Below are 69,171 nucleotides of genomic sequence, written 5' to 3' on the forward strand. Positions count from 1 at the left end.
AAGCTTACTCCAGCCTCAGAGGTTAGGCTCCTGAGTGTGTGAGATTCTGCTGGGAAGAAGCCCAGGCGTCCCCAAGTCAAGCTTGCTCTTGGTCTCTTGCCAGCGCTATGTCACTTTTCCTAGGGAGATATGAGCAAGCATCCAGATATGGCGCTGACAGAGCAAGGAAATGATGACATTCAGCTCTAGCTTCTTGAACCAATCAGTTTACTGAGATTACAGTACTCTAGCGAGGGGTTACTTACGGGAAAATAAGGGACTCTCAGGTAGTCACGTCACTGCGAAGCCCCACCTCAGCATGGGTTGTCACCCATGGAAACTACATCCCTGTAATTCACACCCCCAGCCAATTTTCTACTTCCTATACCAAGACCGTGGTGCGGCTGGGGAGGGGTCAGGGTAACAAATCTCCTGTGAGGGCTTGGTGACCAGCTTCCTACCAGGGACTGTTAATAACCCTCCAACCACTGCACGGGCTTGCACGTCACGTCACTGCCACGGCTGAGGCCAGTGTAACCTGTGTCAGCACTGCCGAATGATGGTGATGTCATGCTGGACTCTGGACAGGCTACACTGTTAAGCACCATGTCTGCTTACATGCACCCAAGAGCGGGGTTCTGTCGTCACCCCACCTTACAGATTAGGAAAGAAAGGCTCAGTAAGGTAAAGAGGCTTGATTGCTTATCTCAGAATGTGCCAGAACTTCAACGAAGCCTCCACACTGAGGCCTGCAGGCCTACTCCAGTCTCCAAAGGCCTGCTGAGTCTAGAAGAGGCACTGAGGGCACGTGGCTGACAGACGGGTCTGTGGAAGTTACCTTTAAAGTTAGAACACCCAATAAAAGCGGCTATCCCCCAGCACTCACTCTGAGCACCTCACAGACTGCCTTTGCATTCTGACACTTTAAACTTTAAAAGATATGCCTATTTGTGTTACATGCTTGCTTACATTAATTTATGTAAACTACATGTATGCAGAAGCCCATGAAAGCTATTAAACTGGAGTTGAGGGTGGTTGTGAGTCACACACCGGTGCTAGGAACTGAACTCAAGTTCCTTTGCATGAGCTGCAGCAAGCACTCTAACCACTGAGCCATCTCTCCAGCCCTTTTTGTTTTGTTTTAAAAGAACAGGCAGAGAAGGTCAGGAATTACTACTGGCACTCAGCAACGAAAACACATGTAACCATGTATGGAAGCTCACACTTGTTACACCAACAGCCGGCCATTAGCATCAGGAAGATCATTAGTTTGAGGCTAGTCTGGGCTATACAGCAAGCTGCAGATGCCTGAGCTACGCCGTGAACTCTCAAATCCTCGCGTTTGTGGAGTGCTCTCTCAGAAGTACAATCATCAGTTGGCAGACTCAGAGGTAGCCACACACCCAGCTCACACTCCAAGCGCATGGTGTCACCAGCTCTGACCCTCACAGAAAACAAAGGAAAGCAATAAACCCACGTCCTAGGAAACAAACACCTAGCTGACGTGAGGGGTAATGCCTGTGGTTGTACAATACCCTATAACCGCTTCCAGAGGCTGCTTAGGCTGGAGAGCAGCCTGTCCTGTCTTATGGTCCTTGGGGTTGCATGTCCGCCCACTGAACTAGCCTCAGCCTCCTCTCTCGGAGATGATGCCAAATACAGTGGTTCAGAACCGAATTCCTTAAGGACCAGACCTGCAGCAGTTCAGGGAGACATTCTTGGAGCTAGTGGTTCAGGGAAGACCAGCTCCATCCTTCAGGATCCAGGACTACTGCCTCAGGAGAGGCAGTTCCAGACTGAGACTTCCCCTCCTCTTCATAGGTAAGGCTACCGGCCTGTATGTTGCCTACAGCACTTGATTCAGCACTTGATCCAGCTAGCCTGGTCCTGAACAGTAGGCCTGGCCTGCTGCACCCGACGTGAAAGAAGCTGCAACTTTTAACAGTGCTCAGAAGCAGGGAGGAGGGTTGTGAGGGGACACCTTGAGACCGAAGCTACCGGCCATCAATTCTGAAGTATCTAGCATAGTGTGGGCAGAGGGCTCAGCCCCCAACCTAGGGAGGAACCAAGACACTGGGGCGGGGGGCAGGAGTAGAGGAACACATGGACAGCGAGCAGACACACACCAGAGCTGGACTTGAGGGCTGCTGCCCTGCCTGAATTCTCTGTCCTTGCCAACCTTGTGTGGACTTTGAGAGTCACATGAATGCAAAGCCAGGTTCTGTGTGGGGTACTTAGCGCATCAAGTCCTCACCTGTAAAAGGAGATCTATCTTCCCCAAATGAAGTTGGAACCAAGAGCAGTGACTGGCCACACCCCTGCTGCTCTCTCCTGCTCTCAAATTGGGGAAAGGTTCAACCCAACACCAGCTCATGTTACTTTGGAGGTACTAAATCTTGGCTTGTCTAGCAAAGTTTTCCAAAAGTATAAAAAACGAGGTCTGGACATGGAATAGCTCTGTAATCCCAGCCCTTCGGAAACAGGATTTCTGTAAGCTTCAAGAGCAGCCACGGTTACTCAGCAAGAGCTTTTGTTTTGGGTTTTTGTTTGTTTTGGGGGGCGTGTTTTTATTTTGTTTTGTTTAAAAAAAAAAGTCGGGTGTGGTCACACACACCTTTAGTCCTCGCACTTGGAAGACTGGTCTACGAAGTGAGTCCTAGGACAGCCAGGGCTACATTGGGAAACCCTGCCTCAAAAAACAAAAGCAAACAAAAAAGAACATGGAACAAGAAAGGACCTGTGCAGGGGGGGTCCCTATGTCCTTGTGAAAATCTTCCTGAATTAGAATACATTTAGGTATCCACACCTAGACAGCCTCACCCCCTCATCCAATACCCCTGTAACATGATCATCCCTGTTGCGTTCGCGACAATAAAAAAGCAATCCCTAACACCTAACTCAGCTCGGCGAGCCTTCTGGAGAGCAGATATCCCACTTTGAAGATGTTAGACTGTTTCTATTAAGGTGAAAACTGTGCCTTTGCAGTCTAGTAGCAACGTGGAGGTGGGGAACATCGGACAGGTCGCTTGGGTAGACTATGCAGAGAGGGGTTGGGGACCGGGTCCCTCGCTCCTAGCACAGCAGAAGTCTGCACGCGTGCCTTGCGGCGTGCGCACCTGCTCTCACTGCTTCTTCGCGGCCCCTACCGCCGGCCGGCTCGCTCGCCCGGCCCGAGAACCTCGTCCGTGGCGTGCGGCGTTCTGAGCCTGCGTCCGCCGCGCGGCCAGCTTTCTGCCACCCGGACATCTCGAAGGCTGAAGTGCCGCACTACAGCCGCCGCTAGGGCCCGACTCTCGCGAGAACTCCCCGGGCCACCCTCGCACCTTCCCTGACTCCTCGGGGGGGGGGGGGGGGGGATTGGGAGGAAGTTCCGGAGAGCCGCGGCGCGCAAACGCGACACGCCAACCTTGCGCCAGCGCGCCGCGAGTGCGCAGGCGCCGCCACTCTGCTGCTCTTCCTCGTCCCTGTGCCTACATCGGGCTGTCGGGTCCTATGTCGCGCCGGGCCCTCCGGAGACTGAGGGGGGAACAGCGCGGCCAGGAACCCCTAGGGCCCGACGCCTTGCAGTTTGTCCTCCGTGATGACGATGACGCAGAGGAAGAGGGACCCAAGCCGGGGCTGGGTGGCCGGCGTCCCGGGGGTGCAGGGAAGGAAGGAGTCCGTGTCAACAACCGGTTCGAGCTGGTGAGGAGCTGGGCAACTGGGGGGGGGGAAAAATTGGTGGGGGCATGACGTCATGCGAAGGGGCATAAAGTTGGGTCTGGACTGCAGTCCGGTGGGCGGGGAGAAGGGACTGCGCCGCATCGGGGAGGGCGGGTCTTCAGCTGGGTGGGTGGGGTGATGAGGCCGAGCCGAATCGCAAGTCCGGGAGCCGTCGAGGGGCGGTGTTTCCCAGCCTAGATCGTGCGGAAGGTGGGATAAAAGGCCGAGCGAAGGGGCTTCTAAAGTCTAGCAGGGGGTGCTGTCAAGGGTCTGAGTGACAGGACTTTGCTGCGGTATAGGGCGTGTCCCAGGGCAGAGTCGAGAGACGTGATGTGACGTAGGGGCAAGCCAGGGTCGTGACGTCAGAGTGGGCGTGGCATGACTTCGGAGACTTCTAAGGAGAGGGCCACTAGGGATGGTGAGTGGGAGGTGGGGTTCACTTGGGTCTAGGCTTCACTGAAGGAATAAGGTTGTGCTACCTAGGGCGGTGCGATAGTAGGGTAGGCTTGGTTTCGTATCTGCGACTTGAGGGAGGTCTCTCTTTTACAAACATTTCGGCTTATTCGTCATTGCCCCAGCTAGTTAGCTGTATCTTCTGTGTGTCCTGAGTCCCGTGCTTTGTTTATTTCTGACTGACCTGGGTCTGCGGTTTCATATGTGTTTGAATTATGATTCTGACTCCATGGGTAGGCAGGCGGTGTGTCTGTTTTGCCCGGTTTGTATCTCCAGCGTGCACATATGGTAGGGCGTCAGTGGCCATTTTCCAGAGAGTGTAGTTTTGCAGTGAGTTGTCCCGTGTCCTCCTCAAGTCGCAGATAAGAAGCCATGCCTAAACTATATAGCGCCGCACTAGACAGCACTACCCCAGCTGTCCCCAGCTTTTTGTCAGTTAGCAGGTTTAAAAGTTCCTAGCTTTTAAAGATACTGAAGAGTGTGGGAAGTGTCACAGACGTTTTGGAAGTTTGGTTCAGAGATCGTTAATTTCCGCAGTAAGGAAAGGGAGGGGTCTGTCCTGCAGTCTGTGGTGGTAATGAAATAAGTCGCTCCTTGGTACAGCCAGAACTCTCCTAGCTCCTCTGACTTTCCTGAAAGTCAGCCCCATTCCTACCGTTTCTTGTCCCTATATTATAACTGTTTTATTAGGTTTACTTGGGCTTATCATTTTTTCTTTTTCACATAGGCAGACTTTCTCTGTGTAGCCCTGGCTGTCCTTGAACTTAATCTGTAGACTACTTTGAGGTGCTGTGTCTCAAACTCAGAAATTCACCTACTTCTGCCTCCCCTAGTGCTGGGTTCAAAGGAGTGTGCCATCACTTCCCAGCTGGGTTTAACTTTAAACACACACACAAAATAGGAAAATATGGGGCGAGAGAGACGGCTCAGTGGTTAGAGCACTGACTTTTTCCAGAGGTCCTGAGTTCAATTCACAGCAGCCACATGGTGGCTCACAAACATCTGTAATGGGATCCGATGCCCTCTTCTGGTGTGTCTGAAGACAAGGACAGGGCACTCGCACACATAAATCAATCAATCAATCTTTAAAGAAAATAGGGAAATACAAATAACCGTATGTGTCCGTGGCCCAGTTCCCGTGAGGCCACGTGCCGGTAATGTAAGTTTACTCCAGTTCTGAGAGGTGATTTCAAAGCAGAGCCTAGATCACATCATTCACCTGGGTGTTGGGATTCCTCCCCTGCCAGCAGCTGGCTTGAGCTCTCAGAGGCCTTAGGCATCTGAGACCATTGGCCCTAAGCATTTTATAGCTCTCCTGAATTCATCCTGCACTTTGTCTTCCCTGACTCTTAGCAGCTTTTACCTGGAGCCTCAGCTTCCTGTCCTCTGCTTCTGCCACCCTCTGTCCAATCCCTGGTCCCTGACACTCTCTCAAACTGGTTAGTTGCCTCCTTTTTGGATGTCAAACACCTGACTTTCTTGCCACCTTTGGGGCCCTGGCTGCTGACAGCTCAGCTGCTTCTTTCTTTTTCCGTCTTAGCCCACACTCCTGAAGCAGGCAAGAGAGGGCTGGAGATCCAGCCCAGGGATGAAGAGCCCTTGCTGCCTTTCCAGAAGACTGGGGGCTGGGACAAGGGAATCACCTACAAATGAAAAGCAAGGCTCATGGTGTAGAAGCCAGATACAAAGGGAAACAGTATTTCCCAGGCCCCACCTTTGAGCGTGAGCAGTCAGCTGTGATCATGGCCCAGGTTCTTTTCAAGGCCTCTGGAATGTTCAAAGCAATGTCGAATATGGGTTTCCTGGCTTACGTCTGGCAGACAGTTCTCTCCTTCAAGCCAGCAGGGGAAGAATCCAACAGTTGCCAGTTAAGAATCAAAATGCTCTGTCCGCCAAAATCTTTGCTTAGTTACAGGGAATGAACATAAGAATGTGAGAAAGTTATTAACATTCATAGAGTTTCTTCTTTTTTAAGATTTATTTATTTATATTATGTATGTGAGCACACTGCAGCTGTCTTCAGACACCAGAAGAGGGCATCAGATCTCATTACAGATGATTGTGAACCACCATGTGGTTGCGGGGACTTGAACTCAGGACCTCTGGTAGAACAGCCAGTGCTCTAACCACTGAACCACCTCTCCAGCCCTTCGTAGAGATTCTAACAGTGTCTTGCATCTGTACGGTGCTGGGGTGGACTGAGACCCCTTTATCTGTTTCGGGCCACAAGGAGCCTCCAGCACTGCTGCTGCTGCTCAGTCTGTCCTGAGTATAGTGATGCTCTCCTTTCCCGGCAGAGGACAGCAGCCAGGTTTGTGCCATCTGCTAGACAGTCTCCCCCGCCCCCAACCGACCTCCTCTTTTTCTAATCTTGCTCACTGTCCAGCCACCCTGCCCTCCCTCTGCTGTCCCCTCTGGCTGCAGTCCCCTCTGCTGAGACACCAAGATGAGCCTGACTCACCTCCTGTGGGCATGCTCTACCCTCCTGTAGTTTGAGAGTCTGGACAGACACTGAATGAAAGTTTGGGGCTGCGTGAAGACTGCTCGAGCTCGTGAGTGCAGCCTGTAGCATGTGCTGGGCATGTGATCAGCACTCAACAATAGAGATGTGTGCTGTTGGGAAGGGGCGGGCAGAGTTCTGGAAACACGAGGCTGCAAGTGGTTTGTTTGATACATTCTTAGGGGCCGATGGGGAAGGACACGGGGTAAAGATGGCCTAGGGCCACGCCTGACTCTAGATTAGAAACTGTCTGTATCATTTCAGTCGGAAGAGTTTCAAAAAATCAGTTTCTTGCTGGAAGTGACAGCTCACATGTTGAATCCCTGCACTAAGGAGGATTTCTGAGTTAAACGGCATCTTGGCCTACATAGCAAGTCCTAGGCCACCCAGGGCGACATACTGAGACCCTGCCTCAAAAAAATCTACATAACAAAGTGCATGGAGTATGAATTTGACATTTCCATCTGTGTAAACTGTTCACGCCTTTGACATCTGGTATGTGCTCTCGTGCCTGGCCCCTTGCTCAGAATATACTTTTGAATTTATTCATTTCTGAGTATTTATTAGTTCTTTTTTACTACTGAATAGTAAGTAATATATTCTGTTTGTTTGCAGGGATGGGGGTTGAACCCAGGGTCTTAGGCTTGCTTTACATTGCTGTTTGTTTATATGGCACGGCCTGGGCATGAGGCTAAACTAGTCTACATCATAAGTTCTAGGACAGCCAGGGCTACATAAAGAGGTACTGTCTCGAAGAAAACCAAAATAAAAACATATTTGGGGGTGGGGAGTGGGATAAGGGATTTATGGAGGGGAAATGGGGAAAGGGGATAACATTTGAAATGTAATTAAAATATATTCAGTGAAAATATTTATATTATATATAGACCTTGATAAATATATACAGTATATCGAAATATATGCTTAACACAAATATATAAGAAATATAAATATTTAAGCAAGTATAAGATAAAGTAATATAAAATATATAAGTAAATGTATTTAATATATGTAATAAAATATATACATTACATAAACACTTAAGTAATACAAACATGTATATCATAAATTCATGAGTGTTTGATATATGTTTATATTACTACATATTACTTATATATAAATATACAAGTAATGAATATATTACTAATATGTTTATAATATATAATGTTTACAATATATTTATATTACTTATATATTTATACATACTGTGTATAATATGCACATATATCTTAGTCAGGGTTTCTATTCCTGCACAAACATCACGACCAAGAAACAAGTTGGGGAGGAAAGGACTTATTCAGCTCACACGTCCACATCGCTGTTCATCACCAAAAGAAGTCAGGACTGGAACCCAAGCAAGTCAGGAAGCAGGAGCTGATGCAGAGGCCATGGAGGGATGTTACTTACTAGCTCACTTCCCCTGGCTTGCTCAGCTTGATTTCTTATAGAACCCAGGTCACCAGCCCAGGGTTGGCACCACCCACAATGGGCTGGACCCTCCCACCTTGATCACTAGTTGAGAAAATGCATTACAGCTGGATCTCATGGAGGTATTTCCTCAACTGAGGTTCCTTTCTCTGTGATAACTCCAGCTTGTGTCAAGTTAACACACAAGCCAGTCAGTACAACATACATATAAATTCAAAAGAAAAAAGACAACAAATTTAAAAAAAATTGACTCAGTTGGGTGTGGAGGCACATGGAGGCTAATGTGGAAGGATTGATGTGAGTTCAAGGCCAGCCTTGAGTATGTAGTGAAACTGTCTTTAATAAATAAATAAATTGGATGGGCTGGCAAGATGGCTCAGCGGTTAAGAGCTCTGGCTACTCTTCCAGAGGACCTGGGTTTAATTCCCAGCAGCCACAGGGTGGCTCACAACCATTTGTAATGGGATGTGATGCCCTCTTCCGGTGTGTCTGAAGAGCTACAGTGTAGTCACAAAATAAACAATTCTTTAACAACAAGAAGTTGTAGCAGGGAGTGCTGACACTTGCCTTTAATTCCAGCAGAGCCAGAAGCAGACAGATCTCTGAGTTTGAGGCCAGCCTGATCTGCAGAGGTAGCTGCGGGACAGCCAGAGCTACACAGAGAAACCTGGTCTCAGCAAAACCCAAACTAAGCAATGAGTGAACTCGCACTTTTGTACATCACAGTGATTTTATAATTTTAGAACATGTAAACCTCATCTAAACCTCATGAGCAGGATTCCCCCACAGCTGCAGAATATGAGGGAGAATCACATGGCTGCCCTTCTGACACTAGTTCCACCTGTAGGGTTACTCAGGGCCACCTAACAATGTGTTCGGTAGTTTGTGAGAAATACAGAACTCACTTTGTTCTTACAGTAGAGAAGTCTGGGCTGTTGTTTGTGTATAGGTGACACTTTTCATTGTGACACTTCTCACACATTGATTGTGTGGGGGGCATTCCCAGCCTGTTTGCGTTGATTGGTGGAGTTCACTGAAAGGATCTTTGCTCTGCAGCTCCATGCTGACCTGGATCTGCAGTGCTCCAGGTTGGGTTACTGTGGACACCCACCTTAGATGTGTTGCTGCCATCTGACTTGGCCTCAGGGTCCCATAACTCCTCTGCTCAGTGTGGGTTGAAGCCTCAGGAGAGAAGACATTACTGTGGGAAATTACCAGAGGCTTAGATGTTAACTACTCAGAAGTCAGAGTAAATGCCAGGCCTTTATTTCCATAGGATGAGGATAGTGATGGGCATCTAATTTTTAAAAGATTATTATTTTGTGTGTATGGATATGCCTTGTCTGAATCACAGGTGTGCCTGGTGCCCACAAAGGCTTGAAGAGTGCATTTGATCCCTTGGAACTGGAGCTATAGGTGGTTATGTGGGCACTGGGACTCAGACCCAGGTCTTGTGGAAGAGACCTGTGCCTCCAGTTCCTGTTGATGGTTTTTTGTCCTCCAGCTGGTGAGGCTGTCCTTAGCAAGGCTTGCACAGTGAGAACTGCTGGAAAGCAGTGAATGTGTCAGCATTCTGTTTGCAAGAGATTTCAGCAGTGAAAAAGGAAACTGTTTCCAGGTGCTTGGTCACTTCTGCCCTACGGTTTGTGACCGTGCCTGATCCCCAGATACATAATCGTTCTTCACAAAGACCAGTTCTGCTGTCTTGTGCCAGTGCAAATGTAAATTCTCCCTACAGCAGCACTCCGACAGTGAGTGTGCTACCTTGGGAAGTCTTGACAGTTAAAAATAGTTTAGTGAAGCGGGAGTTGGCTCTGTAGACAGGAGCATTTGCTGCTCTTCCAGAGAACCTGGGTTTGATTCCCATCATCCACATGGCAACTTGCAGCTATCCAACTGCAGGGCTATGACACCCTCCTCAGATCTTTATGGGCACCAGACATACACATGGTACGTATACATGCATGTAGGCAGAATACCCATACACATAAAGAAGAGAAGAAATTAAAGTTGCCCTTGTGTGGTACTCAATAAATGGGGTCACTGTGGTTTGGGGATTCTGAGTGTCATGCCTCAAGATGATGTGTCTCTTCGGTTCACGGACTATGCCAGAACTCATTCACCGGCTCAGCTGGTGCTGCGTGGATCAGCGGCTGTCCTCTCACAACCTCATTCCCACCCATTCACAGCCCTCTCTGTTTTCAGCTGGACAGAGTCTGTGCACTGCCCTGTGGGGCTCAGTTGCTTTTATCTCCTTCTCATCCTTTTTTCCAGATAAACATCGAGGATCTTGAGGATGACCTTGTGGTAAATGGGGAGAGGTCTGACTGTGCCCTGCCAGACTCTGTGTCATCAGGGAACAAAGGAAGGGCTAAACATGGAGACCCAGAGACCAAGCAAGATGGAGATGCAACCAAAGCAGGGTCCCCGGAACAGGTATTGAGGATCAATCACATGGTGATGGCATGCCAGGGGAGTCCCAAGGTGCTGGGCACATGGATCCTGTGCTACCGGTTTCTTGACTTCTGAATTTGTGTTCATCAATTATATGGTTGCCCTGAGGAACCTGGATGGGGTTTCTGTAGAAATCTGAAGACCAGTGGTTGCCTCAGGGATGCTATACAGAGTCCACCTGCCTCTGTTGGGAGTGCCTGTGCCTGAGGAGAGCATGCCTTTTCACAGGGCTCGGCTACAGGAGATTCTGTGGGAGAACCGGGCCTCAGCGTGGGCCACCCTGGCCCGGGGAGCCCCATCTTCAGGGTCGGTAGAGCACAGCAGGGAATGGTAGCCAAAATGAAGACAGAATGCCAGTGTCCAGGTGGCTGGGTGGTCCTGTGTGCTGTCTCCTGTAGGTCATGGGAAGCCTCGAAGCACATGGGGCAGGGCTATGAGAGAGGACCATGGTAGGTGTTTCTTATGCCAGAATGTGAGTGGATGACAGGACTTGAGAGGCCTAGGAGAGACAGAGGGGCTTGGGGGCTGGGGTTGCTTATGTTTTTGTTTATTTGTGTATTTTCTTTATTTATATATTTATTTTGGGTTTTTGAGACAGGGTTTCTCCGTGTAGCCTTGGCTATCCTAGAACTTACTCTGTAGACCCTGATAGCCTCAAACTCAGAGGTCACTTGCCTCTGCCTTCTGAGTGCAGAGATTAAAGGCATGTACCATCACTGCCCAGCTTAAATTTTTATTTTTATTTTTTATTGATTTTTTTAAAAAATTCAGGTCTCACTGTAACCCTCACTACCCTGGAGATCTCTCTGTAGACCAGGCTGGCCTCAAACTCACAGAGATCCTCCTGCCTCTGCCTCCCGAGTTCTGGGATTAAAGGTGTGTGCCACCAGGCCTGGCTGTTGGGTAGTTCTTACTGTTCATGATTTTACTTCCTTCCATTGACTAAAATGTCTCTTCCATTAGTCTAATGCAAGTGGCAAACTCCGAAAGAAGAAAAAGAAGCAGAAAAATAAGAAAAGCTGCACAGGAGAATCCTCGGTATGTTGTCAAACGGTCTGGTTCCTCTGCCTGAGCCTCACTGTTGCTGCTGGCACCTCAGGCTGGCCCTCGGAGAAAGTTTCCATATATCAAGCCCTCTGATAGCTTCCCACAGAGGCGTAGCTCAGAGGTCAGGAGCAGAGGGAACGAGAACTACAGATCTGTGTCTGTTCCCTTTGCTCCCTGGTTATCAGAGCCCGCTCTTGGGCTCTAGGTTTGAGATGTGTGTTCCTTGCTCAGCAGCCCCTGTCTCATCCTGATGTTAAATTGGTCTTTAGATGGTCCTGTTGCTGTTTCATTCCCCATGTCTTGCCGTTAGTTCTGGAAAAAGTCAGCTTTGCTTCTGCCAGTGAGCAGTCACGACTCAGTTTACCCAAGGAGGTGGTGCTTTGGCCTGTGATTTCCAGGGCCCTCTGAGTCTGTGATTCCAGCTCTAATGGATTTCTTTAGTGACACATGTCTGTTTTGAATGTATGTGCAGCGTATGGTGACAGGAAGTAAGTCAGCATAATCACTCTTTTCCAAAGTAAATCACTCTGTCACTGGTGACATCACATCGTGAGTGAAGAGCCAGGTGTGGTGGTACACGCCTAGAATCCGAGAGTGAAAGCCAGCGCCGTGGTTGACAGGTTGTTCTGGCTTTTAGGAAAATGGACTAGAAGACATTGATCGCATCTTAGAGAGGATTGAAGACAGCAGTGGACTCAGCCACCCAGGCCCCCCTGCGCTGAGCTCCAGGAAGCACGTCCTGTATGTGGAGCACAGGTACGGTCCTGCCCTCACTCTGAGAGAGAAAAGCAGTATTTAAAAAGGCACACCTTTAATCCCAGTCCTAGGGAGGCAGAGGCAGGCAGATCTCTGTGAGTTTGAGGCCAGCCTCGTCTACAGAGTGAGTTCCAGGACAGCCAGGGCTGCACAGAGAAACCCCGCTTTAAAAAACAAAACAAAAAAAGCAGAAGAAAATTTTCTGTCTTTTTTTAGTCAGTTCTAGTGGCAAACATCTGTAATCCCAGCACTTGTGAAGTAGAGACAGGAGAACTGAGAGTTCAGGACCCACCTAGGCTGCATAAGATAAACTTGAGAAAGAAAATGTCCCATTTGTTTGGCAAGTGGGGAGATGCAGAGGTGCGGTACAGAGAGAGGGTGTGGGGAGGTGCAGAGGTGCGGTACAGAGGGAGGGTGTGGGGAGGTGCAGAGGTGCAGTACAGAGGGAGGGTGTGGGGAGATGCAGAGGTGCAGTATAGAGGGAGGGTGTGGGGAGGTGCAGAGGTGCGGTACAGAGAGAGGGTGTGGGGAGGTGCAGAGGTGCGGTACAGAGGGAGGGTGTGGGGAGGTGCAGAGGTGCGGTATAGAGGGAGGGTGTGGGGAGGTGCAGAGGTGCAGTATAGAGGGAGGGTGTGGGGAGATGCAGAGGTGCAGTATAGAGGGAGGGTGTGGGGAGGTGCAGAGGTGCAGTACAGAGGGAGGGTGTGGGGAGGTGCAGAGGTGCAGTACAGAGAGAGGGTGTGGGGAGGTGCAGAGGTGTGGTACAGAGGGAGGGTGTGGGGAGATGCAGAGGTGCAGTACAGAGGGAGGGTGTGGGGAGGTGCAGAGGTGCAGTATAGAGGGAGGGTGTGGGGAGATGCAGAGGTGCAGTATAGAGGGAGGGTGTGGGGAGATGCAGAGGTGCAGTGGGGAGAAGCAGAGGTGCAGTGCAAAGGGAGAGAGTGTGTCCTCTCAGGGTCCCATCTCCTGTACAGCAGGCTTCACCTCAGTTCCTTACAAAACAAAACAGTGCAGAGCTGGGCATAGGGTTTACACTGTAATCCTAGCACTCAGTGGCTGAGGCACAAGTTCAAGGTCAGCCCAGGCTACAGAATGTGACTCTCCTCAAAACAAATAAATATATTATTAAACATCTGAGAGATGATGAGGAAGAAGGGCTCCCCCGTATGCCAGAGCACTTCCCCGTGTCTTCAATTCCTGAACTGTAGAGCTCCATTTCACATTGGGGTGGGTACCCACTGCTGGTCCGTACACTCAGTAAAGTGTACACCCCACCACAGGTTGTTGGCAGCTTTTGGAAAATGGCTCTCATGGTGCTCAAAGCTGGCCGGGAGCCCTGCCCCTCCTGCCTCAGCCTTCCAAGTACTGAAATTGCAGGCATGCACCTTCACTACAAGCCAAGCTCCCTACTAGGTTCATATGTAGCTTTATAAAACTTTCACTTATTGTAAAAAACATAATTTTTCTTTCTAAACTCTTTTCTCACAGACATTTGAATCCAGACACAGAACTGAAGAGGTATTTTGGTGCTCGAGCGGTCTTGGGTGAGCAAAGGTAAGCTTCTCAGTTTGTGTTCTTCAGGTTCTGTTGATCTTTCTCACACTCTAGACAGAGGGTGTGTTGAGGGAAACTAAGGCAGAGAGATTGCCATGGGTTCTTCATAGGAGGAAAATATTTATATCTACAGTGAACAAATAGAACTCTTAGCATTAGGTCCGAAATGATTCAAAACAAAAGGTTTGTGGAAGGATCAAGACTGGAGGAGCTGGCTCTGTCCCTTCCTCTCTAGGCTGTACATTGTGTTTGCAGAGATGCCAAAGACATGATGGTCGCTGATTTAATATTTGTCAGTGTCGGGTGTTATGCCACAGTGGGTGGTGCAGCATGTCACGTGACTCCCTGAAGGAGGCGTGTATGAGGGTCCTCCTCTGGGAATTTTGTAGGAAGTGTGCGTGTTCTCTCTGCTTCTCCATCAGACTGCCTAGGAAGCCTTATCTGCTTTTGACTGTTTATGACAGACTTGAATCCTCTGTCCTTTTGTCTTGGCCTCTCAGGGGCTATGACCATAGGCTGTGCTGTCGACGTTTAGTGCTGTCTTCTGACAAAGGGTCTCATTTCTTATTCACCTTATTGCTGTCACTCATCCTGATAAACTGTGCCAACATCCAGTGCGTCATGAGGACACAGTCATTGTGGCTGCCTGTCTGGAAATGTGCTGTGTCCATGCAGTCTCTGCAGAAGCCAGAGAGGGCGTCAGGTCTTCTGGACCCGTAGTTATAACAGTTTGGAGCGTTCATGTGCATTGTGGGAACCGAGCCTAGGCCTTCTGTGAGGGCAGCAACTGGCTCTTAACAGCTGAGTCATTTTCCAGCCCCTAGCATTGTGTTTTTAAGCTTTGTGGGTTTTTTCTTGATTGTAAACAAGTGCTTCTTGTTAAAAAATGTAATCAGTTCAATCCTTTGACCTTTGACTCTTGTCCTCTCAGCACACCCTGGGTTATTTTGGTAACTGATTATAGCTTACAGGGCACATGCCAGTCTTTGCTTTATGTGACCATGAGAGAATTCTACTGATGCTGTAACATCCTGTCTTGCAAATGCCGGGGTTGGTTATTCACCCCAGATGCTGGCTTGTGTGCACCTCTAGGCTGTCGTCCCTGTGCACTTCTGCACACATTCTGTGAAACCGAGGCCTGCCTGCTGCTGAGCTGCTCTCAGGAGAGTGGCACAGCTTAGATTTACACTCCGACAGGGTCGGTCTCTTCTTTTCCCCATAGCAAACACAAGAGGGTTTGGGTTTTTTGATGTTGTCACAACTCCTGTTTCTTAGCTTATAACTTAAGTCCACTGGCTTTTTATTTGCCATTAACTAACTGCTACTTTCCTTGTGTTTCCTGTGGGATTTGTGTGGACTTTTTTGTTCCTTTGTATTTTTGACATAACCCTCACCATGTAGTCGTGCTTGGCCTGGAACAGACCAGACTAGCCACCTGCCTCTGTTTCCCAGGTACTGGGATTAAAGGTGTATTCCACTGTGCCTGGCTTACCTGTTTTTCTTGCTTTATATTGTAATGTTAATTTTTTTAACTCTAGACTCATTTGGTAGCATGTTTGCCTACATGCTTGAAATCCTAGGTTTGATTCTCAACACCATATAACCCAGTCATGGTAACACACAAGAGTACTGCAGCACTTGGTGGGGGTGGTTCAAAGCCACCCTGAGCTGCATAGTAAATTTGAAGCTAGCCTGTTACGTGAGCCCCTGTCACCCAGCCGGTCAATTGTTCTGTTGTTCCGTCTTTTATTTGTGCTGCCCTGGGTCGTTTTCTGTTTTCTTATATTAGTTCCTGTCCTTGTATTAGTGACAAAGTACTTGAGAAAAGGAACTTGAGGGAGGTTGATTTGGCCCACAGTTTGAGGGGATACCGTGCATCGTGCTGCAAAAGGCATGGAAGCAGGCCAGGCTGAGTCCGTCCAGTGTCAGGCCTTCTCCTTCCTCACTCTTTACTGAGTTCAGTATTCCAGCCATAGGACGGTGCTCACACCCAGGGGAAGTCTTCCTGTTCGTGCCCCACAAACACACCCGGAAATGAGGCTTAGTAACTCTAAATATTGTCAAACTGACAACGTTTGCTGGTTTACCCTCCTTCCCACTCCCCGCAGCCGTGCTTTGTCTATCTGCCATTTTATTATAGCTCATATGTCCCGTTCCTGTAAATTAGAGTTACTGACGTTATAATAATTACATTTATTTTATCCGAGTACACACTGAACATCCCTCAGTCCTACTCTTCAACTACTGAACGGCCACAGCCGTCACTACTTACTTTGTAGTGTTTTACATTGAATTATATTTATTTCTTTAAAGCTTTAAGTTGGGCCAGAGAGTCAGCTCAGAGATAAAGCTGCCTGCAGCCAAGTTCAGTCAGAGACTGCCATGATGGAAGAAGAAACCGAGTCCCTTAGTTGTCTCCAACCTTCACACGGGCAGCACGGCACGCATTCCCCACACATGTGTGCATGAGTGTGAGCACACATACTTGTACCAATTGTAAAAGGTAGGCCAGAGAGCAGCCACAGCAGTTCAGAGCCTTTACCGCTTTTGCAGAAGACCTGGTTCTATTCCTGGCTCCCGCATGGTGGCTCTACCTTCCTTAGCTCCACTTCCAGAGAGCTCATGCCCTCTTCTGACTGCCACAGGTACCAGCATGCTCGAAATACTCATACATACATGTTTACAGAGCATATACAGAAAACAAGTTTTAAAAACTTTTAAACACAGAAGATTTTTAAAGAACACTGTTCTTGGCTAGACGTGGTGGTGCTCACCTATAATCTCTGTGCTTAGGAAACTGAAGCCAAGGGATCTCAAGTTCAAGGCTAGCCTAGGCTACATCAGCGTTTTCTTTCAGTCTCCACCCCTTACCCTGCCTGGAACCTTCCTCCTCCCGGTGTGGTCAGTACTCTTTTGGGGGACTCAGCTTCCTGTTGTGAATGTTCAAAGCTCCTCCCCAACCCCCTCTGAACATACCTACTACACTGTGGAGCAAGGCCCTCCATGTGTTCCTCCAGACCCTCCTTCTCCACATGAAGCTGCCCCTCAGGTGAAAGGTTCACTGCAGGACCGGCGTGGCCTGGGACTGGGGCAGCTCCCTTGTCACGTTCCACCAGGAGCTCTGTCTGAGTTAGCTGCCTGCCTCATTTTTCTTCAGATGTGACTGTTTTTCTAATACACTTGGGTTTTTCTGCAGCTGTTTTATTTCTTTTTGAAGCTTTTCTAGCTTGTCCCTGAAAGTATAACTTGTTACTCATTCATTTTTGCCATAGTTCAAACAATCAAGGAAGATAGAGAATGTCACATGTTCACAGGTCGTACGCTCAGGTCCACCAGAAGGAAGACGGTCACCGCCTGAGCAGGACTTGGGGAGGTGGGGAGGGTTTGGCTCTTGTAATCCATGTAAGAAGTGTGTGAGGAGCTAGCCTCCCTTCTGGCACACCTTTGGTTCTGCTGTTGGCTGATGCTCTTCGCCGTTGCCATGGCTGCCTTTCAAATTCCCTGTGCTAGTGTATCAGTTGCACACTCACCCCACCCTCAGCAGTAAGCTGGACCAAGGTCTGCTTCTGTTCAGAGGATGCTCAAGGGGACAGCTTGCTCACACCAGCAGAGCAGCAGCCCGGCAGCAGCAGCCAGCTCGCTCCTCATTCAAGACTCGGTCTCACCGTATAGCCTTGGCTCTCTAGAGCACGTTCTGTAGACCAGGCCAGCCTCGGACTTCATCTGCCTTGCTCATTCCTGGCCCTTCGCCTTCTTACTGGACTGCTTGAACTTTCTCTTCTATTTTTGTCTTTGCTGAGGATGAACCTAGAACCCTGTGTGTGCTGGACAAGCACACAGAGCCTCACCTTCACCCTGACTTTTCTTCATTGCTCTGGTTACGTACGTGGTGGTGACCGCCTCTGTTGCTAAGCTGCGTTCCCTCCATCCTCATCTCGCCCGCTAGGCACCCTCTTCATTTCTCTGCCTTGTATCTTCCCTACCTGCAGCTCGACTGTCACAGTTCCTGTGGGCAGTAGGTAGACCAGGGTAGTTCCTCTCCGCCATAGAGAATAAAACTGCTATTTCTATTCTACCCAGGCCTCGACAGAGACAGCGTGTATATCCCAAGTGTACATGGCTGACAACCCCTAAGAGCACCTGGCCCCGATACAGCAAACCAGGTAAGGTCCTGCTGGGTTAGGCAGTGGCTTAGATCCAGCGCTAATGGTTCTCGGCTCTCCTGGCAGTCGGTTTATTTAACTTCCCAGAAAGCACCAAGTGGGCACCAGTATGGAGAGGCAAGAGAGCATGCAGTAAATATCCTTGCCGAGTGCTGGGAGAGAAGTGTCCCAGTTACCTTGTTTGACAGACATGAGAGCCCCCCGTGTGAAGGCAGGGAAGTGCACATCCGTGTGTGGCTGTGCTGGTGACAGTACTGTGGTGGGCCTGCCCCTCCCCTGTGGAGGGCTCTGGGCCTGTACACTGGTGCCTGACAGACCTTTTGTTTATGCCAGGCCTCCGCCCGTCTTGCCCACAAGGACACGTGTGCACCGGTTCAGGCACTGCAGACAGGCTTGTGGACCATGTGCCCATGCAGACTGTGGCCTTAGTTAGAACCACTTTGGGACGGGAACTTAGACTATGGCCTGCTTGATGGAAGGTCACCAGGGAAACGCCCCTGTACACCCAGTGTTGTGTGTAAGGAACAGCGCACAAGAATGCCCAGTCATAAGTCACATGGCCTCCAGACACCTCTGGTGTGGTGCTCACTGTACACCCACTTTGGATGCTTGTCCCAAAACCTGGGCACGGTGTTTGCATAACCTGGCAGGTCACTCATGCCACAGAATTGCTCCCAGCCAGGCATAGTGACCTGCGCATTTCCCTTCTGTCTATACTCAGGGTGGATCTGAGGAGCAAATCAGACAAGACTCTAGGGCCTGGTGCAGGTCCCACAGTTTGAGTAGGCCGGAACACTCTGTTGGCTTATAGCCTGTCAGAGGATAGCCCCCAGGCTGGCCAACCTGCACCAGGTGTTCAAGTTGAGTTGTGTTCATGTGACATATTTGTGCCAAGAACAACAGGGGAGCTGTGGAGTCCTGCCAGCTGCCACAGCCGGCCCCCCTGAGCAATGTTCCTTACAGGTCTCTCCATGCGGCTGCTGGAGTCCAAGAAAGGCCTCTCCCTCTTCGCGTTTGAGCATAGTGAGGAGTACCAGCAAGCACAGCACAAGTTCCTGGTGGCTGTGGAGTCCATGGAGCCAAACAACATTGTGGTGTGTAACCCTGCAGCTCCTGACGGGTGGGCTTCGGGCAGTGTGCTGTGTCTGGGCGGGTTCCTCTGACTGGGGGAGTTATGTCTGAGGGTGGCTATTTCCCCCAGGTATAGAAGATGCCGGTGTGTGATCATGTGTTCAGAGGAAGTGTGCTTGGGGTGGGTGGTATAGCCTGTTCAGAGAAAAGCCACGCTGCAATCAGGTCCCTTGTAGGAACTGTGTGCAGGGCATTGTGGGATCTTTTCTCAGCTGCATTTCACACTGAATGCTTGGTCCCCTTCTCCTGGGCAGCCTTTCCCTGCTGTATCACAGCAGCCTGTGTTCTGTTGGCTCTATCCGTAGCCACAGTTAAGTTTGCAGTCACCGAGGACAAAGAGAAGCTCATCCTTTGTCCTTTGTGTACCTGACCCTGAAATGCTGCCATACTTCTTTGGAGAGAAGAGAAATTCTGGTTTCCCTTGATTTTGATTGAGGCATAGAGAACTGTTAGGCCAGTGTCTTGAGTTCTTCTCACCTTAAACTAGATGAATGCTTCACCTGAGCCACGGCTGAGCCAAGTGAACTTTGGGTGCGGCCTGCTAGTGCCTACCTTTAATCTCAGCCCGTGAGAGGCAGAGGCAGTTGGATCTCTGAGTTAGAGGCCAGCATAGTCTACATAGTGAATTCCAGGTCAGCCATGGATACATAGTGAAGCCCGTGTCTCAAAACAAATAAAGAAAGAATAAATAAAACAACAATTAATAACAACAAACAAACTGTGACTTTCCTTGTGATGATTTTTCCCAGCATGGGGCATGGCCTTGTGCCCTTTGGGAGCATGTTTCACGAGGGTTCTTAAGTGTGTACTACCTGCAGCCTCTCTAGGGCTCTCTTCTCTTAACAGGTTCTGCTCCAGACAAGCCCCTATCATGTCGACTCGCTCCTGCAGCTCAGTGATGCCTGCCGCTTTCAGGAGGATCAAGAGATGGCTCGAGACCTTATAGGTGAGATGCCCTACCTGCCCCTGCTGCCCAGCAACTTCAGCTGACAGGCAAATGCTCCATGAGATGACAAAGGATTCCCTCGTGTGGAGAGTACAGTCTGTTGTCTCCAGTGTCCAGTTGTGCAGTCACAGCAGGCCCTGTGCAGTCCTCCCCATCTGTACAGTCCTCCCGGTCTGTGCAGTCCTCCCCGTCTGTACAGTCCTCCCCATCTGTACAGTCCTCCCCATCTGTACAGTCCTCCCCGTCTGTACATTTCTCCCCATCTGTGCAGTCACAGCAGGCCCTGTGCAGTCCTCCCCATCTGTACAGTCCTCCCCGTCTGTGCAGTCCTCCCCATCTGTACAGTCCTCCCCATCGTGCAGTCCTCCCCGTCTGTACAATCCTCCCCATCTGTACAGTCCTCCCCATCTGTACAGTCTTCCCCGTCTGTGCAGTCCTCCCCGTCTGTACAGTTCTCCCCATCTGTGCAGTCACAGCAGGCCCTGTGCAGTCCTCCCCGTCTGTACAGTTCTCCCCATCTGTGCAGTCACAGCAGGCCCTAGCCTTCGCTCCTTGGACCTGCTGCCATGCTGTCTGTCTTGTGGTTGTGCTTGAAGGTTGGGTCCATGCAGCACGTGGGCCTAGCTTGGCTTCCTTCATTTCCCATCTCTTGTCCCTGCTGGAGCATGCACCATACGTGTGCCTGTTTGCTGCCATATAGATGTCTGTGTGTAGACCGGCTCTTCTGTCATCTGGTGGTGGACATAAGTTTTCTGGCAGTTGGGAGTGGTGCTGCTGGAAATGTGCTTGTGCAGGTTTTGTGACAATGCACGTTGGTGAACAGGTGGATCTCTAGTGTTAGCAGATCACACCAGTTGCTTCTCCCTCTGAAACTTACAAATGTATGTTGCACTAAGCAAGAGTCAATCAGGAATACTTGGGAAGTCTGTGTGTGCTGTTCCTCTTTCAGGGTCCCAGTTACATGACCTTCTTCATTCCAGAACTTTCCTTGTTGTGAGTTGTTAGAGGAGAGTTATAATCACTGTGTGACACCCTGCTCTGATGTTTGTGGCCCACAGAGAGAGCCCTGTACAGCATGGAGTGTGCGTTCCACCCCTTGTTCAGTCTCACCAGTGGGACTTGCAGGCTGGATTACCGCAGACCTGAGAACAGGTGAGTTTGGTCCACCCTAGAGTGAGTAATGCGTACTCACAAGTCACATGAGTGACTGTCGTGAGTTTAGTGGGAACTGATGCTACAAGATTGTCCTGTCCCTGAGGGTGGACCAGGGATGACGTGTTTCCAGCTGACCTGCAGAGGCCTGGCTCAAAGAACCAGGCCAAATTGGCCCAGAATTAAACCTGTTCAAGTTACAAGTGAGATCTGGGATCACACTTCTCGTGGTTTTGGAAGAAAACTGCCATTCTGTGAGGTTAAAGTACTGCACCATGCTTCGTAGTTCTGTCTCCTGGTTCTTCAATCTGAAATGAGCACAGGTTTCACTTGACTTGAGCGATCACACAGAGAGCATTCTCTCCGGCCTCCTCTGAGCCTGACTACCTTTGGTTTTAGCCCATGTGTGCCCTTCCTTCCTTGATATCTGGTACCTGGTTCTCTGCATATCCCTGGGCTGCTGCAGCAGGCCATCCCCCCCACCTTAGTCACACCCATTGTCCACTCCTGCACTGAGTGTTGGGCTGGAATCTCCTCTGAGTTCTGAGTATTTATTGCTTTTGTCTCTTCTAGTTAAACTCGTACTTCATTAAAACAGGTTCTAAGTCACCAAGACCAAAGCCACCCAGCTCTGTGTAGCTCGATGACAAGTGTTCAAATCTGAGCATAAGCTAAGATTATAATTATACAGGGTTAACTGCCTTTCTTTAAATGGAAACCAGTGAACAACTGGCAAGAAGACAGGTTCGTGAGCACAGCGGCATAGGCTGCAGGCTCTGCCCTGAGAGGTCAGCCTTGGCTACGTGGGGAGTTTGGTGCCAGCCTGGGCCACATGAAGTCGCCTCTTAAGAAACCAGAAAAGAAAAAAGAAAAAAAAGTCAGGAGTTTCACACACATTTGGTTGTAGCCAACCATGTGGTACCTCTGTATAGACTTGGCATTCTGAAGTAGACCTCTTGAGCCAAGGAGTGTAAGGTCAGACTTGGCAGCATAGTCAGTTCCCATCTAAAATGAGAAAAGCTTGACATGTGTAAGTGCGTTTGTAACTAAACAACTAAGAGCTCGTGTTTCTCTGAACACAGGGGGAGGGCTCACAGACACTCTGTCTGACCACTTAGGAAATGATGTCTTGATGCAGAGGGGACACAGTGCTGGGCCACTTGGGCCATGATCAGTTGCTTTTCTGTCACACTAATGCACAGGGAACTGTTTTTAATCTAGGAGCTTCTACCTGGCCCTCTACAAGCAGATGAGTTTCTTGGAGAAACGTGGATGCCCACGCACTGCGCTGGAGTATTGCAAGCTCATCCTGAGGTAAGTATTCAGTTCGACTACATGGCCACCTGTGCTTAGCACAGACCTATGGGCACTCCAGCATGACAACTTTCCTCTGTCTCCCCTGTTCTCCACTCACTGTGCTGCCTCCGGAAGCCTTGAACCAGATGAGGACCCCCTGTGCATGCTGCTGCTCATTGACCACCTGGCCTTACGGGCCCGGAATTATGAATACCTGATCCGCCTCTTCCAGGAGTGGGAGGTATGTGTCGGTCACGTGCCGTGCCTTGAAGGGACAGCTATGGCTCCCTTACTTTTCTGGTCCACACTGTATATATTTGTGGGGACAGTCTTGGGATCAGATGCTGGGAGCCTGAATCAGACCTCAGGTAGACCCCCACGGCCTCCTGCCTTTCTGGCTTCCGTGATGGTTTTGCTGAACAAGATCCAGTCTTCCTAGAGGGTGTTCCAGCAGCCCTGTGAGAACCACTTTTCACAGACCTGCACCAAGTATGTGGGCAAAACAGTGATGCTGGTGGTAATGAAAGGTTGGGAACACCCCAAGTCTCAATGGTCACACAGGAAGCAGTCATGCAACAGGGTGGCATGAACCACCAACACGGGTAGCTGGAGAGATGGCTCAGTGGTTAAGAACACTGACTGCTCTTCCAGAGGTCCTGAGTTTAAATCTCAGCACCCACATGGTGGCTCACAGCCATCTATAATGGGGTCTGGTGTGTCTGAAGACAGTACAGTGTGCTCATGCAGATTTAAATAAATAAATCTTTTAAAAATTGACATGGGCAACCTTAGCACACAGACACATTTTATAGAAATCCTGGACAAATGAACAGACAGGCATACAACCATAACCAGCCACTTGTGCCCTGCCAGATTTGCATGGAAATAAAAATGGAGGGTAGGCCTCGCCACACTGTGCCACCTGGCCCAGCTGCTGTGAGTGCTTGGCACACCTGGGTGCCAGGCAGCACCAGGAAACGGCATAGCTTTCTAGCCTGTGACTGCATGTGTTGGGTTAGCCACCATGCTTTAAGCTCAGCTCTGCCATGCTCCATAATGTAGCTACTAGACAGTCTAAAGGGGGACAGGATTCCCATCCAAGCCATGGTTGGTTCTTGAAAAGACGGGATGTATGGATTTGGCACTGCTTGTTTCCAGCAGGGCCTGGCAAAGGTTTTTGTTTCAAGTACATATTTTTACATTAACTAAAAAGAGATAAATCATTTTAAGTTACATATTACTCTGTATAGTTGGCCAGGAAATTTTGCTTTTTGGGATCTAATTTATCCCTGTTATCCCTGGAGAGCAAGACTGCATGGCTGTAGGAGGTGTCATAGGCTGTAGGTGAGCTGTAGGAGGTGTCATAGGCTGTAGGTGAGCTGTAGGAAGTGTCATAGGCTGTAGGTGAGCTGTAGGAGGTGTCATAGGCTGTAGGTGAGCTGTAGGAGGTGTCATAGGCTGTAGGTGAGCTGTAGGAGGTGTCATAGGCTGTAGGTGAGCTGTAGGAGGTGTCATAGGCTGTAGGTGAGCTGTAGGAAGTGTCATAGGCTGTAGGTGAGCTGTAGGAGGTGTCATAGGCTGTAGGTGAGCTGTAGGAAGTGTCATAGGCTGTAGGTGAGCTGTAGGAAGTGTCATAGGCTGTAGGTGAGCTGTAGGAGGTGTCATAGGCTGTAGGCAAACAGTCTTGGCTTATGTGTCTGTAGAATTCTGTGATGATAACAGTTCCCAGGACAAAAGTGACGAGGACAATGGCTCAGTCAGTAAGGTGCTCCCTGTACAAGAATGAGGACATGAGTTTGGATATCCAGAACCTACATAAAAAGCAGGGCACAGTGATGTGTGATGTAACCCAGTTATTACAGGGACTGGGCAGGGACTCTGGCTAGCGAGTTTGGACAAATGGATGAGCTGCAGGTGTGGTGAGAGCCCTTGTCCCAGAACATAAAGGCAGAAAACCACAGAGGTGGCTTGGCAGGCAAAAGCACTAACACTAAGCCCGATGACCTGAGTTTGGTCCTTAGAACCCACATAAGGGAGGAAAGAACTTCTGCAGGCTATCCTCTGGCCTCTACACATGTGCCTTGCTATGCATGTGTACATATATACACCAAAAAAGTAAATAAAATATAAAGGTGGAAATAATGAAATATAATGCAGAAAGACACCCAATATTGACCTTCAGCCTCTACCTCATGTACATATGTGTGCACTGTATGTACATGCAGGCACAGTAGAGATATATGCAAGTCAGCCTCTGCATTCATGTACATGTGTGTGCACCATATATACATGCATGCACAATAGAGACATATACAAATTACTTGTCTTCTCACAACACAGAAAGAAAGGAGAGCACTGGAAAGTGCTTGTGTGTTAGGTGGAGTCAGATCCCTCTTCTGCTGAATTGACTTTGTGAGCTTTGTGCTGGCTCCTTGCTTCCAGGGCTAAGAGGCTAGGCAGGGGTGCCTGGCCTGGGCGGCTCTGAGCCCCCTGCTGCTGGAGCACCGGTCATCTGACAGGGCCGTCCCTGCCCTGCTGGGTCTTTCTGTCTGTTCTTCCAGGAGAAAATGGGTTTGTTTTTTTTTAAAAGACTTTCTCTTCATCCCCCCAGGCTCATCGGAACCTGTCCCAGCTCCCAAATTTTGCCTTCTCAGTTCCACTGGCATACTTCCTTCTGAGTCAGCAAACAGACCTACCTGAGCACGAGCTCAGCTCTGCCAGGCAGCAGGCTTCCCTCCTGATACAGCAGGCGCTCACCATGTTCCCTGGAGGTGAGTGCACGCACCTCTTGTGGGGATGGAACTTGTCTTCCTGGGGATTGAGTCTGGACCACAGCTCTCTCTGTGCACAATGCAAAGATTCCCTTAGTGACCTAAAGACTCACCGTGGCTCTACTTAGACATCATCTACCCACTTCAGTGAGCCTGTTGCAAGTTAGCTGAGGTGTGAGGGGAGGGACAAGTGTCTTCCCTGGGAGTTAGTTTCAGGATAGAGCGTGGGGCTTTTTCCAGACACAGTGTGTTAGATAGCCTGTGGTACTGGAGAAAAGCAGAAGTGGCGTCTGGAGATGCCCGAGGCTAGCCCAAAGGCACTTGGAAGGGCATTGACTGTGAGTAGCCAGGAAAAAGGCCAGATGTTGTCATAGGCACATGAGCAGGAGAATAGGGTGAGGGATGTCTTGCCCAACTCTCTCCTAAGAGTATATACAAAGTGACAGTGGCACAGGCGGTGTGCAGCTGCTCCTCTGTTAGAAAGTTCCAGAACTGGTGCCATATTGTAGATTCTGAGTTCCCTATGTTGCTTGGCTAGAGCTCTGCCTACCACTGGACCTGGCAACCTCAGGTAGAAACCCTGTTTCTGACCCTGTGAGGGTCACTCTGTCACTTAGAAGCTGCCTCTGCCATCTGGTAGCTTGCAATGTCTTTTCTGTTGTGGACCAGCTAACAAGGCATAGACTGGTAGCCTGGGTGCTGTACTGCAGAGTAGGCTCTCCCTCCTCACAGGATGCTAGTGTATGGGCTTGTCCCCAGGGAGTCCTGGTGGATTGCCAGCATGTGAGCTGTTGAGACCAGCATGCAGGTGAGCAGCACATGCAGAGCACCAGGCTGGCCCTGTGGGCCCTGTGTCAGATCCTGGTTCCTGCGCGGCCAGTCAGCCCACTCTCTCTAGTCTGCCTTCAAGTCTAACCTTTACATGATGAGAACATACAACCATTCTTGCTTGGAGGTGATAGGCGAGTATCCCTTGATACAGATGAGATGAGTCAACAGGGCATGCATCCTCTTCCCCAGAGTGTAGAGGTGCCGTGGAGCCAAGTGTGAGAGGCCCAGCCTACATGCAAGTTGTGTAATGCTGGTCAGAAACGACTCCTTGGCTGCCCAGCTTTCCTTCCCTTGAGAACACCTAGTGGTGTATATGACAGCTGCCTTCCAGTGGCTCCTGTCTTCTGTTGTGAGGCTGGGACAAGGGCTGCAGAATCCACAGAACCTTTGCTTTCTTTGCAGTTCTTATGCCATTGCTGGAGTACTGCAGTGTGCGGCCTGACGCCACGGTCTCTAACCACCGCTTCTTTGGACCGGATGCTGAGATAAGGTACAGAGCCCTGCAGATGTGAGACACTGTGGGCTGTGCTCCCTAGAGCCCTGCAGATGTGAGGAGACTGTGGGCTGTGCTCCCTAGAGCCCTGCAGATGTGAGGAGACTGTGGGGCTCTGCTCCTTAGAGCCCTGCAGATGTGAGGAGACTGTGGGCTCTGCTCCTTAGAGCCCTGCAGATGTGAGACACTGTGGGCTCTGCTCCCTAGAGCCCTGCAGATGTGAGAGACTGTGGGCTGTGCTCCCTAGAGCCCTGCAGATGTGAGAGACTGTTGGCTGTGCTCCCTAGAGCCCTGCAGATGTGAGACTAGAGTAATGGAGGGTGGCCCTGGAGCCACATCCATGTGCAGGGCGTCTCACTTCTGTGGGCAGGTGAGCATCTGCCAGTGTAATGAATGTGATTCACAGGATGCTTCCTTAGGAGAGTCGTGGGCAGGGCGTGAAGCCAGGAGGCATTACCCATGGTAAGAGTAGGAACATGATGGGGCCTGTGACCTTTAGTGTCACGAACTTTTCCCAGATTCTATACTCTCACATTTCTCAGAAACGAGAGAAAACACACAGAGAAAGATGTGTCCTGTGGTGGCTGCCACCCCTCTGCAGGTTTCAGTCAGCAGCTGTAGGCCGACCTTGGGTGTTGCTCTACACAGAAGCAGAAACACACTCATTACACTCATTGGTGTCTTTTCTCACATTCCTGCCGAGTGATCTCTAGTACTAAGTACTCAAGTAAGTCAAGCTGTGAGAAGTGTGTAGCTTTCTTTACTCCAAGGCACTAGGCTTTTCCTGGAAATCCCTTAGTCTACCATGGAGCTCTGAGAAAGGGTCACTTCAATCCTTTCTTTCCACAGCCAGCCTCCCGCCCTGAGCCAGCTGGTGAGTCTGTACCTCGGGAGGTCACACTTTCTTTGGAAAGAACCCGCCATTATGAACTGGCTAGAGGAAAACGTCCATGAGGTCCTGCAAGCAGTGGACGCTGGAGACCCTGTTGTGGAGGCCTGTGAGAACAGGTGGGCGGAGCCTCACAGGTCCCTCAGAACCTGCTCAGGGAGGGCACCCTGCTGGCATGCATCCCTGCTGTGCGCCCTCCTGAATCTTTATCACGGACATTAGGCCTCAGATTTCAGTTTAGCCTTTGAAGGAACCACCAGAGGTCCTGGGCATGGCCCTGCTGTCCACATAGATATGAAGGTGTGTGGCTTGTTGGTTGGTTTGTTTTTTTTTTTCTGCCATTTCCATATTTCTATGGTGATTGCTTTTCTTACCCTTCTTGACACAAATTGGAGACTAAGGGCGACTAGAGTAAGCTGCTGACCTCTTACACATGAGGGGTTCTCTGTAGCTTAGAGCCTCATGTGCTGCGTTTGAGAAGTAGCCACTTATCCTGGCTTCAGGGACAGCTTCACGGGCTGCGTAGTTCTCGGCTGTTCTGTCCTGGCCGTGTCACCTTCCCTGAGCTGGGAAAGGAGGGTCCATGAGGACAAACTCTGGGCTGCCCAGGGAGGGGAGAGACATGCTCACTCCTTTTCCAGCCCTCTCAGTCTCCTGAATGCTCTCCGGGCTTCTCCGCTCCGTGCCCAGCAGCAGGCAAACCCCGCACAGCACGGTTAGGACTGGCACACCCAGATTCCACTGTGGAGACTTGGTGTCTCAGCAGGCACCCATGCCATCCTCAGGTTTATTTCGTGGATGAAGGGGCCAAATTAGACCAAGCTAGAGTTTGCTTTTACAGCCCACTCTTGCTGCACAGCTTCAGCTCAGAGTGGGATGGGAAGCTTTACCAGAGTCAGACAAGCCAGCATGCACTGCTGCTCTCCAGGCTGGGTGTGCGTGGTAACTTGGTGCTTTGCACTGTGAGCACCGGTTTATCTGCTCTTGTCTACTCTGGCCTCAGGCGGAAAGTGTTGTACCAGCGTGCACCCAGAAACATCCACCGCCATGTGATACTGTCTGAGATCAAGGAGGCTGTTGCTGCTCTACCCTCGGTAAGAGGGGTACAGAATGTGTGCCAGTCACAGTGCAGTGTCTGTGTGTGTGTGTGTGTGTGTGTGTGTGTGTGTGTGTGTGTGTGTGTGTGCCAGTCACAGTGCAGTACCCACAGTTCAGCCTGGATGCCATGCAGGCTAAAACCTGTGCAGAGGTCGCAGTTCATGTAACTCGTGCCCCTGCAGCAGAACCTTGGCTCTGCTCACATAGATCCCTGTGCTTGGCACTCTGGACCAGTTGCTGAGCCAGCAGCTCAGTGGGACCCAGTGTCTCTGGCCCCTCGTCCATGGTTGACAGTCAGGACAGTCATTGGTGACATGAGAACAGATAGTGCCACCTGTGCAAAGTGCCCTTTGCCCTACATCCCACTGATTGGGGCAAAATGTCACATGTTCCCCTGACTGTTCTCTGGGAGAGAATGTTCCCCCAGAGAAACAGCCATTTCTGTCAGTGCTGCCTCCTGGCAGATAGCTCAAGTCTGAGTTGAGACCAAGTCTGAAGCTTGGGAAGGCAAAGGCTGCCAGCACTGGTCCAGAGTCTCTGTTTTGTGTCCCCTTCTAAAGGATGTGACCACACAGTCTGTGATGGGGTTTGACCCTCTGCCTCCCCTGGACACCATCTACTCCTACGTCCGACCAGAGAGGTACTGTCCCTGCTTTGTCTTCACACCCACAAACCCACGTGGTACTCTGGGGCTCACTGGGGCTGTCCTTACAGAAGGAAAATGGCAAACACAGGCTAAACAGGCCAGTCCACTAAGGAGTTGGGGAAGCAGTGTGACGTGGAGCTGCCTCTGAGTCCACCAGGTCTGAGCACTTCCTGTAGGTGCTGTAGCAGGTTGAGAATGCAGGGTACAAAGCCACCTCTGACCTGTGCCCTGGAGCATACGGCAGATACCAAACCTAGGGCCAGAGGTGGGCACCGCTCACGTTTGTGTAGAGCCTGTGGGAACAGTGCCTGAGAAGGGCATGCCACTGGGAAGTGAGAGTCACCTGCTGTGTAGAAAGGTGCGCCCCAACCAGACAAAGGGTGGCAGCTGGTCCTCTGCGTTGCAAACTGTCTTCCAAGAGCAGAGTAGGTTCCAGTGAGTGCTGAAGGAAGGCCCTGTGGCTGAGAAGAGAAGGAGGCAGTGGGCTAAGCACTCACGTGGACACGCCTGACTCTGGCTCCGTGTGCATGGGGGCAGTTGTCAGACTCGCTTCCCTTCCCTCCTAGCTTCACGGCTGCCCTGCCTAGGTCTATTGTTCCCATGTCTGTCTCAGGCAAGGACCACAGGTACTGTGACGGAAGGTACTGAGTAGAGGTTCCATTAAAGTTTTAGACTAACACGAGAATTTTCAATGGGCTCAGAAACATGCTAACAGGCGGTCACAGCACATCCATCCAAGCCTTCTGCAGTGCTCATGGAGTCCCCGGATGCACGTGTGACCTCACTGCTGTAGAGCTGTACTGTGGCCCCTACAGGGACCTCCCATTGATGCCTGGACCTTGCCTGCCTTTTTGTGACTGACCCATCTTCCCCACACATCGCAAACTGTACTCACCCTTGTTTTCTCTCCACGTGACCCAGCAGACGAGGTCCCTAAAGAGCCAGCATCCGGGGCTCCTTACCCCACTTCCCTTGTTGCCCTTGGGTAGACTAATAGCCAGCACTGCCACCCCCAGATCCTGATGTGCAGCGTAGAGCCCAAAAGCTCGAGTTCACTCAGAGGCTGCCTGTCCCCAGCAGTTAAGAGACTGGGTAGGGACTGCTGACAAGGGTTGGAGCCCCACAGTCTTTAACCTTCGTTTTCTGACTTCTGTCTTTCTTTCTTTCAATTTTCAGGCTGAGTCCAGTCAGCCATGGAAACACAATTGCCCTCTTCTTCCGGTCATTGTTGCCAAATTACACCACAGAGGTATGTTGACTGAGCACACTGGTCTTTTTCCTCCCTCGTTAATATGGGCAAGTCCTGCTCAGGGTAGAGGCAGAAATGGCTGAGACTGTACCTGCCTGTGGTGCCATGCTTACAAGTGGGTCCTTGGCCTGCTGGAGCCGCATAGCCATTCTGAGGTGAGTGGTGTGAGCCGAGAGGCTCGGCATCGGTGAGTTGGCTTTGGCTAAGTGAGCACACCTGGCTTTCTAGAGCTGCTTCTTCTGGGCAGGGACTTTGGGGGGGGACAGGCTCAATCCTGGGGCCTGAGTTGCCTCAGCCGCTGAACCCAGGATCTCAAGTCTATACAGACGGACCCCACTTAGATATGTCTCATTGTTCAGGGGGAGAGGCTGGAGGAAGGAGTGGCCGGGGGTCCGAACCGCCATCGAGGCTTGAACAGGCTGATGTTGGCCGTACGTGACATGATGGCCGACTTCCACTTCAACGACCTGGAGGCGCCTCAGGAGGACAATCCTGAGGGCGAGGGGGCCTGGGACTGAACTGTGCAGTCAATCCTGCTCCTGCTACTGTGTCTGCTTGGAGTTAACCGGGGCCCGAGTAGAAACGCTGACCATGCCATCACCGTGTCTTTTGTGTTCCCTTAAATGGAGTGGGTTACGTGCTGTGAGGGAGCCTCCTCCAGTGTCCTCAGAAGTAGTCCCAGAAGCAGTGAGCCCCACACTGAACGCACCCTGCCGTGTGCCTCACACTTCAAAATTTGTAATGTGGCACATCGAAGGCTTGTCCCAGAGTCTACAGTACCAGGACCCTATCTGCTTCTTGCTACTGAACCTTCCACACATACTGCACCCACCATGTTTGCAGTGCTGGGGTCAAACCCAGGGCTTGGCACACGATCTACCACTGAATGACAGCCCCAGCCTTGGAATCTTACTAGAAAACTTGGAGGGCTGGAAATGTCTCAGCTGGTAGACGGCCTGCTTATGCTCAGTGTGCACAGCACTTAGATTTGATCTCCAGCACAGCACGGACCAGCCGTGCTAGTGTTTGTGGGCAGTCTCAGCAGTCAAGCAGAGGGGGACAGAGGGTTAGAAGTTCAGGATCATCCTCAGCTACATCATGAGTTCAGAGGCAGTTTTAGTTACATGAGATCCCATCTCAAAAGAGGGTTGGGGCACGGCGGGCCTAGAATTGAAAGAGAAGTCAAAATAACCAAGTTTGAGGCAGGAAATTATTGTAAGTAGGTAAGGAATACTTCACAGAGATCAAAAGGGTTTGATCTAGGGATGAGTGCGGAGCCCTAAGAACCCAGTCCAATGGCAGGAGAAAGACCTCAGCCAGGCAAGGCCAGGGGTCCATGTCTCATAAGCTGCCTGTCTGTGGAAAGATCCAGGCTACTGAGGTGTGACAGGCTGTATCAGGTATCTCCCGGGCAGCGCTACTGCCCCAGACGCTCCCATGGGCTCCTGTCTAAGCAGAGTCTTGGATGTGTGGTGGCCAGCGAGGGCCTCCTAAGTCTATCTGGTGGTGCCTTCCCGAGCGCCTCCATGTTTCAGACATCGCTGGATGACTTGGTATGGAGTGAGCACAAATAAAGCTCTAGGAATGTCCCGAGCCAAGGAAATGGCTCGGTGACTGAAGGTACTGGCTGCCATACTTGGGGACCTCGCGTGGTGGGCAGTGAGAGCTGACTCCTGCAGCTTGTCCTCTGACCTCCACACATACCCTGTGGCATGTGCACACCGACAGAAATACGCCCAAGAATGGAAACGGGTGGCTTGGGGTTAAAGCGCCGTGCAGAGGACCAGGCTGTGAACTTAAGCACACATGATGGGTGGCTCATAACTACTCACAATTACAGCTCCATTGTACAAACATACACAGAAAATTTTTTAAAATCTTTTTAAAAAGAGGTCTTAATCGGTGCTCTGGGGCAAGGGGCCCTGAATGTGACTGAGCAGGGGTCCAGAGCACTGCCCCTTCAACAGGATATTGAGGGATTGAGGGCTGCCTTTTCCCTCTCTAGTCAGCATAAATGTCAGCCCATTTCTGAGCTGGCCATTTGCAGGAGGGACTCCGTGTCAACATACATGCCTGGTAAGAGGTCACAGGTCACATGAATCGGTGCTGCATCTTTTTTCTCCAGCATGAATTGGCAAGGCCATGAAGTCTGGATACAGGCTCCACCACCTCTCATGGGTCTGTGGGGGCCTGGGGAGGGCAGGCCTGAGGGGCATAGCTCCTACCAGTTGCTTCACCTACTCCTGGGTTTGGTGGGATGATCTACACCCAGTCCTAGGGATGGTTACTGCTGAGACGGTCTTAATTCAATGTATAAATCCCAGTTTCCAAGTTGGAATGGCCTGTGGTGAGTTTGAGCTAAAGGGAGGAGGGATTGCTTAGGAATGGATGTGTGTTCTGGAAATGACTAAGCAAGCACAGAAAACCTGGCATCCTGCCTCTTCCTTTCAGCAGCTGTAAGTCCATCCAGATGAGGATGTGACGTCTGGAGCTGCAGCAGCTATTCTGCAACCACGAGACAACGAATTCCAAAGTGAAGAGCCATGCTCTAGGAACAGTGAAGCAGAGGATCCCCTAGGCCTTCTGGAACATCCCACCTCCAGGCCTGTTTTCTCAGAGGCCATCAGATGATGAGCTTCAGAAGTGTTCAGACTTTCAACTGAATCCATTTCTAATGGTGAAAAATAAAACCAGTCCCCTCACACCATCTGTGGACCATCAACTGGAAAAGTAACTTTCTGAGACAGGGTCTCACTGTGTAGCCTGTAGTGGCCTGGAGCTTGCTCTGTAGACCAGGCTGGCCTCAGAGATCTACCTGCCTCTGTCTCCCAAATGTTAGGATTAAAAGAGTGCACCACCACACCTAACCTGCATGTCATCGAAACAGCTTTAAAGTCTGGCCTGTCACCCAAGTAGGGGTGACAGTGTCTCCCGCTCCTCCCGCTCCTCCCTGGTCCTCCCTTGGTCTCACAAGAGGTGCCTGCCTATGTGTTCCTGTGCAGAATTGTTGGTCATTTGTGCGTCTTCATGTAGTCAGGGAGAAAACCTGTTTGCTGCCTCTCGGAGAAAGTTCAGAAGAAATGAAAGACTTTGAAACAAAAACATGGTGACATGGCCTTTTTAACTTTTATGTGTGTGGGTGTTTTTCCTGAGTGTGTGGGTGTGAGTGCACCATGTACCTGCCACAGGAACCAGAAAAGGATGTACAGAAACGCCGCAGGATACCTTGGAACTGGAGTGCCAATATTTCTTTTTCCTTTCTATTTTTGTTTGGTTGGTTGGTTTTGAGATAAGATTTTTCTGTGTAGCTCTGGCTGTCGTGTCCTGGAACTTTGGCTGTGGGTGAGGCTGGCCTCCTCTTAGAGATCCGCCTCCTCTGGCTCCTGAGCATTCGGATTAAAGGCGTGCACCACGGTGGTCCAGCTATCACAGACATTTCTTATTTACCTTGTGGATGCTGAAAATCAAGTTTGTGTCCTCTGGAAGAGCAGCCAGTGCTGTTCACCAGGCTATCTCTTCAGCCCCAGGCATGGGCTTCCTGAGAGTCTGCTGTCCTATGTGACCATAGCCAGAAGGGACTTGTTCACGTTGCCTGAGGGCTTTGCAGATCTAAAGACAGCACCGAACTTCTCCCCAGTGAGATGCAGGCTACTCTTGCCTCATGGAGAGATGCACCCTTAAGCAGTCTGCAGGTAGTGCCCCCTGCTAAGCAAGCACTCAGTCCTGTGTGCCATCTGTCATGTGTTTCTCCCCGGGACCACTGAGAAACCAGCCTTGGAGTATGGGGCCCCAGCATGGTGTAGCACAAGCTGGCGTTCCCTTACAACTGCTAGGACTTCCTGTCCTAGCAGTTGTAACGTCACCATGCAGATGAGTCCCATGGTGTGCCTGGTCACCCTCCTCTCAACTCTCATCAGCAGGGGCTTGCCAGGGAGGATGTGGCTGCCTCTGCCAGAGACTGGTTCTCCCACCCTTTGAAGTTAGATTGTCCGGAGGGTGGACTGTGGTTGTCTCAAAGAGTTTATTCTGAAGCCAGAAATACCACCATCTCTGAATTGTGATGGCACGGGAAGTTAGGGCAGGGGACACTTGGTCTTTCACAGAAGTAAAGAATAACCTGCAGTTACAGGATGCCTAGGTGTCATGTGGCTTCAGGAGCTTGCCACAGGCTAGACCCACATGCCTCCACAGCCATGGCCTGAGACCCCCACCAGAAGCAGAATAAGATGCAAGTTGTAGGTTGCAGACAGCTGGATGGATGTGACAAGTGTGAGCCCTGCCTCTGTACAGGCTTCTGTGAAGGCTTGGGACACTCGGGACATCCAGAGTCACTATCTCATCCTCCGTCCCTATAACAGAACACCTGGGGGTGTAACGAGTGTGTGAAACGGGTCCAGCAGTGTGGAAGGCGGTTTGGCTAGATGCGTTCCAGGTGAAGATACCCCTGCCTCGTGCCTGCAGTGCTCTTCTGGTGGCTGTCAGCGTGAGCACATGCTAGGTGGTGCACAATAAGATAGCAAGGTGACTTAATGTGAACAAAGCGTAAACTGGAAGATTCTGTTCTATATCATGTTCCAAGATAGACAATTGGTAGTCCTGAGGCCCAGGGAAGGCCCAGCATAACTGGTGTGAGTTGTATCTTATCTATTGATCTGGGAAAGTAGACCTGACCATGCTCGACTTGGAGGGTGTTGCTTCTATTTGTCATTTACTGCAAGGTTATCACAAAGGTAAGTGGAGGGCTGGAGAGATGGCTCAGTGGTTAGAGCACTGCCTGCTCTTCCAGAGGTCCTGAGTTCAAATCCCAGCAACCACATGGCAGCTTCACAGCCATCTGTAATGGGATCTATGCCCTCTTCTGGTGTGTCTGAGGACAGCTACAGTGTACTTAACACATAATAAATCTTTTTTTTTAAAAAAGAGGTTTGTGGAAAACGTAAGAGAAGACAAGCATCTGTTAACTGGTAACTGTTGCTCTGTGACTTGTGAACCACCTTGTGACCAGACATTGGCAGAGTTGGCAAGAGAAGGAACTGGCTCCTAGCTGGACATGGTCATGCACACATTTAATGCCAGCAGAGGTAGCAGGTCAGTGTCAGCCAGACAAGGTTACACAGTAACACATCAGAAATGACTTTTAAGGGGATTTCCAAACACAAAGTGCCTTCCAGCGAAGTCCTGCCTAACTCCTCTGCTGCCTTAAGTTCTCACCTACGTGCAGAAGGGGACATCCTGTGCTACCGAGACAGCATTGGGTACCCTGGACAGAGCCCAGCGGCAGTCAAGGGTGGGTTGATGCCACCACTTCGTGCTATCCTGCCCTCTATGAATAGTCACATGCCCAGCTGCTGGCCCACAGAGGCTGGAGACAGAGATCTGCCCTGATGTGGTTCCTGGCCCCAGGGCTGGCATGTGCTCCACAGCGGAAATGAGACTCCTCAAGGGAAGGGTTGGGGGGTTGGGGGGGGGAATGAGAGTAAGAAGATGGGATGTGACCAAAGTGTGTTGGTAAATAGCCTCAGGATCCCCTCTCGTCCATCAGCTCCCAGGAACTGAGAGGCTTCCTACCACATCCAGAACTGTAGCTAAGGGAGGCTTTAGCAAGCTTGGAGCCATGAGGGTCGTTAAGTAGCATCAGCACTACCAGAACTCATCCGAGCCCATGGGTTCCCTCCTGCCTTGGCCATGCAAGTAGTTGCTGATTCTCAAAGTTCTTGATCCAGCCGCTAAAACTACCTTGAAGTCAGTAGCTGAGTTGCTGCTATATGAATACATCACTGCTGTTGGCATGCTTCTACTGGAGAGTGGGGGTGGGAGCGCCTCATTCACAACTGGTAACTGCCTGAGGCAGTGTGGCATGGGAGACGGAGGAGGTTCCGGACAACTCAGGAAAGTGAATTCTGAGGTTGGTTGAGGTTTAGGTAGGGCTACACAGGGCAGGCTCTAGTGAGGCTGGATGCCTGAAAGGGTTTTGAACACAAAAGGAGATGCAAGGTCCTGTGTTGGAGTCTGAAGCTAGGTTTTCCAGTTTCTTAGTGTTGCCTCTGCCCCCTAGAGGCAGCCTGGGGTTCAGGAGCACTTACACATCCCTGGCACATGCCCATCATGTGGCCACCCTCAGGAGGAGGGGCTCCAGGGACGAGTTAAAAGATTCAGAGAAAGGCTCCATTCTTCCTCAGACCTCAGCCTACCCTGGCTTGGTGAGGCAGGGGACCAGACACACCAGAGGCAAGTAACCAAGAAGTTGGGGTGGCGTCAAGTGTAGAAATGTCTCTACCTGGGGCACCCGGGAAGACAGGGGGAGCAGCAGGCTAAGTTCCTTCACACTGGCACCGAGACTCCATGAGCAGAGCTCAGGGTCCTGGCCAGGAAGTGTCTGGACTCTGCCTATGCCATGCCTAGGCTGACCTGTCCAGCCAGCCAGAGTGCAGGTGCGAAGGAAAACTGGAGTGTACCTGTATGGACAGAGGCAGGTCTGAGGGCTGTCAGACAACATGAGCTGAGTCAGAAGCTGGGAGGCTGATACCACCTGGACCTTCAGCCTCCACGGACTGCTTCCCACTTCCGGAACAAGACTATGCCCACTCAGGGGCCCCTGAAGAGGCTTCTGGGTTCTCTCAACTCCACTTCCACCACCATCCCTCACCTTGGACCAGCCACCAACCAGACAGGGCCTTGGTGCCTGCGTGTGTCTATCCCAGACGGCCTCTTCCTCAGCCTGGGGCTGGTGAGTCTGGTGGAGAACGTGTTGGTCATGATAGCCATCACCAAAAACCGCAACCTGCACTCGCCCATGTATTACTTCATCTGCTGTCTGGCCCTGTCTGATCTGATGGTAAGCGTAAGCATTGTGCTGGAGACTACGATCATCCTGCTGCTGGAGGCAGGCGTCCTGGTGGCCCTCGCGGCTTTGGTGCAACATCTGGACAATGTCATCGACGTGCTCATCTGTGGCTCCATGGTGTCCAGTCTCTGCTTCCTGGGTGTCATTGCCGTAGACCGTTACATCTCCATCTTCTACGCGCTGCGTTATCACAGCATTGTGACGCTGTCCCGGGCACGAAGGGCCATCGTGGGCATCTGGGTGGTCAGCATTGTCTCCAGCACCCTCTTTATCACCTACTACAGACACACAGCCGTCCTGCTCTGCCTTGTCACTTTCTTTCTAGCCATGCTGGTACTCATGGCGATTCTGTACGTCCACATGCTCACTCGAGCATGCCAGCACGCTCAGGGCATTGCCCAGATCCACAAAAGGCGGCACCCCATCCGCCAAGGCTTCTGCCTCAAGGGTGCCGCCACCCTCACTATCCTCCTGGGAATTTTCTTCCTGTGTTGGGGTCCCTTCTTCCTGCACCTCTCGCTCATCGTCCTCTGCCCTCAGCACCCCACCTGCAGCTGCATCTTCCAGAACTTCAACCTCTTCCTCATCCTCATCATCCTCGGCTCCATTGTTGACCCCCTCATCTATGCTTTTCGCAGCCAGGAGCTCCGCGTGACACTCAAGGAGGTACTGCTGTGCTCATGGTGACAGAGAAGTAGCTTTCAGTCTCACGGCCAGGGCGCTGGGCAGAGGGTGGCAGTGATACCCAGTGGCCTGAACCCTGTGAGACCACAGTCACTCCTCCCTGGTCCCCGTTTGTCTAAGGGTGGACTGGATGAACTTTAAAATAGAAACATGGAGTGCCTGGGGACAGGAGAAAGGGCAGCTGTGACTGCAGAGCTCAGCCAGGGCAGCTATGGGAAGTGGAGGAGACAGGGATGGGGACTGTAGCCCTGGGCAAGGGTCAGACCACAGGCTCCTGGAGAGCTTCACCTCTCCCCACTGACAAGGCAACCCCTACTCAGCCCTTCAGGTCGCTCAGCCTAGTTCCTCTACTGCAGGGACAAACAGGAAGTCTCTGAGTTAAAAGAATGACAGGCAGGAGCTATGGCGGAGCACTACTCCTGGTGGAGGCTTCTGATGGGAGGATTTGTGACCATGAAAACCCAGCCATAGCCAAGGCTGCTTAAGGAAGTGAGGCCCTTCCTCAACACATGGACCAAAATTGTAGAATGTGCATCTTGCATGAGGGATCAGCCGTTTGCAGGGATGGTGTGCACTGACCTAAAGACCCCGTCATAGGGTTCATGGGAATCAAGAGGTGGGGACCCAACCCCTCACACCGACAGGCTCTCTGTCACGTGCCTCCTTCCGCCTCAGGCTCATCTCTCACCACAGCCTGTGGCTCTGAGCCAGGAAGTGGTTGGTATGCTAAGGTCAGATGGAGCCTCCTCACCATCCAGTTCATCCATACACTGGAGCAGGACCAAAGCATCCCACCCCTGAAATGACCCACCATCACCTTGGCCAAAGCCTGCTCCTTTCCTGCCCCCAGTTGTGTAGCACCTCCATCCTACTTTAAGCTGCCCCAAGAAACCTGGAGGGGAGAGTCCCTGAAGCACCTGCAGGCTGGACTAGGGGCTGACCTATCTCTACGGGACACTGCTCTTCTGGGGGAGGTGGGGCAGTCATGGTGCTCCGCCAGCCTTGGGAAGTGTTCAGACAAGGCTTCTCAGAATAGAGGGGAGCTCAAGATGATCTGAGTCCCAGGAGAGGGGCACCTGGGGTGAGCTGTAAAACTTGCTACTGGGCTGGGGAGGGGCAGATCCCTGAGACTTTCTACAGCTCCAGCCTGGGATTTCTGCAGCAGAGCCTATCTTGAGTCCCCCACTGATATTGAACACTCCTTTGTCCTCCTCGGAGGGGTGGCCTCAGCCTGGGCTGAGATGCCCTCAACCATCAAGTCAGGAAGTGGCAGCAGGCCAGGCCCTAGCCACTTCAACAGCTCTAGCCCTGCTGTGCTGAGGTTGGAAGCTGGTTCCCGGCAGGGCCAGCCTTTGCTGGAAGACAGGACCATGAGTCAGCCTTTATCCTGACACCATAGCTCTCTGGGGACACAGAGAGCTCTGGCCTGATGTCATCTATCAGGAAGACTCCTGGATGCTTCCAAGCATCTTCCCTATTCAGACAAGGAGACTGAGCCAGATGCTCACCCAGTACTTCTTGAACCAGGCCAGCTGGAAACCAAGCACAGAAAGCCGCATCATGGACACATTGTGGGGGAGGGGCATCTCTTGAGAACAAAAGACCCATTTCTAAACTCGGCTAACTTGGATGCTTATCCTCAGAGAAAGTTGTATGCACAGCCACGTTACCCAGCACACCCGTGCGTGCAAACTGCACAAAGGCATCAGCAGGGTTTTTTTGGTTTGTTTTTTTTTTTTTTTTAAGCTTTTTAGTGGCTCTTGTGAAATGAATGTTTGTGGACCACCCAAGTGTAGTTCTATTGTCTCGGATTCTTCCCGAAGGATTTCTGTCAGAAGGATTTGAAATATCAGATAGTCCTCATAAGGTGTCACTCATCCTAGATGAATATGGAATCAGTGTTGTATGTGAATACATAGCATGTTCTCTTCTGACCATTTGACTGTGTCCCCTCTTGCACAGACTCCTTACCTAGGTAGCCCCAGCTCACTCCATGCCCCCTCTTCGCCCTCTCTTGAACCAAAAGTGCTTGCAATGAGATCAGGCATGGCTCAGGCAGAAAAGACTGTTCAACATCCTCCACTGAGTGGCTTGTACGTCTTTATGAGAATTTTCCCCAAAGATATTCGTGGAGCAGGGGTACCTGCCAGGTACTGCGCACCTTCTCACCTCAGGTACATTTGCACCCTCGCGGCAGCCTTTCGTGAGGCCGTGGGCTGGTAGTCCTCTCTCCTCCAGAAAACAGTGACCTCAGAGTTGGAGCTATAGTCCACCACCCTCCCGACTAGCGTTCTCAGGTCTGCACAGAGGTCTTAGGAAGGCTTCGGCTCCCCTGCCTCTCCCACCTCGAGCGACTCGCAAACTCAGAGAATAAGGGTCTTGATTCGTAAGCACTTGAGAGAAAGAAAGACCTTCCTCACAAAGCAGCAGAATGGGGTTGGGACAGGGACAAAATGGGGAGGGGAGCTACTGGGGTGGGGCACTAAGGGGTCTGGGTTCTATTGTCCCCAGAGCGGATCGCCCTCCGGTGGCCCCTCCTCCGAAGGCGCGGCCAGACATGCTCCGCATTGTGCGGGCGGATCTCGAAGCCGGTGCTGATGCTGCAGAGCCTGCCGCATTGTGCGGCGCCCCAGCATTGGCCCGCAGCGCTTACATCAGCCAGCGAGGGCGGGGCAGCCTCTTATAAGAGGGCGCGGCGGAGGCTGGCGATCCTCCGCAGCCCGCTGTCTGCCTGCCTGTTCGTCTCTAGCCGAGTGAAGTCAGCATGAGGGAGATCGTCCACATCCAGGCCGGCCAGTGCGGCAACCAGATAGGGGCCAAGGTGAGGCTGAGCCGTCCGGCGTCCTGCGTCCCCACGAGCGCCAGCCCCTGGGAGGGAGGGAGAAAAAGGCGGCTCTAGGACCCGCCAGCGGAACAAAGGGAAGAGCCCAGCCCCTTGCCCGGCTCCTGGGACCCCCGGGGTCCCCAATCGGCTCCCCTCACTCGCGTCACTCTGCTTTGCGCCCAGGTTGCAGCGGAAAGCTGGGGGTAACCCTTCTGACTCATTTCCATCCATTCTGCTCACCCCCGCACAGCATGGTACCATCAGGTACAAGGGATGTGGTTGGGGGGCGCCGGCTGGGCGTGGCCTTCTTTGAGACTGCCACTTAAGCCTTGAGTAAGATGGGTGTGTCGGGCAACTTTGGGTGGGGCTCTCCCCTAAAACCATAATGACTGTACATGCTGGGATCCCCACAGGAGAACTAGACGGCCTTCAGGGAGCAAGGCCGCCCTCACATCCCCAACCTTGCTCAGCTCACCTTGTTTCCTTGCCCCACCCTGTCCCTTTGTTGGAGGAGTTCGGCCTGGAAGCCAATGACCTTGATCCAGAACTGGACTCTTATCTGTGCGAATTTCCCATCCCTAGCTGTGCTCTCCCAAGGCTTCCCAGATGGGATTGAGCACAGAACAAAGCTCAACTTCCCCTTGATTGTTAGCCCATCTCTAGGTGTTGAAACCGAGGCCAGAGGAAAAAAACAAAACAACAAAACCGGAGGGGGAGGGGTGCAGTGACTCCGCAATCCTGCTACCATTAGTGAGGTAGCTGTCCTGTTTCCAAGTCCTAGGAGGCTGTTCCTTACCCAAGGTCACAGCAAGTGGAAGACTGAACCACTTGATTCCTGCCTAAGCCCAGCCTCGGGCTGGGTTGCGTTTGAGTGGGTGGGGTCAGCCACCTCAATCTTCTCCCTTCTGAACAATATGAAACAGAGCTTTGTCCAGATGGATGCTGGACGTAGTTTAGGGATGGTGTGTAGCTAGTTCCCAAAGGAGGAGGTTGGGTAGACAGGTCCTGGGAGGGAGGGGACGAAGCAAAGAGTACCTCTGGAGGCTGTTACCATAGAAACCAGGCAGGAACAAAAAAGCTAATTACAACGGGCTGGGCCAGTCACGTGGCTGACATGTAAATTACAAGTTTGGCTCTAGGGTGGAGGTTCCTCTAGTTAAAGGGGGAGGGAAACAGCACCAGAGAGACTCCCTGATCACAGAGGAGACAGCTGTTTCTATCCTAAAAGGGAAATGTGGGTGGGGTTGGGTTGTGGAGGGTAGGGGGCTTACAGAGGAACCCTAAGGCAGGAGCTCCAGATCAAATCAGGACTCCTGGGACGATCACTGACAGCTGTCCTGGCCTGAAGGGAGGGTGAGGGCTCATTAATGTGGTCACAGGTGCCAGGCCGTCCCTGAACATCTGCTCTGCAAAGGCAAGGGGTGAGTGGGGGAGGGACCTCGCTGGAACTGCGCTGTATTGTGCTCTCGGGGTCTCCTGGTTAGTAAGGGCCTAGAAGTCGGGTCCACGCCCAGGCTCCTTGCTATGACTGCTGAACGTGCCTGAATGCTGGACCGGGCTGAGGTCTGATCCACTTCTCAGCACTGCGGCCCATTGGCTTGCCCATTTTTTAATATTTAGGGTTTTTTTTAAATTTATGAATGTTTAACATTTGAATGCTGGTTCTTTTAAACAATGCAAGTAATAAGTAAGTCTCCTGAAGAGGGGTGTCTCCCGTTCCCACCAGCTCCCTTCGTAGTAACGAGGACAAGGCATTTTAGCAGCAGTGTCTGTCCAGCCCTCTGCCCTGGAAGATCTCCCAGAGACCAGACTGAAGGCCCAGGCCCTGTGGGATTTACCTGCTTAGTGTCTGCCCCAGGCGAAATTAAACTTCCTTGGCCAGATTTCCTTCCTATTTTTGTTGCTGGCTTTAGGGTCCCTGCTGCAAGCTACAGTGGGGAAAGTTCTTCCTTGCCACCTGCAGCTACTGAGGGGGTGGACACGCAGGGCGGCTTTTGTGCTCGTAGGTCTTTGGATGGTGCTTGTCTTAGCACAAAGGGCTGCTGCCTTCAGAGCGGTGGTTGTGTAGACGTATGGGTGAGGCGGAGACCGGGATAGAAGTGGGAAACCAGGAGAAAATGCTTGGAAGCAGGAGAAAGGAGGCATTAGCAATTCATAAGGCTCTCACCCCCTGTGAGTGTGTTAGAGCACCAGGCGGGTGCACGATCACACCTTGTGAGTGTGCGGTATGGGTGTCACCATCTCATAAGGCTGAGAAAGAAGAAGGTTCTGGAAGCTGAGTCACTTGCTTAGGATGACACCATGGATTTGGGGCAAGGCAGGGATTTTAGTCTGGGTGTGTGCAGATGTGTTAAGTCGGGTGGTGACATGTGCCCCCACCAACAGGAGCAGATGTGACTGGCCCACCCTTTGTTTGCCCCCTTTGTTAGGACCTGAGATCCTAGATGCATTCTCCTATAAAGAGGTGGAAAGTGTCTTTATGGAGCTTCTGTCTACACCTCCAGTCCATGCCCCATTGGCCGCCAGAACACACCCATCCCAGTAGAAGTCTCTGAAGGGCGTGGCCCACCTGAGCGCCAGTGGGCCTGGTGAGAAGGGTGCTGAGAGTTTTAGGGAACTGGACATCTTAGGGGGCTCTTGGTCCTGTCTTTGGGAGCCACACCCTAACTCTGCTTCTGTTCATGTCCCATTACCCTTCTGTCGGCAGCGACCCTCTCCCCAAGAGGGTCAGCACCGCGGACAGCGACTCCGGGTTTGCAGTCTGGAGTCTGGGGGCTAAGGGAAGCTCAGTCAGATAGGTTTTGGGTTCACTACACCCACCGGGTGGCTTTCTTTTCTGTAGCGGTGTTACTTCATTTAAATGATTATATTCATTACATATTAAATATTCTATCTATGTGGTAAGATTTTCTTATAAGTTTTTGTTTTGTTTTGTTTTTTGTTTTTGTTTTTTTTTTGTTTTTTTTTTTTTTTTGTGAGTTAGTTTATGTTAGCATTTCAGTGTGTAGCTCAGATTGGTCCTGAACTCATGATCCTACTACTGTATACTACTGGACCTGGGAAGATTTTTTTTTATCACATTTTATTATTTGTAAATTACAAATGCAATTGTTAATATCTTTCTCACATAAAAACTGGAATATCAGCTGCTAGAGATGTGGCTAGAACATGTGTCTATCATGTAAGAGGCTGTTAGGTTTGTTCTCCAGAAGAGCAAATGAGACAAAATCTGAAATGTACTGAGAACTAAGCGTGCAAGAACTGAGTGTGCTGCTGCACACTCATAGTTTCAGTTACTGGAGAAGCTGAGGCAGGAGGATTGACAAGATTGCTTTTTGATCTGAAAACATAATAATAAAATAAAAAGAACACCACAGATATGGTATTCTACCATATATATTAATTTTAAAATGTATATATTTAATTTAAAAAGTGTGTGTATGTGTGTGCATGCCTGGTTCAAATACAGGTCAGAGACAGTATCAGACTTTTGAAACTGGAATTACACACATTTGTGAGACACCATGTGGGTGGGGCTTAGAATTGAACTTGAGTCATCTATAAGAACACCACATGTGTGCACACACACATACACATACCCATACTTACCCACACTCAGACACACTCACACATTGAAAATAAAATAAAAATTTAAAAATACACAAAAGCAGAGGAATTCTGAGAGGAACAGAGATGGAGGCAGATGTGTGTTTCTCTGTGAGGAACAGAGATGGAGGCAGATGTGTGTTTCTCTGTGCATTTCTAGCTTGATGAGGTTGCTATTATTATTTCTAAGGGTTTCTATCTCATATAGATGGGCAGTTTTATCTTTGCCCATGGGTTGTGAGCTTATTGTGTAGAGGGTTTGTGGATTGAGAATTTAATATATAAACCTGCTTGGTAAGTTAAAAAAATGCACAAAAGAGGAAATCCTTTCGATGAGGGACAGCTTCTGGATGGGTCCCTCAGAAAGAGTTGTCAGATTCCTGTATGTTCTAGAATGATGATCCGTTAAGGCTGTTTTTAGGCTTTTGAATAATTTTTTGAAAGATTACAAAACTGTTTTATGAGTACGGGTATCTGGCCTGTGGTAAGTCTGTGTGCCATGCATGTTCAAGTGTCTGCACCAGAATGGGTGCTGCATCCCCTGACCCTGGAATACAGAGGACTGTGAGCTGCCACGTGTTGTGAACCAATCCTTGGTCCTCTGGAAGAGCAGCAAGTGTTCTTCACTGCTGAGCCATATCTCCAGCCCACTTCAAAATATCCTTCAGACTGGAGGGATGGCTCAGTGGTTAGAGCACTGACTGCTCTTTCAGAGGTCCTGAGTTCAATTCCCAGCAACCACATGGTGGGTCACAACCATCTGTAATGGGATCTGATGCCCTCTTCTGGTGTGTCTGAGGACAGCTACAGTGTAGATAAATAAATAAATCTTTTTTAAAAATTATTTTTTACTAATATTTTTTAAAATAAAAGCTAATGTCCACACAACAAAGAAAAAAAATCCAATGGCACCAAAATGTTGACAGTGGAAAGTCTCCCTCTCAGCACAAGACCACACTCTGGGACAGGCACCTGCACACTGTTTTCTAACTGCCTTTCAGCCATAAGCAGTTTTCTCCCCACAGAGAGGCCTTTTGTCTCTAGAGGGATCTCAGAGCCCAAGGAGGCAGGCCGGGCAGTCTGTGTGTCCTGATAAAGAGTCTGGGGGGGGGCAGCCCTTTTATCCCCTCCCTCCCTGGCTCCCGATTATCTGCCAAGCTGTTCCTCTGCTCTCTCCTGCAGAAGGCGGGTGTTCTCACAAGAGCCTGCTGTCGTGCAGTTGGCCCATTGTATAGAGGGAACACCAAAACACACTATGCCCCTAGGGGACAACTATGACCCTGCAACTTAGGCCACGCTCTTGCCTCAATGAAGTGATGGCTGCATTGTGTTCCTGCATGAGGGGCTGAGTGTAGCGGCTTAGTGAGCCCACAGTCCTGAGTGTAACAGTGAGCCCACAATCCTGAGTGTAACAGTGAGCCCACGGTCCTGAGTGTAACAGCTAGTGAGTCCACAGTCCTGAGTGTAACAGTGAGCCCACAGTCCTGAGTGTAACAGTGAGCCCACAGTCCTGAGTGTAACAGCTAGTGAGCCCACAGTCCTGAGTGTAACAGCTAGTGAGTCCACAGTCCTGAGTGTAACAGTGAGCCCACAGTCCTGAGTGTAACAGTGAGCCCACGGTCCTGAGTGTAACAGCTAGTGAGCCCACAGTCCTGAGTGTAACAGTGAGCCCACAGTCCTGAGTGTAACAGTGAGCCCACGGTCCTGAGTGTAACAGCTAGTGAGCCCACGGTCCTGAGTGTAACAGTGAGCCCACAGTCCTGAGTGTAACAGTGAGCCCACAGTCCTGAGTGTAACAGCTAGTGAGCCCACGGTCCTGGGTATGACCAGGTTCTCGGATACAGGGTAAGACCTCAGACAAGCCATTCTGCTGCTGGACACGCCCATGGTCTGCCACAGATCTACCTGTGTGTCACATCGCCTGAGGCCGATGAGACAGCTCACAGGATGGACTCTCAGGGTACATGGCCTGTCCTGGCACGGCTGAGAACCTGATGCTGGGTCTGATCTCTGTCCCACCTGCTCTGGGCAGCTTTCTGCCTTTTCTGTGCCTCCGGTTCCCTTTCCTGAAAAGGATAAAAATGACTCCTGGAGATACCTGCATTTGTCTACAGGCATACGCAGGTATCTGTGCAGAACCCACCTGTGTCTTGAGTCCCAGTCCATTCTGGGGCCCTGATAATGTTAGCAGAGAGCAGGTGTGCATATCCACTCTTATAAAGCCTTATGTTGGACCCAGGAAGACCCCAGAGTTCTAACGTTCACACCGAGAACTTTAAGACGTCAGAAGGGCAAAGGTCCAGTAGACTCTCGAGTGTCTAGTGAACTTTTTCCTGCCCTTCTCACACAGTTCTGGGAGGTCATTAGCGACGAGCATGGCATAGACCCCAGCGGCAACTATGTGGGGGACTCGGACCTGCAGCTGGAGCGCATCAGCGTGTACTACAATGAGGCCTCCTGTGAGTACCTCCACACCCATCCGGACCCTGGCAAAGAGAGCCCTAGCGTCTACATCTCCGCCTCACTTCATTAACCAAGAGGCTGGCAGGTGTGACTGCAAACGAGGCATCCAAATTGACAGGATAGAGTGGCTACCACAGCGTTAGATGCAAATATTTTCAAGGGTGGCAGTGGCCTTATGTAGTCTAGGGACAGGCAGGAGACTAGACAATGGGGACTTGGTTGAAGGTAACTGGTACAGTCTTAACCAGCACTGTAGAGGTTATGACTTGAGCCTACCGTCCTTGTGTTAACCATCATCACACCATGGCCAGGTCAGAGCTGACCATAGGTCCATGCCTATGGTATAAGTTCCAGCCCTTCGGGTAACAGCAGGAGACTGGCAAGCTGGGGGCAGGGTTCAGAGGGAAGTAGATAGAGCCCTTGGCTCTTTACTCATCACTGAATTCTCTTGCCCCTTAGCTCACAAGTATGTGCCCAGAGCCATTCTGGTGGACTTGGAGCCTGGAACCATGGACAGCGTTAGGTCTGGGGCCTTTGGACACCTGTTCAGGCCTGACAACTTCATCTTTGGTAAGTTCCCTTGCTCTAGCCTCTGATGGCAGAGACCTGGTCCTGAAGAAGCCAGGTGGGCACACACAGGCAGAATGTCTGAAGGGGACAAAGTCAACTACTGTTCCCTGGGACCCTGGAGGGTGAGCGTAACCTTCCCATTTTACGACGGGCATTGGAGGTCCAGAGGAAGGATTCTGTGTAGAGACATAATCCCTCTTGCATATTTTACAAAATATGAGAAACAAAACACAGACTAGGAAGTGTCACAGATTTATGCAGACAAATCCAGGGTCTCTGGAGGGACTTGAGTATATGAGCATGTCTTTAGATGTCAGGATTGGGGCTGCAGAGGTGGCTCAGTGGTTAAGAGCACTGACTGTTCTTCCAGAGGTCCTGAGTTCAAATCTCAGCAACCACATGGTGGCTCACAACCATCTGTAATGGGATCTGATGCCCTCTTCTGGTGTGTCTGAAGACAGCTACAGTGCACTCACATACATGAAATAAGTAAATGGATCTTAAAAAAGAATAAAGGAGTCAGTATGCTCCTTCAGCCTATGAGCAGTGAGAGGTTTTTTAATGCTCACACTGACACAGGAAGACAGGCTCACTTCATTTCTGCTTTCAAGACCCTAGGGCCATGAGCCAGTAAGATGCTCAGTCAACCCTGATGATCTGAGTTCAGTCCTTGAGACACTAGTGTCAGAAAGAGAACCAACTTCTTTAAGTTGCCCTCTGACCTTCACATGTGTGCCTTGGCCCACACACACTCACACATGTAACCAGACCTTCACATGTGTGCCTTGGCCCACACACACTCACACATGTAACCAGACCTTCACATGTGTGCCTTGGCCCACACACACTCACATGTAACCACTACATACATATTCTCTCTCTCTAAATAAACAAATGCGGTTAAAGATCTTCGACTAGACCACTAAGTGCCAGTTCTTAGCCAGTCCTCAGCTACAGTAACTGCACAGTGATTCGTTTTGTTCTGGAAAAGAGGAGAAGCTGCCTTAGAGGGGTTAGGACAGCTGGCATGGTGCCTGAATAAGGGACAACCCTCGTCTCCCTTCAAAGTCTCAGCAGACCAATGGCTGGAAAGGTGAGCTAGCGAGTGAAGGCGGCCTATTTACCTAGGCTGTCCTTGAGCTTCTCCATTCCCTGTTCAGAGCCTCTGCAGCTGTGATGCCTGCACCCAACAGAGATGCCAAGGTGGAGTGAGAAGGTGTGTTATACACTGTGTACATTTTATAGAATACAAGGGGACCAGCTTTCTTCTGGGGGAGAGGGGCTGGCAGGTCCTAGAGGTCTCTGCACTGTAGACCCTCTACCTTGTCTGCTACCTGCCTCTTCTCTCTCTATAGGTCAGAGTGGTGCTGGCAACAACTGGGCCAAAGGGCACTATACCGAGGGTGCCGAGCTGGTAGACTCAGTCCTGGATGTCGTGCGGAAGGAGTGTGAGAATTGTGACTGCCTGCAGGGCTTCCAGCTGACACACTCACTGGGTGGGGGCACGGGCTCCGGCATGGGTACCCTGCTCATCAGCAAGGTGCGGGAGGAGTACCCTGACCGCATCATGAACACCTTCAGCGTGGTGCCCTCACCCAAAGTGTCGGACACTGTGGTGGAGCCCTACAACGCCACCCTGTCCATCCACCAGCTGGTGGAGAACACGGATGAGACCTACTGCATCGACAATGAAGCCCTCTACGACATCTGCTTCCGCACCCTCAAGTTGGCCACACCCACCTATGGGGACCTCAACCACCTTGTGTCTGCCACCATGAGCGGAGTCACCACCTCCCTCCGATTCCCTGGTCAGCTCAACGCTGACCTCCGCAAGCTCGCTGTCAACATGGTGCCCTTCCCCCGCCTGCACTTCTTCATGCCCGGCTTTGCCCCGCTAACAGCCCGGGGCAGCCAGCAGTACCGTGCCCTGACCGTGCCTGAGCTCACCCAGCAGATGTTTGACGCCAAGAACATGATGGCTGCCTGCGACCCACGCCACGGCCGCTACCTGACCGTGGCCACTGTCTTCCGTGGGCGCATGTCTATGAAGGAGGTGGATGAGCAGATGCTGGCCATCCAGAGTAAGAACAGTAGTTACTTTGTGGAATGGATCCCCAACAATGTGAAGGTCGCCGTGTGTGACATCCCACCCCGAGGGCTCAAGATGTCATCCACCTTCATTGGCAACAGCACAGCCATCCAAGAGCTGTTCAAGCGCATCTCAGAGCAGTTTACAGCCATGTTCCGGCGCAAAGCCTTTCTTCACTGGTACACGGGCGAGGGCATGGATGAGATGGAGTTCACCGAGGCGGAGAGCAACATGAATGACCTGGTGTCTGAGTACCAGCAGTACCAGGATGCCACCGCAGAGGAGGAGGGGGAAATGTATGAAGATGATGATGAGGAATCGGAAGCCCAGGGACCCAAATGAAGTTGCTTGCAGCTGGGGTGTGGGGCCAAGTGGCAGCCAGGGCCAAGACAAGCAGCATCTGTTCCCCAGAGCCATCTAGCTACTGACACTACCCCCAGCTTTGCTTACCACCAGCTCATTAGGGCACCCTAGGGCTCCCAGGTTAAAGTCCTTCAGTATTTATGGCCACCCCCCACCCCAAGTGAGTCCACTTGGCTCCTCCCCTTTTAGCCACCTCTGTCTGTTGCTTCTTTGTCTGTTTTTTTATGGCTCCAGACCTGATGTTTTATGGCTTGTTTTGTTTTTTTACTGGGTTGTGTTTATATTTGGAGGGGGATATACTTAATAAAGTTACTGCTGTCTGTCAGATACCTCTGCTTGGCGTTGGAGATTTCTTTCTTTATCTTTTTCTTCCCCCACCCCGAAAATAAACGAGGCCGCTGCTGGAGCGTGTTTCATAGAAATAAGGTTTATTTTTGTTTCAGGAAAGAGAAATTGAGATCTAAAAGGGGAGAGAACAAGTAAGGGCCATCTTATCTCCGTGGCTGGTGGCTAAGGTTTGCTCAGAAAGAGGCTCAGGTTGCATCCCAGGGAGTTAGGGAGGGAAACTAGAAAAGGAAGCTTTGCTCGGATTAAGTCCCATTGCAATAGAACCCCTGGCATACCTTTTGACGCAGAGCAGCCCACCCTGTCCCTGTCTCCCACAAGGTGACTCATATTCAGCCTTCTTCTTGCTGTCTGCACAGAAGGTCAAATGTAAGCAGCCATATAAAGAAACAGGATGGCTCAGTGGTCAAGAGCACTGACTGCTCTTCCAGAAGTCGTGAGTTCAATTCCCAGCAACCACATGGTGGCTCACAACCATCTGTAATGAGATCTGATGCCCTCTTCTGGTGTGTCTGAAGACAGCCACAATGTACTTATACATATTTAATAAATAAAAAAGAAACTGAGGCGAAAGAGCTGGGGAAGAGAAAAAAGATCACCGGGAAGGCTGGAACTTGGCTTTTGAGAAGGGAAATGCAATAGCGAGGGTGGGGTGGGGGTGGTTGTGTGCTGGTTCCATGCGCCCCCTAGTGGTGGCTTCAGAAAGCTCGACTGCAGAGATGCTCGCCCAGCATTCTCCCTCCTCAGGGAGACAACAAACCCAGAGAGAACAACTCATTAGAGGCCCACAGTATACAGAGCTGGGCGAAAGCAGGACTTCTAAACCCAGACTCTCTGCCGCCCACTCCTACTCTTTGCTTGGTTTACACAATGCCATCCTCTCTCCATGTGACAGTAGGTGCTGAAGAAGGTAGACTGAGGATGTGCTAGCCCTCCCTTCAGACTTGGGCTGCTGGCCCTAACAGGGCAGTCTGTCTTCTGATGTAGACTGGGCTCTAGAGTTCGACATGAATACTCCTGTGTTGTCTCAGCTGTGGCTGTGAAACACGAATTCCTGAAATGTAGGGACCTGACCTGAAATCTAGAATATCGATCTATGCCGTGTCGATAAAGGTTTTGTTTTTGAGACAGGGTCTCTTTACATAACCCTGGCTGTCCTGGATGTAAGGAAAAGATGGCGGGGCACCAATGAAAGGAAAAGTCACTGAAAGGAAGAGTCACAGGGCACCAATGTTGTGAAAGGATAACGATCCGAGTCACGACACCAATGTTAGGGGAAGGATGAAGAGAGTGGGGGGCACATGGCCCATGGAGGTGCGGCGAGGCCTGGGGGCAAGGGAGATGCCTCTGAGGGGCCCATGTTGGGAATCCCTTCCCTGAGGGACCAGCCACACAACAGTATAGTACAGAATAGTTTATTCAGGTCATGGGGGAGTTAAGAGGGTGGTAGAGGCAGAGAGAGAGAGAGAGAGAAGTAGAGGAGTAGAGGCCGGCCATGAGCACGTGGGACAGAGAGGGGAAGGGAAAGGGGAGAGTAAGGCTGCAAGAGCACAAGGGCAAGAGAGGCCAAGAGAGAGAGGAGGGGTCAAGCAGCTCCTTTTATAGTGTCAGGTCACTGGGGCGGAGCATACCTGGCCACTGCTGGGTAATTGAGAGGTGGGGTATACCTGGCTGTTGCTAAGTAACTGAGGGGTGGGGTTTACAGAATCCCAACACTGGAACTACTCATTATATAAATCATGCTGGCTTTGAACTCACAGAGATCCGCCTGTGCTGATCCCAAGTGCTAGGTAGGATTAAAGGCAGACAGCGAAGTGATGGTTTACTTCCTGTGTGTTGGTTGGGATAACTACAAGGTCCAGCATTTCTCTCTGACTTCCCGGTGATGGAACCATCTGTCTCCTCCCTGTGGGGGGTCTGTGCTTGGCTCCCCAGCATTTCCAGCGTGTGCTCATTGTCTCCTTGCTCTTTTGTCCTGATCATGAGGTGACTGGCTTTGCTCTGTTTACTTTGTACCCTCTGCCCTGATGGAGAAGGCGAAAGGCGACAGGTTCATGGGAACACAAGGTGCCGTCTCCAGAGCCGAGCAAAGTGAGCAGTCCTTCTTTGCCACCTGGCATTTAGTTGGAGAAATGGAAAACCAAGTAACACAAGAACTTTCGTGACAGTGATGTCCATGGGTTAGAGAAGATAAAGGCACTCAGCTCCTGCTCGGTTCTTAGACAGGGCATTCCTGGAACCCGGTACTATGCTGGTGGGAGCCCACACACCCTAAGAGGTAGCATGTGGGTGTTCACTTGTCTCTGTTAGGTGACATGAGCCACCCAGTCCCCAGGCAGGATCCAGAATGTACCTAGGCATCAGAGTTTAGTGTCTCTACAGTAAAGGTACATCCTGCAGTCCTTTCAGTATACTAAAGGCTTCTATTTGATGCCAGTAGGTATTTGGTGATCTGTTACATAGAATAGAGAGTGGACCATGAAAGCTCTGGTCTACTTGACCTTGGTATCCCTCCCTCCTTCCCTCCCTCCCTCCCTCCCTCCCTCCCTCCCTCTCTCCCTTCTTTCTTTCATATGTATTGGTGTTTTGCTTGAATGTACATCTGTATGAGGGTGTCAGATTCCTTGGAACTGGAGTTATAGACAGTTTTGAGCTGTCATGTGGGTGCTGTGAATTGAACCCCAGTCCTCTGGAAAAACAGCCAGTGTTCTTAAAGGGTGAACCATGTCTTCGGCCCCTAAAGCTGGTCTCTCTCTCTCTCTCTCTCTCTCTCTCTCTCTCTCTCTCTCTCTCTCTCTTCTTTCAAAACTCATTCTGAAGATGATGCTGGCCTTGAACTCAGAGATCTGCCTGCCTCTGCCTCATGAATTCTGGGATTAAAGAAACATGCCACCAGAGCTAGTTCTAGGACAGCTGGGGGCACATAGAGAAACCCTGTTTCCAAACAAAAAACAAAACAAAACAAACACCACCAAGAAACTCCTCATCTGGGGCCACAAGGCAACAAAAAACAAGCTTAGCCAGCATTCCTGCCTGATTATGCACCTGTCCCTTCGTCTTACACAATTTATATTAGACATTTGCTTAACCCCTTAGACGATTTAGCCACTCCAGGAATATTGGCCCTGCAAGGAGGCTGGGAATATAGTTTAACTGATAGGATGTTGCTTGCTTACTATGCAATGCTGGAAAGCCTGGGTTTGGTGTGGACATGCCAAACAATCAAACTAACAAAGAACAGCAGATGTGCCATAATTCCCAGGAAGTGGAGGTAGGGTGATTAGAAATTCAAGGTCATCCTCAGCTACATTTAGAGTCAGAGGTCTGCCAGCCTGGGCTACTTAAAACTGTATAAAAACAAACAACAGTTTTTCAAAGGTGCTTGAAAATCTCCAATCATTGCTGTGAATCTGTGAGTCACCTTTGGGTTCTGGCAGCAGCAACGGCTCTTCCCAGATACAGCCATCCAAGATGAGAACATCCCTCAGCAGAAGCCATCATCTTACGGGAGCCAGACTGTCTCAAGCAATAATCTCACCCGGCAGACCTAGAATTGAGGTAACGATCAGTTAGATTACAGTTTAAGGAAGACTGTTTAACTGTTTATCTCCTATCCCTCTGCTTAAATTAAATTTCTTCCTTTGTGTAAACCCAAAGCTTAGGTCCATATTTCAAAGTTGAGCTGAGCTGCTTCTAATTCTCTTGCCAAGACAGTTAATTAATTAAGCCCCCCCCCCTTTTGTGAGCTATGATCTCACATAGCTCAGACTGACCTGAAACTCAAGGCAATCTCCCTGCCTTGGCTGTGAGTGTAGGGTCTATAGGCGTGAGCCACTAGGCAGGAAGAAAGTCTATTTGAGACAGAGTCTCAATATGTAGCCTTGACTGACCTGGAATTTACCTTCTCCTCTTCCTCCTCCTCCAATTTACTTTATGCATAAGTGTTCTGTCTGCATGTCTGCATGCTAGAAGAGGGCATCAGATCCCAATATAAGTGGTTGTGAATGACTCTGTGGTTGCTGGGAATTGAACCGAGGACCTCTGGAAGAGCAGCCAGTGCTCTTAACCACTGAGCCATCTCTCCAACCTCAAGAAGAAATTTCTTAAAATGCCATATGGGGTGTGCAGCCCATTCGCATTTGCCTCCAGGCCTTCCACTGTGCCCTTGACCATGGAGCAGGGAAACAGGACCCCACTCAAAGGAAACTTTACCAGCAGAGGGTAGTTTCAGCTAGAGAAGAACTGGGTTGGAAGAAGAAAGAGATTTAAGAGGAACAGGACAGGAATGATAGATGTAGTTGGGAAGAAGAGAAGGATCAGAGCCATGGATTTGGAACCACCTGGCCCCTAGAGAGAGGATATCAGTTCACTCTGAAATCTCTTCCCCTTCCTTACATCTGGCGGCTCTGTTGATAACAGAAACATGTTTGGGTCCATGATTCTCTAAAGGATGATATCCTGGACTCAAATAGTATGTAAACACAGAGTATTTTATTCTGCAGAAGTCCAGCGTGCTGGGGTCTCCCATTATCAGACTAGAGGGACACCCAAGTGAGCTCACAGGCCTGATTTAAAGCACATTAGGGAATTCCAGGGTAGGTGAGCTCTATGTTAATCTGTTGGGTCCATCTCTACGAACATTCCATTGCTGGGGTTTGGGGGCTGGAAACTTCCTGGGAAAGGTCTAAAAACTGCTGCTGACCCATTGTCCTTGCCTTAGGCCAGATGGTGGGGCAGCTTTTGACGCCTGGACTCTGTTCTTCTCACCTTGATGGCCATGGACTAACCGACCCTCTGAAAGTGTAAGCAATTAAATGCTTCCTTTTGTAACTTGCCTTCTAAAAGTCATGGTGTTTCATTACAGCAATGGGACAACAGTTACTAAGACACCATGCCGGTAGGAAATGATAAAATTATTTCTCCGCTGTTCAAATGAGCCAGTTCAAGCCAGATTAGACTATATTAAAGGCGTGTTTATCGGGAACCTGCTCTCAGGGTCCACTGGCCCCAAGGATCGAGGCCAGGGGAGTTGCTATGGAAACGAGGAGGTTTGGGGGGAGGGAAGAAAGTGAGACAGGAAAAGAAGAGAGCAAGAGACCAAATGTCTGCTTTATATAGGGAAGATCCTGTGGGGGAAGAGCAGCCCAGACTCTAGGCTGTAGAGTTCAAGATTGGGCCAGGGTGTGCCAGGTAGGGACTGAGGGATGCTGGGAGAACCTGGAGGCCAGGTGTGCTTTGGTATGTAAAATATGCACCTCCGTCCTTTATCCCCCAGGGTACAAAACCAAACAGGAATCTGAACCAGCACACCACCATTTGAACAGTTTCCTAGAGAACCAAACACAGGGTTACCATAACAGCTACTCTTTCTGCTGACCATTTGTCAGGAGAGCAGAAGCAAGTCTCCGTACAAAGGCTTGCATGTAGATGTTTACAGCAGGTTCATTTGTAATAGCAAATGCTGGAAACCAGTCCAGATGTCCAGCAGGTGAGTGGTATAGCTTTAACAATTGGAGAGGAAAGCACCGCCAGCTGCTGTCTTGTTGAAGTAGGTGTGGCCTCTCATGTAGCTAAGCCTTGTCTTGAATTCCTGCCACCGCCTTCTTTTTTTTTTTTTTTTTTTTTTTTTTACTGTGACAGGCAAAACATTTTATTAAAAACAAGTCATCTTAAACTCACATATTCATTTGTGAAATACCAAAATTTGGGGGTTGTTTTCACTTAAGCCACCTTAATTGCTTTTCCCTGTATTGATGCACAGAAACAAATATTAATTAACGTGAAGTTAAAAAAATGAGATAAAGGCCACTACTAGCCAGAAGAGGCCTTGCACAGGGCTACCACCGCCTTCGAATTGTTGGAGTTACAGGCTTTATCAGGTCTCCTGCCGAATCTATGGAGAAATTGTCAAGACTCATAGTAATGAAGACAGAGGCGGACCTGGGTCCATCCTTGACTCTCTTTGAAGGTGAGGGACAGGGCCCAGTGCTCATATCAGTAAGTGTCCCTATGTCCCTCACTGTTCCTATGTCCACCTGCTGAGGGACTCCTCATCCTGTCCTCCTCTGGGGACTTAATTGTTCTTTAGCTGTGTGACTAGCACCCTTGGGTCCAGGCACTGATGTAGGCCTCCCGTGACTGAAGAAAATGCAAAATGCTTACCTTTAGCTCTTAGCTTTTGGGATGAGGAACAGACAGAGATGTCAGAGGAGGGTCATTAGGGAGTGGTGAATGCCTGTCAGGTTTCTCTGCTCACAACTGAGAAGAAGTATTAGGAGAGACATTTGGCTGTGGTTGGGAAAGCACATTTCATAGAGGCCGAGCAGGAGAGGACCCTAAATGTGGAGAGAGAGCTGGGAAGTGAAGTCTGAGGCAGACTTCTTCCCCAGGATCCCTCCAACTCCTGGGTTGAGGAAGGACTTGAGGCTCAGAGGGAGGCTGAGGGTGACGAGGCTGTCATGGCTGTGGTGGTCACTGTGGGTGGGGAAGAATTGGAGTGGGTCCTGAGCACAGTCGAAAACAGGTCAAAAGAAGCTTCTGGGGAATGAGATCAGGAATGCACTGAAGGTTGGCCTCAGGTGGGAATGATTTATTTGCTATCAAAGGGAGGGGTGTGTGAGGTGTGGTGTGTGTGAGTATGTGTGTGTGTGTGTGTGTGTGTGTATGTGTGTGTGTGTGTGTGTGGTGTGAGGTGTGTGTGTATGTGGTGTGTATATGGTATGTGTGTGGTGTGGTGTGTGTGTGGTGTGAGGTCTGTGTGTATATGGTGTGTATGTGGTATGTGTGTGGTGTGGTGTGTGTGTGAGGTGTGTGTGTTTGTGTATGTATGATATGGTGCGGTGTGTGTGAGGTGTGTGTGTGCTGTGTATGATGTGTGTAGTGTATGTATGTTGTGTGGTATGTGTGTGATATGTGTGTGCGTGGTGTGTATGGTGTGTGTGGTGTATGTATGTTGTGTGGTATGTGTGTGATGTGTGTGTATAGTGTGTGTTGTGTGTGCTGTGTATGTGGTGTGATGTGTATGTGGTGTGATGTGTGTGTTGTTATTGTTATCTCAGATAGGACTTTTGGGGCTTGAGATGTACTTTAAATGTCTCCATGGTGGTGTCCTGGGGGAAAGTGAATGCCAGTGTTGGGGATGTGGGGCACTGAGGGGTTACTACTGTGGAACAATTCGCTTGAACACAGTTCGTGGGGGAGTGTCAAGAAGAGAAAAGACTCACCTCAAAGGTGATGCACTTCATGGACAGAGGCGGGCTTGGAGGCACTCCAATGAGCCAGTAGGCCAGTCGGTGTCATGAACCTCCTGGCCGGAGGCGGCAGCAGCGGGCGGCAGTGCGGGTACAATGTAACCGCGGCGGCGAACTACAGTGTAGCCAGCCGGTCCGGTACAATGTAGCGGCAGCCAGGTAAGCGGCGGAGCAGTCTCCGTAGGTGCCTGTGGGTCTGGTGGGGGAGCAGGCGAGGGTCCAGATCTCAGGATGCAATCGCCACTGGCAGGACTCGGGGATCCGGCTTCTGACCCGCACTCGAAGGGTGCAGAACTGGAAGAGGCCTCAAACAAGACGTCCAGCTCCCGGCTGCCGCCTGCTGGCTCTCTGCTGTGCGCAAGGCCTTGGTGGCCTCATTGGTCCCCGCATTACACGGGGCAGAGCTTAGCGTCCACAGATGGGGACCCCCACTTCCAACCACCGGGTGGCTTCTGGCCCAAGGACCCAGAGGGACCTGCCCTCTGCTGTGTTGAAGAAGGCGTCTCTGAGCCTTCGGTTTCACAATTATGAAGTGGGTGAGGAAGGTCGTAGAGACCTGCTCCAGTGAGGACAGGCGCATCCTCAGAGCATAGCGGGTAAAAATGTGAGGTGCGCTTTGTTGTGCCTTCTGGGGTAGTTGAGAATGATTAACACTGGTCTTGCTTGGCCCGGATTATTCGTCCATCCTTGTTATGGGTGTGAACAGATAGGATGTACTCTGCCCCTTCCCAGGGCCTCCTGTAGCCCTTGGACTTACTTTGTGATGACTTGACTCAAAGTAGTACCTGGGAGGCAGCTCTTATTCTTAGTAATCTGTTCTGAACTTCCACCTAGTGCCTCTGATGTACCACAGATCCTTGGTCCTTACTCTGAGGGTTTCGGATTCTCAAATTGTAATTATTATTCGCTTTAAGAGGCCTCTGCAGAGGCTTGATGGAACAGAGTTTTCTTTTGTTTTGCTTTCCCCTTTCTTGAGTCTCTTTCCTGAGGCCAATCATGGATTCTGGACGCAGAACTCGGTAAGGCCAGTTGGGAAATAGGAGATGGTGTCATACTCAAAGCCAGCTGTTGCTTGCTTCGGCCTGTGCTGGGCTGGGCTTCTGTCTGTTTGTTCTCAGCTGAAAGGGCAATATGGTTCTCCAAACTGGCTCCAGACAAACTAGGCAGACGGGTCAAATGGCTCCATTGCTTAATTCATCCCCTGCTTCCGTCCCTCGTCAGGTGGTGTCAGTGCCAGTCAGGACGTGCGTAAGGGAACCATTTTCCTGGATAAGGTAGCCCGGAGGAGAGCGGTAGGCAAGTTCTAGCCAAGGTCTTCGTGCCCCTCTGACTATATTCTAAAGCATCAAGAGGTTTCTAGGAATGGGAGGGGCTCCTGCTCACTCCGCCCAGTTCCTTTAGCTTGGGTTGGCCACCACATGGTGTCATATACTGCTCAGTGGCAACTCCAGTTTCTGTGACCAAACCACACACTCATCCTTCCGCTCAACCTCGGGCTTCTCCCTGACTTTAGGCAAGAGACTCGGGCCATACGTTGATATGTTTCATTATTTTTAATAAATTCTTACAGCTACATTTACTTATTTGTTTTGTGTGTATATGTGTGTGGGCACATGTATGTCCCTGCCCCACATGTAGAGGTCAGAGGGCAGCTTGCACGAATTGGTTGTTTCCTTCCTTCATGTGGGTCCTGAGAGTTGATCTTAGGTTGTCATGCACGGCACCAAGTGCCTTTAACGCACAGGGCCCATCTCACAGGTCCCAACCACAAGATTTAAATCAGAGTTGCCTGACTCTGGAAAATACTAGTAATGCTGACAGTAACTGGTATTTGTTAGAGGTACTTACACTATTCTGTCCAGTGCTGTCGGCTGCACAGTTGTCTGTTGACTGCTTACATGCTTGGTGCCCAGGAAGGTTTTTAAAAGGTGCTAATTTCCCTGGAGCTGGAATTAAAGATGGTTGTAAGTAACTATGTGTGTTCCAGGAATCAAACCCAGGTCCTCTGCAAGAGCAGAAAGTTCTCTTAACAGCTAAGCATCCCTTGCTTTCATCCCCTGCTCTTGGAACTTTTTTTGTTAATTAATCATTGTACCAATCTTAATACCAGACCACATGGAGATTGTCCCAATGATGATAGAAAAGAAACTGGTCTGTGTGTGAATGCTTGGGCAGAAGTCTTAACTGCACAGGAGAGAGTTTGAGAGAAAGGGAACAGCAGAAACTCATGCTGCCAACAGAGAAAAGTGAAGGCGTTTTATGGCTTTTGTTTGGTTGGGTTTTTTGTTTGTTTGCTTAGTTTTTCATGACAGGGTTTCTCTGTGTTGCCCTGACTGTCCTGGAACCTGCTCTGTAGACCAGGCTGACAGCCTTAGACTTGCTAAGATCTGAGACAAGGCCAAGATGAAGAGCTCCACCTGTCTCTGCCTCCCAAGGGCTGGGATTAAAGGCGTGCCCACCACTGCCTTAAAAGACTATAATGTTTAAAGAAATGTTTTTCTCATGATTGAAGGGGATGTTTTCCCATGTAAGATGAAGAAAAGTGGCCAATTTGTCCCTGGAGACCTCCTGTCACTATCCCATGCCTAGTGGAGTCTCTTGCAATAAAGCGGTGGGCGGTGGGCATGTCCCATAGATTGCTAACAAGAGAGAGGAGGAACTGGGTGGGTGACAGGATTTATGGATTAAGGGCTGAGAATCTGTCTCTTTTCCCGTGAGACGTTACTCCTCTTTTGTGACATGAGGAACTGGGAGCAGAGAAAGGCTGGGGGTTGGCGGAGCTGGCGTTCAGGTTGAGGCTGTCCATCTGTCCATCTTAGTGTGAGGTGATTGGAGTGCTCGATGAGGATCTATTTTGGCTGCACGAGGCAGAGCTCTCCCTTCCCACCGCAGTGGTCTAAGCAAGTTTGCCTCCGCCTAGCCTGACTGAGACATTGTGGTGAGTGGCCAGAACCTGGGTGGAAGTGCTTTACATCTCTCACTTGGCCGTCCTCATCTGTGGCTTCTGTCATAGCTCACTCATTACGACTGCATTCCAGACAGAGGGGGAAGGGAGGGGGACAGTTCTGAGAAACCCTGAGTGATCTTTCTGCTCGTTGTGTTCTTTTGATCAGCACATACGTAGGTGCAGGGCAGCCCGGGGAATCATGTGACAAAGTTACACCGGCTCACTTGGGATGAGAGTGTGAACGTGCCCTGGGACAGTTTGACCTCACCTGCTTCTGGCTGCTCCTTGGGATGCTTGGGAGGTGCTGGGTATTAGTTGGGGACCCCTGACTGTAGCACCCAGTGTGACTACCTCGAGGTATCAGCCCAGGGGACCTGCATCCCTTAGGCCTTTGTCAGCAGCTAGTAGTTCTTAACAGACTAGAGTTATGGCCTCCTCCCTATACAGAGGCAGGGCCAGCAGGACACGGTCCGTGTGGCTCTGAAGAGAGAGCGTCTGCAGAGTGCTGAGGGGTCCATCAGTCCTGGTGACCACACCACATGGTGAGGACTGAGCAGTGTCTGCCATTCTGGACCTATTGCTTTTATTTCTCTTCAAGTGAAAGAGCAGGGGAAGAGTTCATCTTATTCCTGACTGATGTAGGCATGGAGAGAGCAGGGAAAGAGTTCATCTTATTCCTGACTGATGTAGGCATGGAGAGAGCAGGGAAAGAGTTCATCTTATTCCTGACTGATGTAGGCATGGAGAGAGCAGGGAAAGAGTTCATCTTATTCCTGACTGATGTAGGCATGGAGAGAGCACATGGTAACCAGGCACCCATGGTCCCGCCCTCCACTCACTTCTGACTTATCTTAATAGCAAACCTTGTATAGATGTTTGTTTGCTTGTTTGTTTTCAAGACAAGCTTTGCTCTGTAGACCACGCAGAGATCTGCCTGCTTCTGCCTCCTGAGACATACACACAACACCATACCTGGCTTGTGTAGAGTTTATTTTGTGCTCGGGGTATATGAACTAATTCCACCCACATTAGTGGAATCAGAGAGTGACCTACCTCTGGATGAGGAAACAGGCAGAGAGAAGCCATGGAATGTGACCTAACTAGATAAGTGGAGAGCCACATTCCAAAGGCTTCTGGCTTATTCAGACGCAGACAGCCCCTCCTTTTCTCCTAGGAGCTACCAGTTTTGTGTTCCCATTGTGGGCTGAGCCCTAGGGAGGGGAAAGAGCGCCTGGTGATCTTAACTTCTGATGAGTGTGAACCTAAACACTTCTGCTCCCTGGGATCCCGCCGCAGGGAGCTGTAGGAACAACTCAGGCCATGTGGTCGTGAAGTAGGACTGGAACTCAAGCCTGAGAGGTACAAGCTCATACTGGAGCCTAGTTGCATTGCTGAGGCCAGGGAAGGGGCCCAGGTCACCCTGCCAATAGTAGGTTGAGGATGGGCCTTGGGTTTAATTCCAGAGAATTCACTGGTGAACACTCTAACAAGGATGGTATTTTGGGGTGTTCTGTTTTGTAGGGAACATCTTAAGTAAGGGGACAGGAAGGAAGATCCAGTTCCAAGAGGTGTGTCTCATAGGAGTAGGCGAGCAACAAGGGCCTGACTAGACTGGGGCCAAGTGAGAAATTTGCCCTTTTGAGGCCTAGCAAAGAGCCTTCTGAGGAGCTACAAGGCCAAAGGAGTCCCAGTCAGGGGTAGGACCTTAGATTCCAGATTTTCTGTCCCACACCCTGGGATAAACCTGGGATAAGCTTGTACCCCTGGGATAGCCCTTACCACTGGGGGTTTCTTTTGAGGAAACACTTCCAGGGGAGCTTGGTTAGAGGTATCTGCTGGCTTCTGGAGAAGGATTGAAGTTGCTTTGTGGGGCTTCTCTGCTCTACCACATGTCCCCAGTTCTGGGACATGAAAGAGACAGGGTGTTGGAGAAAGGGGATGAGCCTTGGTGAGCCTGGGAGACTCATCTCAGCTGTGCTGGGCCCTCAGGTGGGATGCTATGGAATATGACGAGAAGCTGGTTCGGTTCCGGCAGGCTCACCTCAACCCCTTCAACAAGCAGCTCGGACCAAGGCATCATGAACAGGAACCCAATGAGAAGGCCCAAGAAGTCACTTCTGAAGGTGAGCTTTGGTGCAGGGCGAGGGCTGTGGTGAGGGTTGTGTAGACTGTCTGATTCCTTAGATTAACCCATGGGCAGGCATAGTCACACTTCCTTACCAGAATGAACATCCAAGAGCAGGGGTTCTCAACCTGTGGGTCTCAACCTTTTTGGGGGTTGTGTAACCCTTTCACAGGGGTTGCCTAGAACCTTCAGCAAATACAGATGTTTATGATTTATTTATAACAGGAGCAAGATTACAGTTATGAAGTAGCAATGAAAGTAGTTTTATGGTTGGGGATAGAAATCTATACAACATGAGGAGCTGTCTTAAAGCATCAGGAAGGCTGAGAACCACTGATCTAGAGGGCAGGGATGTGAGTCTGGAGAATCCCAGGGCCTCACACAGTAGGTGTTTAGAGTCTAATGGCTGCCATATCTGTTGATAGACCTTTAGAAGGTAGGTAGGCTGGGACTGAAACTGAGACTAGTGATTCTTTTTTTTTTTTTTTAATTATTTACTTTATGTATGTGAGTACACTGTAGCTATCTTCAGACACACCAGAAGAGGGCATCAGATCTCATTACTGATGGTTGTGAGCCACCATGTGGTTGCTGGGAATTGAACTCAGGACCTCTGGAAGAGCAGTCAGTGCTTTTAACCGCTGAGCCATCTCTCCAGCCCTTTTTACAAAAGGGTTATTTACTTATGTATCTGAGCACACTGTTGGTGATTCTGTCTCTGTTTCCCAGCTGTTAGGATCACAGGCGACTGTGGCCACGCTATGAGCGCTATTCGGTGTTTACCAGTCTTTTTTTTTCATTTTAAGTGAAGCAAACAAGAGTTAGACTTCTTACCGGGGGATCAGAAACTGGAACAACATTTGCAATTTTCACTGGTACTTTCTGGTCTTCACAGTGAGGCAGAGTCCTTTACAGACAGCTGACGGGTGCCTAGCTTTTCCCAGTACCCTCCTTTTGTGGGCTTCCCAATACCCCTGGCTCAATTCTCTCCTCCCTAGGTGATGGGGAGAAAGAGGTAGCAGGCAGACTGTTTACCACCCCTTATGCCTGTCCTCTTACTCCAGAGACTCTGCCTGAGCTGCCCACTGGGGAGCCTGAGTTCTGCTACTCCGAGCGCGTGATGGATCTCGGCCTGTCTGAGGACCACTTTTCCCGCCCTGTGGTAAGGTTTGGAGTCTGGGCCCTTGAGTGTTACCCTCTTGCAGGTGGCTAGTGGTTCAGATACTCTCACAAGTTGGGGTACAGTTTCCTTTCTAGCTAGCCACTAACACTGGGCTCAGCGGGCCCCAGGTTTCAGATCTGAAACATTCATGGCACCTGACCTTCATCTTGAAAAATCTGAGGGTCTGGAGACAGTTGGAAGGTGCAAATCCTTTTTTCTCCTAAGTTTCAGCTTTTTTAAAAAGATTTAGAAGAGGGCATCAGATCCCATTGCAGATAGGTTGTGAACCACCATGTGGTTGCTGGGAATTGAACTCAGGACCTGTGGAACAGCAGTCAGTGCTCTAACCACTGAGCCTAAGTTTTAGGTTCTTAAGGAGTGAATGTGGCTGAGCTGTGTTGGCACATGCTTTTAATCCCAGCACTTGGAGGCAGAGGCAGGTGGATCTCTGAGTTTGAGGCTAGCCTGATCTACGGAGTGAGTTCTAGTGCAGCCAGGGCTCCACAGAGAAAAAAACAAAAGGCAGAAGAGAAGCGGGTGTTAGAGCTGATTCCCTTTGGAGTCCCCAGGGGTGTTTTATAAATGGTACTTTACACACACACCTCTCTGGCTTAGTCTGTGTTTTGTTTGACAGAAGGCTTGTTTTGAAGAGAAAAAGAGGAAGAAGAGACCTACTATGTTTGAAAGCCCTTTAGTTTTATGCACACCATCTCTACCTTATTTGAGAGGAACAGAGTAACTTTCTCTTTTTTTCTTTTGTTTCTGTGTCCAGACTGTGTTTCTCTGTGTAGCTTTGGCCATCCTGGAATTCAACCTGTAGACCAGGCTAGCCTCGAATTCAGAAGTCGCCAGCCTCTGCTTCCTGAGTACTGGGATTAAAGGTGCACACTTTTAACCCTTTAAAGGTGGTGGCCCAAGTCTTCAAAAGTTTCTAAGGCTAGCTTTAAACTTGCTTCGTAGCCTAGGCTGGTCTTGAATTTTTTTATCCCCCTGCCTCAGCCTCTCAAGCAGTTGAATTACATGCCCATGCCATCAAGCCCAAGGTGTTTTATGTTTCTTATAACATGTCACACATTTCCCGCTTAGCCACAGTATGAGCTCCAAAGAGGAAGGACGGGCAGAGCTACCCTTCTGCCTGAGTCTTTAGAAAGCTCATCTTACGGCAGGAGGAGGGTGTCTCCTGAGGACAGCCAGCTGACCTTCCTGGCTCTGAGGTCTGAGCCTGTCTCTCCCAGTTGAAGCAGAGCATTCTAGGTGTGGGGCCTTAGCTAGACTGAGCTTTTGCGTCAGCATATGGGAAAGCACCCAGAGGTGCTGAGTCCGGGATGACTGTGGACCATTCAGCTGCTTTGCTGGCTTCTTAGGATTTAAGCCAGAAGCCTCTTCCTCATTTTCTTAGCCTTTTTAGAGATGAAACAGCACGGCTAAAAAAAGCTATTGGATTTGGATTTCTGAAGAGGAATGTGTATTTATGTGTGTGACGTTGGGGCCTCTGGCATGTCAGAAAAGCACTTTACTTATCTAACTCCGCCTATCTATCAGCTCTTAGGAGTCACCCCTCAAGACAGAGTTTCTGTGTAGCCCAGACTGGCCCTGGACTCAGATCTGTCTGCCTCTGAGTCTCCCATTAAGGTGTGTGTCATCAGGTCTGGCTTTTTTTTTTTTTTTTTACAGTTTTCTTAAATGTGTGTTTGATGTATGTGTCTGTACATGATCCCATGTGTGTGTATAACCCATAATGTGTAGAGGCCAGCTGCTAATGTCAGGAGGCGTCCTCTATTGCTATCCAACTTACCTATCTTTCTGTCTATCCATCCATCCATCTACCATGTTTACATGCCTATCCATTGATCTATCTATCTGTCTGTCTGTCTGTCTGTCTGTCTGTCATCTTTCACTATGTATCCCTGGCTCACCTACCAGACTGGCCTTGGACTCACAGAGATCTTTCTGCCTCTGCCTCACTTGCTCCATCTTATTTATTTTGAGACAGAGTCTCTCTGTCTGAAAATACTGAACCTGGAGCTCCCTCAGCAAGATCAGCTGGCCAAGAACTCAAGGGACCACCCCACTTCCTTTCCCCAGCGCCAGGGTTCTAGACATGTTCTTCCGTGCTCAGCCTTTTCCTTGAGTGCTGGGGAAATCCCTCCTCAGATCCTCATATTTACATGGCAAGCACTTCACTGATTGAGTCATCTCCCCAGCTCCTTGTTTTGTGTTCAAGAGAATCTCAGGTAGCCCAGGTTGGTCTCAGATTTGCTGTGTAGCTGAGGGTAAACTCGTTTTCCCCCTTCCTCTCTTTGAGACAGGTTTCTAGCCAGTCTGTCCTCCAGTTTAATGCTGAACTCCCTGCCTCCACCACCTGAGTGCTTGAATTGTAGACATGAATCAAGTGTGGTTTATTTGGCTCTGGGGATTGAACCCAGGATGTCAAGTATGCTTGGCACGCACCCTAACAGCCAAACCACATCCCCGGCAGCAGAGGCTGTCCTTGACACGTAGCCTGAATTAAGTGTTCAGAGGCCTGTGAACAGATCAGTCCCGCAAAGAGCAGAGGCATAAAGGATGGATTCGTTTTGTTTGTTTGACACAGGGTTCCTCTGTGTAGCCCTGGCTGTCCTAGAACTCACTCTGTAGATCCCGCTGGCCTCAAACTCTGAGATTCACAAGAATGGGTTCTTATGTGTTGCTAACTCTCCTGGGCCTTGAGTAAGTCTTCCTCTGGGTGAGGGAGCTGAGTCTGCTCATGAGGACAGGCCTGCCTTCCATGGGGAGAAATTTCTAGATGGTCATCTGACTGCTGCCTTCCAACTTGGGTAGGGTCTCTTCCTGACCTCTGATGTCCAGCAGCTTCAGCAGGCGATCGAAGAGTGCAAGCAGGTGATCCTGGAGCTGCCGGAGCAGTCGGAGAAGCAGAAGGACGCTGTGGTGAGGCTGATCCACCTCCGGCTGAAGCTCCAGGAGCTGAAGGTGGGTTCTGACCTCCTCCGCAGACGGTACAGCCTCTCTTGATTGTGAGGGACATAAACCCAGTCCTAAGCCCTTTAAAGGCAAAGGAACTTGGGGCTGGGGGTGGAGACTTCTAAGGATGTTGGGAATTCTGTATTCTTCTGCTCTACCTTGTGTTAGTCAGCCCTCAGGCAGGCATTTGGAGGTGGCAAAGAAGACATCAGCAACTGATAGCTGTCTTTCCAGGAGTTTGCCTTTCTCAGTTTGGGCAGTCAACTGTGACTGATTGTCTGGGTCACAAGTCTGGGGAACATTCACGGTGATTGGCTAGTCCTGGGTTACATGTTGATCTTTGAAACCATCACAGTCATGGGTTAGTTTTGTGACCACCCACTGAACCAAGTGTGTTGACACAATTCCTCTTTGACTTGTACTGGGCCTAGGAGGTGTCAATGGGAGGAGGCAGTGTATCATAGATCCAGAACCCACACAAATACAGGATGCAGTCTGAACCTGTGCCTTTAGGCTTGTCCATTACTGTATTTCTTGTGTGGACTTTGACCCTCTGGGAATTAAGAGTGGAACATTCATTAGGAAATAGATAAGGATACATGGTAGCAAACATATCCCAAGATGCAGTAGTTTAAGGTCATGTACGTGCAATTTTACTTATGAGAGAAAAGCAGACAGTTGGCCTAGGTGTCTGGATAAACCACACCAGGCCAATGCATGTGGAAGAGGTTTTTTGGGGGTGATAGAGACAAAAGAGGGAAGAAAGAGGAAGAAGAAGGGGCAAAGGTCAGGAAGGTTCTGCTTTTTATTTATTAACTGTGATGTAACCACTGGCAGGTAAAGGTGGGGGTTAAACCAAACGGACGCTGGGAATGTATGGCCGTTGCTGTGGTAACAGATGCTGTTACCTGTGGGTGACATCACTGCTGGGTTTGGCGAAAGCTGGTTCCTGATACCAACACTAGTCAACAGCCAGAAGTGTTAAAACCGTAGTTCATCTTTCTGTAACTCTGCCAGATCCTGAAAGAAGTCCAAGGTTACCTACTGCAGCTAGTAGAGGGCAGAGGCAGCCTTCCTCCTGATACGGGCCCTTGGATCTATACAGCACCTGGGTGCAAAGAGGCTGCCAAACACTGTGTTTTTTTAAAAAGGATTTATTTATTTATTATATATGACTACACTGTAGCTGTCTTCAGACACACCAGAAGAGGACATCAGATCCCATTACAGATGGTTGTGAGCCACCATGTGGTTGCTGGGATTTGAACTCATGACCTCTGGAAGAGCAGTCAGTGCCTTTAAGCACTGAGCCATCTCTCCAGCCCACTGTCTGTGTTCTTGAGGGCTAGTGCCTAATTAAGATTCTGTTGCTAATGAGAGAAGGGGAATGTGCATTGGGCTGAAACTCAGTATCTCTGCTACAGGCAGGTCCTGGAAGGCATGTGTTGAGGATCCTGAGTGGTGAAAAGGAGCTACTCCTTAACTCACCTATACCTTTTCCATTGCTCTTCCCCTACAGGACCCCAACGAGGAGGAACCTAACATCCGGGTTCTCCTAGAGCACCGCTTCTACAAGGAGAAGAGCAAGAGCGTCAAACAAACCTGTGACAAGTGCAATACCATCATCTGGGGCCTCATCCAGACCTGGTACACCTGCACAGGTCGGCAAGACCAAGACCCGTTATAAACCCTGCTCCCAGATCTGGGTCACATGCAGGTAGCAGAAACAAGGAGTCAGGATGACTTATGTGGCCGTCTCAGTCCTAGAAGGGTGGAGTCATGGACACCCGAAATGGGAAATGGGGGAAGACAGGGAGATGGAGAGGAAATGTCATTGGATGGTTTGGGTTTGATGTGAGCTAATGGAAGGTGATTTGTAAATTAAGAGACAAAGCGTAGAGTCCAGGGACGTAAGGCTCTTTGAGATGCTGAGCCACACAGCAGTTCCGGGAGGAATTCCTGAGTTAATGCAGACAGTGCAGGGAGCCGATGGGGTATGTGTCTGTGGAGCAGTCAGTTGAAGGTCCTCCTAGGCTGTGGTGATTTGTACAACTTTTGAGAGAGCCGGTGTTTCCTACCGCAGGGTGTTATTACCGCTGTCACAGCAAGTGCCTGAACCTCATCTCCAAACCATGTGTCAGCTCCAAGGTCAGTCACCAGGCAGAGTACGAGCTGAACATCTGCCCCGAGACCGGGCTGGACAGCCAGGACTACCGCTGTGCCGAGTGCCGGGTTCCCATCTCTCTCCGTGAGTGAAGGATGCGGATCCTCTTCCATTCTGGCCAAGAGCAATGCAGAATTGAGCCAGGAAAGGCACTGAGTGTGTGCGTGAGAAAGCTGCACTTGGCGGCCGCATAAGGGCCTGGGGCCAGCGCAGGCCATGCACCTTGCTTTTGGGGT

General features: G+C 50.3%; 4 protein-coding genes across 13 annotated transcripts in view; all 4 read left to right on the plus strand.

Annotated features, from left to right (window-relative positions):
• The first annotated feature begins 3,352 nt into the window (after positions 1–3,352).
• On the plus strand, positions 3,353–35,395 carry TCF25 (TCF25 ribosome quality control complex subunit). 3 transcript variants are annotated; one of them, XM_080937262.1, is made up of 18 exons: positions 3,353–3,663; positions 10,337–10,498; positions 11,480–11,554; positions 12,201–12,319; positions 13,808–13,873; positions 17,954–18,036; positions 19,000–19,130; positions 20,014–20,113; positions 21,172–21,265; positions 22,487–22,579; positions 22,697–22,802; positions 25,173–25,332; positions 26,566–26,653; positions 27,506–27,664; positions 28,549–28,639; positions 29,204–29,283; positions 30,466–30,538; positions 32,990–35,395. In XM_080937262.1, the coding sequence occupies exons 1-18, from the start codon at positions 3,472–3,474 to the stop codon at positions 32,996–32,998; spliced, it is 1,881 nt and encodes a 626-aa protein (XP_080793388.1). In that variant the 5' UTR covers positions 3,353–3,471; the 3' UTR covers positions 32,999–35,395. The 3 variants fall into 3 exon arrangements, with proteins under 3 accessions (XP_080793388.1, XP_080793389.1, XP_080793387.1); XM_080937263.1 differs by having other exon boundaries at positions 32,993–35,395; XM_080937261.1 differs by lacking the exon at positions 32,990–35,395 and adding an exon at positions 30,898–31,135.
• A 1,720-nt stretch (positions 35,396–37,115) lies between these two features.
• Positions 37,116–38,069, plus strand: MC1R (melanocortin 1 receptor; the record flags this gene model as incomplete). Its single annotated transcript, XM_080937457.1, has 1 exon — positions 37,116–38,069. One exon carries the CDS (start codon positions 37,116–37,118, stop codon positions 38,067–38,069), a length of 954 nt encoding a protein of 317 aa, XP_080793583.1.
• A 2,761-nt stretch (positions 38,070–40,830) lies between these two features.
• Positions 40,831–49,960, plus strand: TUBB3 (tubulin beta 3 class III; the record flags this gene model as incomplete). Of its 4 annotated transcripts, none has more annotated exons than XM_080936853.1 (4): positions 40,831–40,887; positions 46,847–46,959; positions 47,354–47,529; positions 48,885–49,960. In XM_080936853.1, 4 exons carry the CDS (start codon positions 40,831–40,833, stop codon positions 49,958–49,960), a joined length of 1,422 nt encoding a protein of 473 aa, XP_080792979.1. The 4 variants fall into 4 exon arrangements, with proteins under 4 accessions (XP_080792979.1, XP_080792980.1, XP_080792981.1 ...); XM_080936854.1 differs by having other exon boundaries at positions 46,847–46,955; positions 47,419–47,529; XM_080936855.1 differs by having other exon boundaries at positions 46,847–46,897; positions 47,424–47,529.
• Positions 49,961–57,670: 7,710 nt separating this feature from the next.
• The window catches only part of DEF8 (differentially expressed in FDCP 8 homolog), an 18,101-nt gene continuing 6,600 nt past the window's right edge, over positions 57,671–69,171 (plus strand). The window contains exons 1-6 of one of the 5 annotated variants that reach the window (XM_080937432.1): positions 57,671–57,735; positions 62,513–62,646; positions 63,713–63,810; positions 66,631–66,780; positions 68,291–68,432; positions 68,855–69,019. In XM_080937432.1, coding sequence (XP_080793558.1) covers positions 62,523–62,646; positions 63,713–63,810; positions 66,631–66,780; positions 68,291–68,432; positions 68,855–69,019 — 679 coding nt within the window. In that variant the 5' untranslated portion in view covers positions 57,671–57,735; positions 62,513–62,522. Of the gene's footprint in view, positions 57,736–60,395; positions 60,515–61,830; positions 61,883–62,512; positions 62,647–63,712; positions 63,811–66,630; positions 66,781–68,290; positions 68,433–68,854; positions 69,020–69,171 lie in introns of those variants that run through there. The other 4 variants (XM_080937435.1, XM_080937436.1, XM_080937433.1 and 1 more) reach the window with 4 other exon arrangements.

The sequence above is a fragment of the Micromys minutus genome (genome assembly GCF_963924665.1).
Source record: "Micromys minutus genome assembly, chromosome: 24".
Taxonomy (NCBI): Eukaryota; Metazoa; Chordata; class Mammalia; order Rodentia; family Muridae; genus Micromys; species Micromys minutus.

Coding starts and splice junctions, on each gene's coding strand:
- TCF25 (XM_080937261.1), top strand. CDS start 3,472: ATGTCGCGCCGGGCCCTCCGGAGACTGAGGGGGGAACAGCGCGGCCAG. Junction 25,333..26,565: donor GCTCACCATGTTCCCTGGAG/GTGAGTGCACGC, acceptor CTTTCTTTGCAG/TTCTTATGCCATTGCTGGAG. Junction 27,665..28,548: donor GTGGAGGCCTGTGAGAACAG/GTGGGCGGAGCC, acceptor CTCTGGCCTCAG/GCGGAAAGTGTTGTACCAGC.